The 72,089-nt window shown below is 32.5% G+C and overlaps 4 protein-coding genes across 5 annotated transcripts; 2 read left to right on the top strand and 2 right to left on the bottom strand.

The window, feature by feature from the left end:
* Nucleotides 1-1,788: 1,788 nt before the first annotated feature.
* On the bottom strand, nucleotides 1,789-6,043 carry LOC132717902 (uncharacterized). Its single transcript, XM_060701487.1, has 4 exons — nucleotides 5,719-6,043; nucleotides 4,395-4,803; nucleotides 3,921-4,099; nucleotides 1,789-3,511 (listed from the first exon to the last, which is right to left on the bottom strand). Exons 1-4 carry the CDS (start codon nucleotides 5,809-5,811, stop codon nucleotides 2,234-2,236), a joined length of 1,959 nt encoding a protein of 652 aa, XP_060557470.1. The 5' UTR covers nucleotides 5,812-6,043; the 3' UTR covers nucleotides 1,789-2,233.
* Nucleotides 6,044-35,891: 29,848 nt separating this feature from the next.
* LOC132717858 (uncharacterized) lies at nucleotides 35,892-36,699 on the bottom strand. The gene is made up of 2 exons (XM_060701437.1): nucleotides 36,690-36,699; nucleotides 35,892-36,259 (listed from the first exon to the last, which is right to left on the bottom strand). Exons 1-2 carry the CDS (start codon nucleotides 36,697-36,699, stop codon nucleotides 35,892-35,894), a joined length of 378 nt encoding a protein of 125 aa, XP_060557420.1.
* Nucleotides 36,700-43,732: 7,033 nt separating this feature from the next.
* On the top strand, nucleotides 43,733-50,817 carry LOC132717894 (uncharacterized). Its single transcript, XM_060701475.1, has 3 exons — nucleotides 43,733-44,287; nucleotides 44,781-44,938; nucleotides 45,087-50,817. The coding sequence occupies exons 1-3, from the start codon at nucleotides 43,903-43,905 to the stop codon at nucleotides 46,422-46,424; spliced, it is 1,881 nt and encodes a 626-aa protein (XP_060557458.1). The 5' UTR covers nucleotides 43,733-43,902; the 3' UTR covers nucleotides 46,425-50,817.
* Nucleotides 50,818-60,655: 9,838 nt separating this feature from the next.
* On the top strand, nucleotides 60,656-68,392 carry LOC132717878 (uncharacterized). 2 transcript variants are annotated; one of them, XM_060701464.1, is made up of 5 exons: nucleotides 60,656-61,022; nucleotides 62,451-63,930; nucleotides 65,628-66,055; nucleotides 66,424-66,581; nucleotides 66,734-68,392. In XM_060701464.1, exons 2-5 carry the CDS (start codon nucleotides 62,453-62,455, stop codon nucleotides 68,027-68,029), a joined length of 3,360 nt encoding a protein of 1,119 aa, XP_060557447.1. In that variant the 5' UTR covers nucleotides 60,656-61,022; nucleotides 62,451-62,452; the 3' UTR covers nucleotides 68,030-68,392. The 2 variants fall into 2 exon arrangements, with proteins under 2 accessions (XP_060557447.1, XP_060557439.1); XM_060701456.1 differs by having other exon boundaries at nucleotides 60,657-61,022; nucleotides 62,447-63,930; nucleotides 66,734-68,391.
* Nucleotides 68,393-72,089: the final 3,697 nt, after the last annotated feature.

Here is a 72,089-nt window from a genome sequence, read left to right as displayed (position 1 = left end):
TTCTCATTTTTATAGAAGAATGAGCTTTTCGTCTACTTAAGCAAATGTCCTTATCAGCTACATTACGCTTACGTTCATTTTTATGCGATCCTAGAGACAGTATAAATAAATATATTCCGAAATGAGGTTGTTAGTGATCAAATGGAATTTAAAAAAATAACATCAAACCATTAATATTCTATAATGAGAGCAGTTGGTGTATTGCTGGTCTAATATTGCAGAAGTACAGGTAGCATAGCAAGTCAAAGGAGCGCAGCAGGTCTAGGGTGTAAAGGTTATGCAGCCTATTTAACACCCCAGCAAACCTAGATTAAGCCGCAAGTCGAATACAGCATCAAGTCTAGGTTCAGCAGCAAGTCTAAAATTGCAGCGTGTCTAGACCGCGCGGCAAGTCTTACTTGTGCAGCAAACTCGATAGTTCAGCAATTTACTGAAGCAAGTTGAATACTGCATGAACACTAGCAATTCGATGGAGCGCTGCATGTCCAGGTTGTGCTAGGTTGCGCAGGATGTCCCAGTTGTGCAGCAAGTCCAGAATTGAATCATTTTTTAAGAAACAGTAATATTTACTGTTCGGGATCACAATGAATCTTTAAATTTAACTAAAACTTGACAGATTCATATCCTTAAATCTTTTCTTTAGAAATATTTTTTTTCTTTTATAAACATAAATATACCTCTTTAAAGATTTGAAAATTGTCGAATTCGTATGAAGTTTTAAAATTTAATTCTGTTACTTATGAGCTTGGAAAGTTTGCATTTTTCATAAAATTGTATGAAACCTTTTTTTTTGTTTTAATAGCCTCATAATTTATACTATTCAACCTCCCGTTTCTCTATAAATAGTATTTGTAATAAATATCAGTTTTTGACGTGCTGTTATCTTTCTAAGTGGATGCCTTGTCTTAAATCTTATACACACTCTCCTCTTTCCTAACATGTCAGCAACTCATATCAGCATGTGCTGTCCGGTTTATGACTACATTGTACAATTAACCTATATTTCAAAAGTTATCTCAAATTTAAATCTTTAGCACGTATTTAGTTGTCCTATTTTCTAGTCAGACTTTGAAATTGCTTTATCCATTTATAATCGTATTTGATAGTTGTTGAACCTTCAGTTGAAGTGAAGTATTATTCAATTTTTGACAATTAACGATAACAAAAACCAGATTTTCGACTGTCTTTTATTAAGTACAAAACCGGTTAATAACAAAAGTTCAAGTGGTTGTAGTTGTTTGAAGCGAAAAAAAGAGTTTTTGCAGACAAATCGATAAACAACTTGTCTGATCTTGTGATTTATGATTCAAACAATTTCCAATGTATAATAACTCAAACAAAGGAATGATGAAAGTTTTTTTTTTGAAACTCGTTTATTTTCTTTGTTCATATACACATACAAAAGGTACTGAAAATCCAGCTTCATTATTTATAAAAATGCGTTTATCTTTAATGATTAAATGCCTTCCCCCGATGACATTTTGGTGTACAATTTTTAAATCTGTGTGTGCCTGTCTATATTAACATAAAAATTGACAATCATTTTAGAGTCATTCGCTTAAAAAAGATTTATATCGCATGAACAGACGAAAGAGATATTGATATTGAAGTGCAGTGGTAGAAATATGCCTTTAACCGGCTTAATCGCAATTCCTATTTGTGATAACACATCTTATCTCAAAAGAACAGCTGACATTAAAATGTGCAGTAAATCTGAAGCCAGGGCTTTGGTACGTGGAATATTATATCAACAGGCTTTTCCTAATTTATCACATCAATGATTAATCAAATAAAACTAAACTGTGTTAAACTATATGTTTTATTTTGTATGGTTGCCAGAGCTAAATAAAATCACATGTTTACATCATATAGTAAGTAGTTACCTCAGATAAAATATATGCACATATGAGCTACGATCCATGTTTAAACATCAAATACGAACGTGTTTCTAAGTTTTTTTATGTCATTTACAAATTTCATATAACTGTAATAGGTTCTCCATCTACACAATTGGTAGTCTACGCAAATGTAAATCATTTTAATATGGACTTCAAGAGTTAAACAATTTTACTTTTTAATGATATCTAAGAAAAACTAAATCATGCATAAAATCATTACAACTAATCCTTTTTATTCTACAAATAACTGTAGATATTAACTCTATTAATCTAATTTCACAAGTATAACACTTTAACAAACATAACGTTTGACTTGAATACATTTAGCTTAGTAATTAAAAGAGTTTGTTTACGTCTTCTCGAAATCGATTAAAATATTTTAGCAATTCAGCACGTTTCTGTATTTCTTTCAGAATGGACATTCTTTTTAAAAATCCCTCTTTTCTTTCAAGTTTCTCATTTTGTAAAAGCACATCTATATGATCTTTAATAACAATGAAAGGATTTTCTTGCAAACCTATTTCACTCAATGTTTTTGTACATTTCTGTAGTTCACCTTTCAGGGCATTTGCTTCATTAAATATCTTCCTTATGTCTTCTGTAAGTTTTTCAACAATTTTTTCTTTTGCAATTAATATTTGCAATTGTTCGAGGTATTTTTGTTGTTTTTCGTGAAGGATTTTTTTCACCTTGACTTGCACAAGTTCAAATATATACGGAGTATTTGCATGTTGTTGCCAATGACACTTGTTTGGACAAATTGTGCAGTAACCATTGTAGTTCATAACCCTACATTTAGATTTATCCTCTGGTGAACAGTTACAGTTTACATGACAAGATACATTACAATTTAAGCAATTCGTTACATTCTGTCCCCTGGGCAAGTCCCTCTTTCTTTGTTGCACTTCATTTTCATACATTTCAAGACTTTTGTAACTTTGAGCTACTGTTTTGATTTTAGTTATCTCTTTTTGTTCTTCCAGCAGTTGTCCTGTTTTGCTACGCCCATCATCGATTTTTGGTTGCAACTGTTTTGCAATTGCATCGGCCTTCAATCTGACATGTAAAACTTCTCTAGTTCTGTCGAGGTTGCATGAAGAAGAAGAATCCAGGTGGGCAAAGAAAGAACGAAACCCCTTTACACTTATTTCCCAGAACATCGATGCCAGACTGGAAGCATAAATCCCCTTATTTTTAACATAAAGTGAGCAGTTATTGAATGAAAAAGTACAGCCAAATGGGAGCCTTGATTCTTTCATTCCAGCAATAACCGGTGGATCTTTGCCATCTGCGAAAGTAATCAAAGAACATATATTGTTCTTAACGTCATTTCCAAAGATTGACAAAACTGACTGAAATATATACTTTTGATGTAAAGTTAACCTGGCGTCAGGTGCTTTAAGAACAAAACATATAGCATCTATATTTGTTAAACAATTTGTTATGTTTTCAGAAAATAACATTTGAATTTGTTCTATCATATCTTGGTCTTTCCCAACACCACGTGTATCACCAAAACCTGGCGTGTCTATAATTTCCAGCTGGTAGTGAAGGCGACTTCCTGTCTCGGGATGTAACGTGTAGATGGTTATCCAATCTTCCTGACTAATGGCCTGTAGGAAATGAAAGATATTACAACTGTTTCATAAAGAATATATACTGGTAAATGGCATTTTGTTTACAATAAAAATTTTATAAATTTTCAAAAGGGAATGTTTGGAACTAAACCATACTATAAAATGTGACGACACTGCTGTTACCAAACTGAACATAATAGGACTTCTTGATTAGAGATATACAATTATATTTAATCAAAATAGTTAATTACAATGCTAATTGCAGTCATAAAACACCAACCAATAAGATTCGGCTCAATTAACCGACGAAGAAAATGCATTAACGGCTTATACGTTATATTATATAGGTAAAGTGTGACTATATACATCATTTAGTGCACTATCATATGTATATTATATGCTATAAGAAAATCACCGAACTACAAAAGATTCATGTTTACATGACCTTGTTCATATTTCCATTAACTTTTGATGCATCCTTGACAGTAAATCTAAATGGATCATTCCAATTTACTCCGAAAACATAATTAATGAAACCGTCAACTAAGGTACTTTTGCCACTTCCCGTGGCCCCAAGAAGCATTATGGTTTTATTTTCACCAATGTGTCTTGCATTCCATTCGCCTGAATTGACAAATATAAACATGTAAATGTGACAAATCAAAATGAGTAAAACTTTGAATAGGAACCAAATGTATGTTTTGTAATGATTTGGATATTTTCTTTCTATAATTTCAGGTATTTTAAAGATGTGAATTATCAGAAAAAGAAGATGTATGTGCACAACAGTACAGACAATATTCTTATAGCATGTTACATGACACATTAAGCTTAATTACCCTTTGATATATAAGTCATGCATTATATTTTATGCTCGCTTTATCATAACAGTTATAAAATACATTTCATGTTTACAAACCAATATGAAATTCTCGTATATTCTTTATATCTTGTCTTGTTATTTTCGTGATTGGTACCGGCAGTATATGTGGTGATTGGTCAACATTTGCAGAATTGCCGATAATATTCGCTATACGAAATGCCCGAGACTGACAGGTAGTCACTGTAGCACTGTCTGAACTATATGTTCCCTCTCCTTCTTCATAGACAGCTCTGACACGAAACACGTAAGACGTGTTCGATTTTAATCCGTTTAATACAACACTTGATTTCTTGAATTCACCAGGAAAATATCGCCATCTCTTATCATGATCAATCTCCTTAAAGCTGATTTGATAATAACCGTCATTTCCTAATTCTAATATTGGAGGTTCCCATGTAAGTGTTACCTCATCTGAGAAGACGTTTGATAATCTGGGCCTCCCTACCTGTTTGGAATTATACAAAACAGAACACTAAAAAACACTAAATGCGATAGAAAACTAGCAAATGCTTAAAATACTCTAATGTTAAACGTTTTGACTTTAAACAGTAGGATTTCTGAAAACAGGAATTGGATCATCAAGTTATGTATACTGGTATACTTTACTGTCATCTTTCTTTCGTAGTTCGTTACTTTTTAGCATTTTAAACATTTTTATACTTTATCTTGATTTGTATGAAAGTTGGCACGAAGTACAACGTTTTTAGATAACACATATTTCAAAATAACTTTTATGAACGAATATGAAATGCAGCCTACAAGGTATATAATTTCTCTGTTCGATTAAAGTCTTTGTCTAATCAATATTCTATCTAATTCTTATAAAAACGTATAATAAACTGATGGTTCAAATGTTTATTTCACGCATTTAAAAAAACATATTGACAACAAGGAATAAGATCTCTAATTATTACATTTGCTTATATAATGTAAATATTTAATTGATACTTGAAGGGCCTCGACTGAGGTTTTAAGACACGATGGGACTAGAAATATTTTTCGACATTAATGTTCCAATTGATAAAGGTCTAGACCAATAACGTGTGTTTAAAATAGGCGTTGCAACCCTTTTCATTTAAATCAGACTTAGAAAAACACAAAATACGATTTTCAATTTGCTGCTGAGTATATTTTCGAATTCTTTCTTTTGCATGTTTTGCTGTTGTAAGTGCCACTGATGATCAATGTAAGAAATTTAAATTTTATGTTTTTATGTTTTTGAAACTCATTGGAGTCCTTTAAAATGATTTACCTTTGTGAATCATATATAAGGCCATTATAAATGTTTCTCCTTAAATTAGCACAAAATATAGAAGGAATAGAGCTGTATTCATAACAAATAAACTAATTAATACAAAACCTTTCTCGTGTCTATGAAATTCGGACGTGATATTAAGGTCGGTTTATGACGTGCTGTAGCCTTTCTTCGTGCATGCCTCTCCACACATTTCATACAGAGTCTCTCCTCACATTCAATGCAAATGTATTCAGCATGTGCTGTCCTGTTCGATATCTGACAAGGATCACAATTGTTGGATGACTGTATTTTTCCTGTAACCTAGAAAAATAGACGGTTATCTCAAAATGTATTAAGCATGTAATATGTTGTCCTTCTTTCATTTTTAAAGAGTTTGACCCATACATTGTCTAAGTTATGAGAGTTGTTATAAATGTCCACTAGTTTATATTTCTATATATTTTAAGCAATATACGTGCTAAAATTCATGCAATGTCATAAAAATAATATTATGTCCATTAATTTTCCATTAAATGGCATCGCTACTGTGTTCCGTTTCGACAAACATAACCTTCTCTTTAACCCTAGACCGCGCTGCCCGATGGTTCGATGTGTCATCCTATCACCGCGATTTCACCATCGTGCTATTGCCATTTCACCATCGTGCTATTGCCATTTCACCATCGTGCTATTGCCATTTCACCATCGTGCTATTGCCATTGTGAAAGCAGCTGTCGCGATTTCATTTTCGTAAAATTGCATTTTGACCAGTGTACAATCGCGGTTACACCATTATGCCATGCCATCATATCATCGCGTTATCACCATCGTCCGATCCAATTTTCTAAATCGTGCTATTGAATTGAACAATAAACAAATGAATGTTCAATAATTTACTTTGAGAATTATGTCTGTTGTCGTACAACTGCACCTTGTCTTGTTAAGCAAGTTCATTCCCAGTTTTATGTCTTTACCTTTTAAAATGATTGAATAATCGGCTACATTAAAGTTTTTGCAAGACGACGATGACACAGAGATCATAATAGCTCGACTTTTCTCAGTTAGCAAATACAGTTTCCTTTGATCACATTATAATAGGAAACAAAAAACAACAAGGAGTTACCTGCCTTTTATTATCTATGTACTGTAGACAAATGCGTTATACAGTAAAATCATGTAACGTAAAAATACAGTCACTATAAGATTGAAATGTTTAATAATTATGTAACATATGATTTATATGAACTATTTACCAAAAGGTTTGGTGAAAGTGAAGTTTAAGTGAAATTTAAACCGAGAAGTGAAAACGCTTTTTTATAAGAATATAAGTATAAAATCATCTATTCAATTTCAACATCTTTTTTGTCAATTTGTTTTGTCGAAATCTGCTTACTTTCTGTTTCGTCTCTATAAGTATTTTCATTATTTTGATCACGTTAGAGCTGCGTGGTAGCTGGGTGCATAATTTATTATCTTCACTGGAGGAATATGCAAAATCGGTCCATAAATAACAAAGTTATAGCCAGTTTGAGCAAAATATTGAAAACTTTAATATTTTGACCTTAAGATCAATGTCACTTTTGAATGAAGGTCTAATTAGCCTGAAGCTCTATCCTTGAATATTATTATTTACAAGTTTAAAAACAATTCAATTATAAATAAAAAAATTAGCTACTTACAGCAAAAATCAGGAAAACAAACAAGCAAATCTAAACATAAAACCTTGAAGTTTTAGGTCATGTGTTTGAACTGAAACAAACTTTGCTTGTTAAGAACAATTTAAAAATACATATCATACTTGTGCATTTAAATGTTTTTGTAATGAGAAGTTTTGCCAGAATTATACGAGTATTTTTTCCACCAGTATGTGTACATTGAATTTCGATGAAATTTAAAAACAAGGTGTGCTTACTTTTCAAAATATTCCACAATAAAAACAAACCAAATCCGCACTTTATGGCCACCGCATAAAAACATGTCGCCTTAAGAAGCTACACATACATTATTAGGAACGGCATCCATGAATAGACTTACCTTAAGTATAAATATTTTGATAATTGCACTACAATAAATAAGAAACAGTAACATTATTATAATAGCACAGTTTAATGGTTTGGGTGTAAAATATTAACTTCAGCTTAGAATAACACAATCAATTTTGAAAAATAAATATAACAGAATTTAACAGAATCATATTATCAATTTGATTGATAAACAAATGAGGTCGTAAATTATAACACATTTTGTCTCACGTTTGAACTGCATGGTAGTTGCGTGAAAAACATTGACAAACCGAAACCTTTGATAACGAAGAAATAACTGTGTCAATTGTCTGTAAACGGTATCAACCGCGACCGAATATAACTTTGCGAAACCAAAACCAGCAAGTAATAAATGAACAAAAATTCTTTGTCACTGTTCACCTTGAATATTTCACATTGCTTACCCAAAACCAACCACCAAGAAATAAACAATCTGTGTCACTTGTTTACAATCTTGTTAACCTTGGCCGATTATTATTATTATTATTATTACTATTACACTTAAATGCGTATGCTATATATATATATATATATATATATATATATATATATATATATAGTCCGAGCACGATAAACATACTTTCGTCATGTCTAAAATTAGAAGCACAGTCCATGAAAAGATAAACATAGGTAAACTACTGGTGATTAACCAAAGTATTTCCATTAAAGATATAGAGATAGTATTTGAAGACAATATAATTTCGACTGACTCTATAGCGTAGTAAGTTGAGCCACGTCTGCAAATGAAATTGCTTGTGGGTTCGAAACCTCGTGGAACATTTTTTCTTTTTTATTCCAGATTCACTATAAAACACATAAATATCAGTTTGACAATGTACACATATGAATATATAACTGAAATAACACAAAGAAAGAATGACACAGCTTAATACAAGTCAAAGCAAACAACGCGAATATCCAGTGCATAAAATATTTCACATTAAGATGTATATAATTGAACAAAAGTTTCGTTATTGTCTCTGCTTCAATACTATTCAGACAGCATGTTGAAAAATTTCGAGCCTCGACAAATTATTAAAAAACGTTTTCGATTTTTTTCGGCGGGAGAAAGATACGGGAGAGTTGACGGTTCCTCTTACTGTGCCATACGACAGAACTGCAGATGCCTGCGGAGTCAGCATCTCTTCTGTCAGACGTTGTATATTTGCAGGACCACAGCTGCCCAAGAAAACCCGTACAGATGTGTTGATGCTTGACGATTTCCAGCTCTGTGCCATCCTTTGTTCTTTATATACCAAGTAGCGTTCAAAAAAGTTGAAGAACTTGAACTTTCGGTTATAAGATGTACAAGACCTTGTTACCGAAGCTGAAGCATCCATTACATCTGAGCATTGGGCCGAGTGTTGTAGCCATGTGAAAGAGATAGAAGCAGAGTATTGGAGAAGTGAAAACATCCAAGACGAATTAGACCTGTCGTCATTTCATTTTCCGACGATAGCAGCAGCTGTGATAACAGTGACGATGAAACCGACACAGCCTCAGAAACCGGAGAAACAACAGATACGGCAGATGAAAGTTGAAATGTTGTATTTATTGTATATATATATAGCATATCTTGAAAAAAAGATTAGAAAATTGAAGATACTTCGCTTGAAAGTAAAATAATCATAAATAGCGAAAAAAAATCATATTCATATAACTATTCATATTAATGGTGAGAAAAAAACACAAACCTCGATATAAATTTGAACCTATAAGAGCTTGTCAGTCTTGTGTCAAAACATTTTGTGATTGTAGTGCTCTACCGATTGAGCTATTACGGCAACTACTAATATCTATAACTATTATCAATATATTGGTTAATCAATCTGGAGTGCAACCTTTCATTTACCCTTTTAGCTTCAAAATAGACTGTTCCATACTATTTATAAACATGACGAAAGTTCTGTTTATCGTGCTGGGATTATAGACATGATGAAAGCTGCTAAACTTCATGTTTCTAGAGTATGATAACAGGGGCTTTTCAAGTAAAAATTCTTTTCGGGCCACCGAGCTCTTTTTCAAGTTATCCTCTTTTCAATTAGAAACAGTTTGGTATTTCAGGTATATTAACCAATGACATTTTTTGATACTTTTCACGTAGATGACGTCAGTGTGAGTGATTGCAATGATTGTACAAATTAAAGAATTGGTAAATAGAAGTTTATTTTTTAGGTTACAATTTATTTATTTTCTTTCAAAATTTAAAAAAAAGTCTTAATCTGAGAAAAAAAACGATATGCAAATATTGATGGAATTTAATGAATATGTTTTTGTATCATGACAAAGGATAAAATGGAAAACATAAACCAATAGAAAAGTAATGTTGTACAATTGATGTGTAAGTTATCTGCCCAAAGTGCAATAGCAAGCAATATAAATTCAAGGACGCCAGCTCATGAAACCAATCATGTCAATGTGTTCACTCTTAAGATATTTCTTTATCATAATCTAAGATTATACAAAGATGAAATCAATTAAATGAAGCATACTCCTTTAAAAAAAAACATGTGTTAAACATAACTGCCATTGATGCGCTCGAAATGACTGAAATATAAATCGGTTGATCTGTCCTAATTATGACTAACCAATTAGCTGTTTTCCGAAAATGAAAAAAAAAAAAATATAAAAACGCCCTAGTGGAGGTTGTAGAAATCTGGTTTCAGTTTTGGAAAGTTAAGGTACTTCGTAAAACAAAAATGATTCATTTTAAGTTGAAAAAGTAATATTTCATTTAATATTTAAAACAATCAATAAAAGCCAGCAATACAAGGTCAGGCGTCTACACAAAACACGCCGGTGTAACGTTGTAAACTGACCCCCATAAAATAATGACCCCCGATCAATATTTTATAAAAAATAATGACCCCCGGTCATAATATGATGACCCCCGAACCAAAACTATAAAGCCCTTACTGGACTCTTTCAAAGAAGCACTCTCAATATAATTACCTCAGATGAGAAATATGGAAATGTCACTTGTCCGTGCGTGTGTCCGTGCGACCGTGCAACGGTTCGACCGGATCTTTTCACTACTATAGGACGGAATTGTTTCAAACTCTATGGGATAGCTACTATAATCGAAGCCCAGTCTCAGTCTGCATTTTCTACAAATGACAACGGCTAGGAATATGTCGTTCGACTGCAGTCCTTGTTTGTTCTTAAAAGCACGACTATACGAAATATAAGAAGAATACTCTCCCCGGCCTTGGGATCTAAGATTGGTGCAGTAAAATATTTTACCATAACTTTTTCATTTTTTAAGGTATCAACTTAAAACTTTAAATATATGTTCCTTATCATCAACCACATTTTATGTGACAAGGTTTATAATTTAAGTACCAATATTTTCAGATTAATCTCCACTTGAACTTAGAATTTTCCCCAAAAAATATAATGTTTACTGTTACTTTTTTCTAAAAGGGTATGAAGCCATATCTTATGAAATATTTTAATAAAATTGATGACTAGTAAAATTAAATTTGTTCCATTATTATATAGTTGATTCCCGAAAAAGTTTTTAAACATAGAATGTCTCTGTTATTCAATACACATGAATAATGTACCAAAACAGAATAAAATGAATGAGATATATAGCTTCATACACTTTAAGGGATCAACTTCATACATCAAATTTATCTACCATTAAACTAAGAATTTTCCTTAAAAATTATTAATTTTCACTGTTACTACTTTATTAATTAATGCTTCAAATATATGTTCTTTATCATTAACCACATCTTATGTAACAAGGTTCATAACTCTAGCAATTATATTTCAAGAATTATCTCATGGCAATAGCATCATAGCATGGCAATTTCTGTTTAACATTTATTGACAAGGTCGCTTGTATATTATGTTGTGCAAAAATATAGAACATTTGAGTGCTATCTTGATACTGATACAGAGAGATATTTATATCATAATTGATTTTCCTTTCATAGTTTTGTCTTCCTTACTGCGTCCAATATTAAATAACTCGAGCTTCGCTGTCTCCTGTGACAGCTCTTGTTTTTAACTTACGATTTATATGCTCAAAATTTATAAAACTATAAGGCAATCTATCTCATCACTCCGCGCCTAATGTTAGGGGTATATATGAGCATCTTATTGGTCACAAAAATATAAAGGGTTTTTGACATCACTGCGGTAATACCATAGCTGTCAGTAAACATAGTCCTTTTCCATGCCTCAATCGCCTTTAAACAATAAAAAATGCAATATTTTTCCGTCAGTTACATCTTTTTGGAAATGAGACCATTAGCCACCTTTTTTATTTCAAACTAGATAACCGTTTCCAGTTTCAGAATGCTTAAATTGCACTGCACACATGGTATACATATAATGCTAATATATGACCTCTTAATGAGAAAGCAGGTATCAATAACAACATCAAATAAATAAACTTAAATAAACTATTATCAACCGAAGTGGGTATAGCTCCATTTTTAAAAGATGCGTTATGTTACCGCAATTCAAAGAAAAGTGTACATTGTATTAAGGTATTTTGCCAGACCAACATTATAGTGTTCGAAAAATGAAGTAAATATATTGCACTGATAGTATTCTTAAACAGGGACAACCTTTCTTCATTATTCACTGTAATTATTATAAAACGATGCTTATGTTGTTTACTTGATGTAAACCTAAGATGGAAATAAAAAAGTTTGAAATTTTGTGCGACTCAGATATTTTATTTTTCTTTCATTAGCAACAATGAATGACACCTGAAGTATCTGTAGTGAAAAGGCTTGTTTTCTTAAGACATTTATTGTGAAAACAACATTCGAGAGCCCTTAACATAGATATTAAAGTAACATGACTGTCTTGTAAAGCGAAATGTCATTTTTTTATGACGGACGTTAAAGTTCGCGTTCCTTTTAAGGTTAGTAAAGAACCATAGATCATCTTAGTATGGAAAACTACATACGACTGTTGTAATTGAGGCTGATACCACACTTGTGAAATTTTATATATGTATATAATTATGCTTATAAAACAATTTACAAACATCAAAGCATATGTAAAATATGTACAGCAAATATTTGTGCACATTATATGTAATCATTAAAATACGAGGGTTGTTCAAAAAGTAATAGGACTGCAGCTCTACTGTACACATTTTTTAATTTACGTACATAATTTTACAAGAAACAAATATCGGAACATGTTCTCTATATACAATGAAAAAATCAATACAAAATTAATTTTTACAGATAACAATTCTGTGAAATTTTCAAATGACAAGGGGTACGAAACCCGGCACACGCTGTCAATACAATAAATGACGTTCATGACATCGTTAACTAAATACTAAATATAACAAGTGTCATCCATCCTGAAAGTATTCTTCCTAGTGCTCTATGTGTATGAATCATGTGACCATGATCAGGTCTCATATGAGAAAGAAAGCGATCACCATTTCGTTCAACGCTCCAAGAAAAATGCCCGAAAGCCGGCCATTCTCCACTTTTCTCGAATATCTTAAGTAAACTGGGAACTCAACAAGCATGGAGTTATATTGCTAATGCAAAAGCAATTTATATTATTAATTTTCACATGTATATCATCGTACGTTTTTAAAAAAATATGATTATATAAAGTAAAATAACAGTATTTATTAATTGAAAAGTATCATTTATTAAAACAAAATTTGGGGAAAATACTACTCATCATTACAGTTATTCATTATTATATTAATTTATTTAAACCAAGTATATCTAATGAGATACAATAAAAAATTGTTTGATACAGACGTCTTATATAAAATCCTTTGGTGAGAACTGAATAAGTAGATCCGAAGCAGACATAAAAGTGCGGACAACCCGCGTATCGTTTACCGTCGATCAATTTACAGCGCTTTTGCAATTGACGTCACTAACCTCCCATCAATTTTCCGCTTTTCATCCTCACACTTTCCTGTTAGAGATTTTGTATTTGCCGTTTTTAAATTGGTTGTACCAGCCGAAAACGAGTGTCCTGATGGCAGGCTAATTTTCCTTTCTTAATTTTATCATTTTGTATGTATCTGAAAGAATATTGCCAATTTGTTGGCACAATTTAAGGATCGCACTGATTTCTGTTTGTTACCGAGTGCCGTATTTCTACATTTACCACCATGACCAAAGCTGTTCAAAACTAAATAATTATGCCATTTCATGCCCGAATGACGTCAAATTGAGATATGATATCACTTAAATATAAATAAATATGTTTGTGGAATATATGGACAAACAGAGTATGAATTATGAATTAATTAGAAGTACAACTTAGCTTCAATAACTATTTTTACGTGCTGCGCCTGGTGCGTGTTACCATGGTTATTTAATATCACAGAAAACGCGTGTTCATCATAATGAATTAAAAAAATTAAGCGTAAATTGTAGAAAACATTTTACGATCCCTATACATACGAAAATGTTCTAAATTGGATGAAATATGAATATGCAAGACTCTCAGTCCTATTACTTTTTGAACAACCCTCGTATATGCATTCTTTTCTTATTGAAAAATTTGACTTAGACTTTATTAAAAATATATTTCTAATTACCTCCCTTTATTTACATGAAATTTTAAATTCGGTAAAATCTTTATAAAAATGCTTTTTGGACCTTACAATACTGATAAAACTTAATTTGAGCATCATGTTTATGACCATAAAAATGTGTTACAGGATCTTTAAGCAGGTGTTTATGTTGTTTCTGTTTTGTTTTTATCGTGATTCTTTTTATATTTTAGAAACAATATATATCGCCAACAATGACTTTATCGCTCATAAAATTGATTACGCGAGACTTACTTGTAAGTTGAAGGTTGATCATAATTTCATTCAGCACAAATTTCATCCAACGCATAGTCTCCCTTATGGGCCCTGCAGATTTTTTAGAGCGGATTCTTCTGTAGTCATTTTTTCCAAGTATTGTAAGATAATGTTAGCGTCCCAAATACCCTTAAATCTAGGTAATGGTGGTTTTGAATTGAATACACCTTTCATGAATCTTGAAATTAACACGTTACTTTGGATATTTATTTCTCCAACAGTTACAAGCTTCATAAAATTGTTGATTGCATATCGTGCAGTGTTAATAGCTGTATAACTTAAACCTTGTTCATATAAGAATGTCAAATATCACGTTGTCTACAGTTCCTAGAGGAGTATCTCCCTCCGTTTCACAGTAACATAACCATTTATTAAGATATGAATTGTATTGCTTTCTAGTGCTTTCTCGCCAGGATCGTATGATGATATCTTGGCCTGATTTAGATATTCTTCGTTTTTGTAATGCTGACCTGATATATGAAAAGCAATCAGTCTCATGCGTGTTAACGGATGTTATTTGTGGGGTTTGTGCATTAGTTTCAGTGTGTTTCGCCGTTTTGGAAATTAACAACATGGTCCTATTATTTATCTGAGTAGACTTGGCCACCATGTTTATGTGGGCCAGAGTGGTGCTATCAATATTTCTTGTGATCCGCCCTCCTCCACTTTTAGAGGAATTCGAGAAAGTAAACTGAAAGGAGGAAATATATAATAAAAATGAGTTTCCCTTGTGAGTGTAAATGCATCGACGGCCTATGAAAATTCATCCGGAAATCTTGAAAAATAATTGGTAAATTTCGCGTTTAGGTTAGACGCAAATAAATCTACATCTATTTTCGGATGCTTTTGTAAAAGTTTAACAAAAATATTTTGCTCAATCGCCCATTTAAAACATCATTTACTGAACGGCTAAGTTTATCAGTTGTGTATTGGAAACACCAGCAATGTGAGAAGCAGATACTTGGATGTGTTGTTTGGTGCACCAGAACCATATACGTCTCGCAATTATGTCTAAACTATTGTATTTCCCGCCGTATTTGTTAATATAAGAACAACTTGTCATATTATCTGTATATAACCGAACATGAATGTTTGACTTTTGTTTACAAAATGTTCTTAAAGCTATTTCGCAAGCTTTCAATTCTAATACGTTAATATGTTCTTTTTATTCATCTGTAGTCCAGTAGCCATTGGTTTGTTAATTGTTTGTTGCATCAAAAGCTCCATACATATTTAAAGATGCATCAGTGTAAATAATTATGTCTGGTGGGACAGATAACATGCATTTAAAAGTATCATTAAAGTTATGTTTCCACAATTCGAGAATCTCACAAGACGGTCCCGTTACATTCATAAAACTGTCAAAGTTCCCTCTATGTTGTTTCAGATGTAAAGCTTTTATATTTTACCTTAATGTTAGAAATTTACACTGTCATGTATACAATCGCCGCAGTTGCAATATTTTCAAAAACAATGATTAATATGTGCATTCAACTTCTAAAAAAGATTCATGTTATATATTATTCTTTGAAATAACAAAATATCATTTAAGGTCATTTACACATTAGTATTAATTATTTAAAGCCTAGTTTCATATATAACAGAAAATCATTGAAGCTTTGTATGCAACTTAGTTATTTACAACACATACAGATCTTACAGCTGCTTTATGTCCTGTAAATAAATTATAATTCGCGCATTGCGTCTAGACTAGACCGTGACTAGACCTTGACACGATGTTTTATTAAGTCTTAATCATTGGCCTCAAAATAAAATAAGAACACTGAAATAATGATATATTGATAGATATATTATCTCCGTACTAGTATTTTTGCGACTTCAATTGATTGATATACTAAAGTTGAGACATCAAGATTTTTCTATGTAAAATTAATCATTCTGGGTTTACAAAGCAATTCAACGATCAAAACCTGAAACCGGGTTTTCTTCGAACTCCACTTAAACGTTCAATACTTTTATATACAGAAAAACAACCAATTGGATAGTAAAATGTCGGTCATTGGAAGCATATCTAGTGATACAATGAGTGTTTGAAATTGCTTTTATCTCTAAAAGAATTAAAGTTTTTCAAATGAGTAGTCAAACATATACTTTAAATTAGTAAATCAAAGTCCTAACTTTTTATCAGTTAGTAACTGTAAATATTGGCTATTTTAACAAGAGGCTTACCTGGCTTATTTATTGATTGTGCATGTATGAAATCAAAGAGATTATTTAGGCCAAACAAAATCGACCCAAAAGATAAAAAACTTGGACAAACACTATAGTCTTGTTTATCTTAGCTTGTAGATAACAAATTGTCACTTCATATAGGAAAGAATGAATGCTTTATTTTGTGTTCCAAACGTAAACTGAAACAAGTGAAAGAGTTTAAAATTGTTTGTAGTGGACATATTATTGAATCCAAAACATCTGTCAAATAGCTAGGTTTCAATATTTCTGATTCTTTGCCGGGTAAATCTACTGTTAAAAGTTTCTTACAAAGATAAATTCACGTCCTAATTTTTTGTACAGGCAAGCAAATATTTTAGATTTTAGGACTAGAAAATATGCTCAACACTAATAATGTAGAAAACACAAATAAGCAATAGCGTCTTAATAATGTATCTAAAATTGCTAATGACTAGTGCTCTTCATATATGAAAGAAAATTGTGTACCTGTTAGAGGCATTCATTCTTATTCAACTCGGGCGAAACAGTACAATTCTAGAGTCTCTAGAAGTCATGGGGAGGATAATGTAACTATAAAAAAAAGTTAAAAGTTTTTTAGGGTAAAGGCAATCGCGACACACACATTTTATTGTTTTAAACATGTGGACCTGACTACCTGCTATTTACACAGCAAAAACTTCTTTAAAAATATGGCATCGATTTATTTTTTTGACAGACTACGCCCTATTCACGTAATGGTGACGTAAATTAGATCAAAGATGATTTGTTGGCAGTAAAATGGGACGATTGAAAATTAATTTCAATAACTGCGCCGCTCTTGACCAAATTAATTTGGTTTATGCTTATTAATGAACACTAACCTATACATAAATACATTAAGGCGGCTACTGAAATCTATAATATTATTTCTACCTTGTTTAATCATAAAGCATGATAAAAGAAACACTTTAAGCGAGAGTACATCGCGATGATTGAGGTTAAGAGCTCGTGCTCCAGATCGCTACCTTGAAATTTATATTACTTGCTATTCTTTCCAAGGGCAAATAGCTTATTCATCTATCTTACAAATGATGTTTATTTACATTATTTCATTTATGTTTCCGATTTGATCCTTGGTAATGATGAAATTAAGCTGAAGAATTATTTATCTCAAATATGTCATTTTAAAAGAAAATTATAAGATTGTTACGTTTAAAATTTAAGTGCTGTTTAACAATTCTTGAAATTTGCAAAATCATATCAACTTATGAATATTAAGCTCTTCCCAACTGTCTCTAAAAGAGGAAAACTCGAAAATGAGCTCGGAGACCCGAAATAATTTTAACCTAAAATTTTCCTTTTATCATATTGTAAAACATCCAGTTTAGTAATGTCTGTCATTATATTGACATCCTGTCTATATGTCATAATCCAGTTGTAGCTTAACAATTTTGTTTTCGTTATCCGTAGCCATGATTTAGTTCCTTAATTCTGTTTTATTAAAAAAAAATGTATGAATTGTAAATTGACACAGAACTTTTCATTTCTTATGGGTTGGTTTCGGTTTCGCAAATTTTTATATTTGTTTGGGTTCAAACATTTTGAAGTGAGGAAGATGTTTTTATTTCTAATAATTGTTGGTTTCGCCTTCGCACGTTTCTCGCATTTATCATAGAGTTCAAACGTGAGCTAAAAAACAAACAGTTATAATTTACGACCTTACCGACTCCAATTGTTGCAATCAAAATCGTGTAAGCAAATTTGCATGTAATGTAACAAAGAATTTTGTTTTTCACAAAGAGAAAATATAATAACATTTTAATAATTTGATTAAAAGTTTGACGATAATTTAGCGGTATTGAATATTTTTTAAAGACTGTATCCATATATGAAGTTTCATGTTGATATCTCAAAGGCTTTTTGAGTTATGCTCTGGACAATAATTAAGTTTGAATAATAACAAGTGGCAATAACTGAAAAATTAAGTAGGGTTATCATTCTTGTGCACAACACTCCTTCTCATTTTAATCTATCCACTTATGAAGTTTCAAGTTGATACCTCTAATACTTTTGGAGAGATGATCCGGATAAAAAAGTGGGACGGAAGGATGGACTGACGTTCTAACGGGACAGTAATAATGTGGCTACTCTATTGTTTTCTCTCTTGTTCTTTTTAACAACACAAAAGAAAATAGCCACATAAAAGCATTACGGAATGAATGACATTGAAGAGAAAGAACAGTTACCTATTGTCCCTCTAGCCACATTATTACTGTCCCGTAAGAGCGGACGGACGGAAGGACAGAAAGACATACGGACGGAGACTTTTTCTATATCCCCGCCGCCTTTCCGGCGGGGATAAAATGAGAAAATTAGTGAGTTCACAGAAGTCAGTTTTCTGGCATGTTTTCTATAAGTTAAGCTGTGCACAAACATCGCATTGATTCCTTATAACGATTCGCTCCACAACGACTTGTACCACCTTAATGAAGATTTGCCAAAGATTTGTCACAGTTATACAATAATTAAGTCCGGAAGAATGTTGTATTTGCCAATTTCTTGTTACCGTTATGAGAGAAATAAATAACAATTATATTTTGGAATTATAAATTGCTAACAATGACAATAAGAAAGACGAATAAGTATGTCTCAGATAACAATAAATTCATTAAAGAAATATCATGAAATAGCTCCAGTATGTGTCAACAGAAATACATTTGTATACTTGTTATGACTATTGCAAAGTTACAAACAAAATGTGGCAAACACAAAATCAATACATGAAATCAATACAGGATATCGTCTGTTACAGGTTATATTTCGTGTCGTGTCATCAATAAAGGTATGTGGGTAATTCACCAATTTCATTTTATTTACATGGGCCTGACTTGGCATCATAACCTCTAACAGACTATTTTAGGCTTGACCTCCATGTGTGACCTTGACCTTTGGGGTAGGGTGTAGGTGTTTCGCATGACATGTCGTCTTTATTATTATTGCTAAACATTTGTGCCAACTTATTGTAATAAAAAAGTTATATACCGCACACAAAATATACCCTAGAACAGACCATGTTAAGCTTTGGCACTCACTTATGACATTGACATTGAAGGTATGAGTTTCAATGTTGCTTATGACACATGCTCCTATTACAGTGAACATCTGTGCCAATAAATTTTCAAATGCCTTGAACAATGGAAAATATGGACAAATGACACATTTACTTATTCATTTTGAACGTTTGTGCCAAGAACATGTAATTTCAAAAATCTATTTCCTGTCTAAGATTGGTAAAATAAGCATGTAGATATCTTTATTTATAACGCTTAAATACTTTTTTTCAAATTGAAATTTGCTTTTAAACTGGCTGTTAAATGAATAAAATGAAAATCTGCTTAAATTATTTCTGTGTAAATGTCTAAAATTCTTAGTTTGATTTTTCAACATTATAATTTATGGTGTTTGGCAATTGAATATCACCCTGTTGCTCCATATAATAAGAGTATATCTAGATTTGTTGTTTATTAGCACAAGTGTTTACAAACACAATAAATCTTTCGGATGAATTTACAATATACAACTTCAGTATTTAAAACCATAATATCTTCAGCGCTATAATTTAAAAATGATCCTACTAAGGTATCAAACAGTATATCTTGAAAGTCCCAGGAGCACAGCAAGTCTAGGATGTACAGCAAATCTAGATTGTGCAGCAAATCATATACGATAACCCTTGGTTCCGCAGCAAGTTAAATACTGCGGAGTATTAAGGTCGCACTGTAAAACAAAACAGAAAAAAAGGAATCCTAACAGAACGCCCAAAAGGCAAAATTTGAAAATTAGCTGGCTCGCTTTTAATGGGCCTGTTCATGGACGGTACCGGAAAGTGCAAGTTATCGTCCATGCCCCCTTACACCTGTTTACGCGGTATCCAACATTTTAACACGACAATGGTGAAATTTTAATTAAGAAACATCCGCAGATGCGTTTTGGTTATGTCTTTTTTTGTGCTGCAGGTTGAATATTGCAGCGTGTTTAATACTGCAACAAGGTTAATACTGCATAAACACTAGGCTGCGCAGCAAGTCAATGCTGCGCAGGAAGACCATTTTCTGCAGCAAGTCTAGTTTGCGCAGGAAGTTCATATAGGGCAGCTAATCCAGTATAGCAGCGATAGTCACATGTACTGATCGGAATATCAGTAAACCTTTTAAGTGAAACAGACTTGACAGGTTCATATTCAGAGTATAATAATAAACAGAGTTGTAAATTATGGATCCGGACGAAGGTTTGAATGTTTGATTTTTGCTACTAATGAACTTATAAAATTTGCAATTTTCGTAAAATTGTGCTTTATAAACCTGGTTTGCCTATAATTGCTGTTCTATAGCCTCATATTATATATAAAAACACTCATCCCTGAAATGTAAAATATGACAAGGAAGCAAGTGGTATTCTGTTTGATTTCATGACTACAATGTACCTAGATAAAGAAAAGAGAATATCTCAAAAAAATCTTTAGTACGTACTTAGTGGTCCTATTTTTCAAGTCGGGGTTTGAACTTGTTATATCTCTACATTACCTTATCTGATATTTGTTCAACCCCCTGAAGTTCAAGTAGAAATACCATATAGTGACACGGTAATGTTAAAGTGGTTGTAGTCGTTTGAAGCGAAAGAACATCCATTTATAGATACAATATTTGCCAACTTATAATAATTCAAACAAAGGAGTGATAAAAATGGTTTTAAAGAAAGTAGCAAAGGCACCTTGACATACTCGTTTATTTTCTTTGTGCATATGCACGTGAATCAAGTTTCATCATTTATATCAATGCATTTAACTTTGAAATTCAAATGCCTCCCGCCGATGGCAGCTGGGTGTATAATTTATTTGAACCATTCTGTGCCTGCCTATATATACATGAATGTTGACAATTTATTTAAAAAGAGCTTTATATTGCATAAAATGGAAGAGACGGATATTTGGGTGCAAGGCCAGAAGTATGATTTTTAACCGACCGTATTTGTGATTGCATATCGTACCTAAAGAGCAGCTGTAATTGTGGTATTAATCTGCAGTCGGAGCTTCGAAGCGTTGAGTATTATATTACAACCAGTTCTTACACACTTCCTTTATTGTTTGTGACATGTCTTTATTTTTCGGATAGACCTGTTTAAACAAAAGAAAGTCCTTTATGAGGTCTATCTTTTGCACGTGCACAGGTCTGTTCTAGTCAGACAGACCCGGTCAGGAAAAACACGTGAAAAAATAGTCTGCTTATGCGCAGACAAAGAAAACGTGAAATGCAATCAAAAATTGAAAATGAAAATAAAATGTAAATAATTGTCATAATATTCCTGTCTTACAAAATCTGGATACAAGATAATGTTCCCCTGAAAACCCTGGAATCCAGGGCTTAGTTTCAAAGAATGCTACACTACAACTTTAAAGATTCAATCCAAAACTTGCTTATAGTGACATGCATATACAAGTACTTAAAGTAGATTGGTCTACATTGGGCACATCTCCCAAAAGTTATTAAAGTAGCGATAGAAAGGATTCGGATATTTTTTAAAGGAAATCTTGAAAAAGAAATGTAAATGCAAAGTTATAAGTGATTTAGTATATAAAGATTTATATGATGAGCGATCATATTTTATTCTATAACACTTTTTAATCGGATCATGTATCTCACACTTGCCAACAATATACATATGTAAGTATTTTCTGGTCTGCCGGGTATCCGGACATTTGCCCCTCAGACAGTTGTTCCCTCGGAAGTTTTCTCCCTATTTGCAGTAGCGGACATTTGTCGCCTTCATATCTTCGGAAGGATTGGACGTTTGCTCCCCCCCCCCTGTTTTAAAAATGTTTAAAAAATAGTTTTGAATTGTTAATTACAAAAATTCATCGCCTTTTGTCGAAATTCTAATTGTGCCTAAATAAACAAAACCTGCGCAAATTTGTGAAAACAAATTAGCATCCATAAATAAATAAAATAAAATACATAATATTCATACACGAGATGACCTCTGACAAGTAACAATTCGCCATAGCATAAAGGGGGTACGCGTCCGAGAGGACAACTGTTCGGGGGAGGGGGCAAATGTCCTAGAATTTGCAATGTCTTATACGAAATACTATCAACATAATATTCATTCTTTTACAAACATTCCATTTCAGACCCATTCTCTTTATTATTGACAAATTGCACATTTACCTTTTTGATTATTATTTTAAAGGGAAAAGCAGAGTTAAATGCGTTGATAAAAGCTTACCTGTAAATGAGCTGTGTTAAAAAATAATCTTTGTGCATTACATCAAATGTTTCAGATCAGCCATTACTCAAGCCAATAGTTTGACGATGTGTAAGTTGGATATCGGCCTCGTACATCGATCTTTCTGTTTAGCACGAATTTCATGAAACAAATCAAGCGCTACGCGCTCTCGGTGTCACATGAAATTCGTGACCAGGTCTTTCCTTAACAGAAAGACCTCGTACTCGGTCGATATCCTATTACTTAACAGGTTTTTCTTCAAATTGTTTGCATAAATGATTTTTCAAATAAAACTAAATTGGTTGCGTTCGATTGTATTCTTTATTATTTAACTATTGCTAAAGATTACACAATCACATAACATATACAGTCAACTATCGTTATCTCGACACCGCTTTTCTCGATAATTCATTATCTCGATGAAATTTTGAAAGTCCCTATTTTCTTCCTTCTTTATCTATATTGGAAATATTTGTTTATCTCGATATTTTTATTTCGATATTTTCAGTATCTCGATGTAATATTTCAGCCCCAACAGTTATTTTCACACTATAATCCTTTGTTTATCTCGACTAATAGTTTTCTTTCATCGGTTTCCTTCAGACGTGTGAAAAACACGAACTAGATGATAATTGCTCAATTGCGCGTGTCATAATGATGATTATGTTTGTAACAAGTTGAGCTGTTTTTATAAAAGTTAATCTATTAAGCGAGTTGATTGACTTATGTCCAAAATGAGTGAATTTTACGTTCCTTATAAATATTCGAACACTGTATCAATTCATTATGACTTTAAATGTAAATGAAATAGTGAAAGTATAGAAACACAATCGTTGCAATATTGTTTCACAACATCACCACCAAATCAATCAGCGGTCGAACAATCTCGAGAAAGACCCGATAAATAACAAATCAACCAACCTGAAAACAATGTTTTCACCATATCGGTCTATTACTGAGTAAACCTCACTATCACAGACACAAGTATTTCCGCTGGTAAACATCCGCTTTTGTTACTTTGTTAAATATTGACTAGGCCTATGAAAACAAGACAATGGGAAATCATAGTTTATTTGACATAAGGTATGCACATGTCTTTTGTAAAATCAGTTTCTGCCTTATTTAAACCCTAATATGTTTATCTCGACATTTCGTTATCTCGATATTTTTTGGACGGTCCCGATGACTTCGAGATAACGAGAGTCGACTGATAATTACTTATCTCAGATAAAAAGTATGTACATATGAGCTACGATACCTGTATTAACATAAAATACGAACGTGCGTCTAAGTTTCTTTATGTGATTTACAAATTTCATATAAAATCAACTATTCAATTTCAACATCTTTTTTTTTTTTGGTCAATTTGTTTTGTCGAAATCTGCTTACTTTCTGTTTCGTATCGATAAGTATTTTGATCACGTTAGAGCTGCGTGATAGCTGGGCGAATAATTTGTTATCTTCACTGGAGGAATTTGCGACACCGAATCCAATTATAACCTGTGCCACTCGTTTGCAAACTGGTTCACCTAGATAAAATACTTGAACCTAAATGAGATAACTAAATCGTTTCTGCATGAAAACTTAATCTTCTATTGTCCCTAAATAATCGAGTTGTTAATTCCTCCTTATTTTAGGCATGTCTGAACATATTCTTTGTGTAGGTTAATGTTTGTTAGTAAGCATTTTCAGAATGCAATTCTTTAAAAACGGCGAATGCTTACTAATGAATACTCAACAATTTTTGAAATCATTTTTATGAATAGTCGATTAAATAAATTTTAAATTGACAGCGAATTATCAAAGAAAATGTGTTACGATTCATTTCAAATACTTAAGTCCAGTTGAACAAAAATAATTTCAAACATTAAATATGTTTATTTTAAACAATAAAAACTACTGCACTGTAAGTTAATGTATTGTTATTTACTTAGTTAATTAATCAATCAATTAATAAATTCATTAATCAATTGTAATTTAGTGCATGATTAATATGAGATGGAAATACACACGGTCTAATTCCACAACACTTCACTTTCTTTAATTCACACTAAATCAAGTTTTGTCGCCCATGTAATTTGGCTGGTTAAAACTTAAAACATCGAAACAACATGGATATGGAGAAATGTCTGTACATGAATTTACTGTCTTTTTGTTCCGTGGATATTATAATTGCTATTAAATAAAGACAGCAGTACGACTGAAAATTTGATAGATTTGGCATTGTTGTTTCCAAGTAGTTGATCACATTTTCAATCCTGTTTTAAAGTCTTGTAAGAGCAAGGATATAAAAATAAAATATTTAGAAAGTACGAACGCAATGCCCCCTTACGGATTTTCATTATTGAAATACAATGATATTTTTTAAAAAAATACACTTGTGAGATAAAAGATAAATAAGCTGCCATGCTTTGCAATATTAAGGAAGCATTAAGCCACACTTGATCAGATACATAACAAGAGGGCCACGATGGCCCTAATATCGCTCATCTGAATTTTAATACTCGAATGGCAAGTGGCAAGTCATATTTTAAACTTTAAGTGAAAGCAGATATAAAATCTAAATCTTAAAATGAGGTATCATATATGTAGTTCATATTTGTATCTGAAATAGTGAAAATGTAAAACAATTACTGGATGCGTTTCATAAGGGAAAACAATAGTTACTAAAGAAGTCAGAGGTTGCTATACAAAATCACTGCCTTTCTTTGGAACACACTGGATGCTATTAAATTCAATGGTAGATTCACTCGTTGCTAAGAAAAGTAAAAGTTTGCTTTGAAAGTCACTGATTGCTATATTAAAAGCCAATGTTTGCTATGTAAGTACGGGTGGCCATGCCAATTTAAAGTTTGCAATGAAAGTCAATGGCTCCTATAAAGTCACTGATTGCTATATAATTCTGTAGTTGTTATGGAAAGATAGTGGTTGCTATGGAATGTCTCTGGTTACTATTGAAATGAACGGTTGCTAAGGAAAGTCAATGGTCCGTCGCTATCGGAGGAAATAGTTACTATGGAAAGCCACCAGCATGTTATGATAATGTAAGGAAAATCTCGGGTTTGAGTCAATTTAGCTCCAAAATTATAATTTGAATACATTTTGTTGAGGTTCATGGTATTTATCCTGAGATATAGCCCTTGCAGTTTTCAAGGAGATTTTTTAAGAATTTACTATATAAGGGAAAGCCATGGCCGTCTGGTGGCATGGGGTATACTTTGAACAGCTTTAGCTCTTAACTTGAGAGAAGAATTTATTTCAATGTTTACACAGTATAAGTAAAATCAATGTTCCGTAAGGGGCGACCAAGTTTGGCCCAAGGACTATGATTTGAACATTTTTTGTAGAGGTCTACCAGAAAATGTTACATACCAAATACGAAGGTAAAGTTGTATAAGAGAAGAAGTTTTGTTTTGTTATTTTTTTTTTACTATAATAAACATTTTAAGGCAATAAATAACCCCTGGGCGAGACCAATTTCGACCCAATGCTTTTATTTGTAGACACCCACCACTAGAAATTGTTTCATGTTAAGTATCTAGGCTCTAGCTCCTTAAGATTTTTTAAGAAGATTTTGCATAGTTCTACAATGAATTCAATTCTTTTAACAATTTTTAAAGGTGACCACACAAGAAACATTCCTACAAAGTTACGATGAAATTGACTTAGCGGTTTATAAAGATATGTCGTTTAAAGTAAAAGTTAACGGACGGACGGATGACGGACAGACGCCGGACGAATTGCGATCACAAAAGTTCGACTTGTCACTTTAAGTCAGATGAGCACAAACCAATATTTCATCCTATTGATTCAATACAAGGCAGGAAGCTAGAATGTATAATGAAATGTGAAGACATTATAAATGCAGAAAAGCGTTTGAAGAAAATTACTTTAGTGATCGTGTAAAACAAAAGAAGTAAAACAACTTATGCTTGTAAGTTCTTATGTAGGTGTTTGTATTTTGATTTCAATGGGATAATCAAACTATTTCATTGTCACATCCGTGTTATTTGTGCCTTGTGGCGGTTGTAAAAAGTCTCCCCGTACATTTAATCAATGATGTTATATTTTCGATCCTTGAAGATCGTTCAGCACGACATTATTGTTGTGTATACATTTTATATGGTATTTTTAGTTTCTCGTATTCGGCCTGTTTTTATTTGGGTGGTTCCAGTATTCCTACTTGAATACTGTATAATTACCCTTAGGATAAGGTGCCTGCTTTTTAAATTTGTCTTTTGACGTCTTGTCTGTGATATGCAGGCTTCATAACCTCAGATCCCCTTTCAAAATTCCATTATATTTAGTTTCGCACATTGTTTTCTCGTTTAGGGCACACACATTCTTTTACTTGGGGACCATACGCCGCTTTTCATGGAATGACACTACTGTGTCACATTAAAGGTTCCATGATAACCGCCGTATGAACACATCTGTGGATGTTTCTAAATTCAAAATTTCACCATTTGTGTTTAAATGTTGAATTCTGCTTAAGCCGGTGCTTAGTGGCGTGGACGGTAGCTTGCACTTTCCAGTACCGTCCATGAACAGGCTCAATCAAACCGAGCCTGCAACATTTTCAATTTTGCCGTGTTGGGCTTTCTTGAGGGATTCTGATTTTCTCTATTTTTTTAGTAATTATCATATATATATTATATATTGGACGGTTTCTTGCCTTACTTTTGACAAAATTTTCTTATTGATCGAATTTTGAAACGTTCTGACGACACCAGTTTTAACGCGAGTTTTGCTTTAAAAAAAGAGAAGTTTTAATTGTGATTGCAACGGCAAATGTAATGTAGATTAACTCATTTTCTATTTCAACGTCATACACATGACTCATGACGTTTTTGTGTGTTTTGAAATCTAAATGTGCCATATTGTAAAATATACGCATCATTAAGCGCTTGTCAACAGCGCGCCGGGTTATGCAGCAGCCCCAGTCTGGTTTAATTTTAACATCCCTCGAATACAGGACATGATATTAAAATAGGTTTGTGATGTGCCTTTCTTAGTGCATGCTTTTTCCACATTTCTTAAAGAGTCTCTCCTCATATTAAAGCAAAATTAATATGTTCAGCGTGTGCTCTCCTGTTTGATATCTGACAAGGATTAACTGCATTTTTCCTATGGCCTAGATAGAACTGTTATCTCAATGTGATCTTAGGGCCCGTCTACACCTATCCAAGTCTTGAACGCAAGTATCATATTCTCTTGTATTGGATAATGTAGACACCCTACTTGAATGAGTTTTAAAGAGAAATTATGTGACATCCAAGAAGATAATTCCTTGCAAGAAAGTTAGAACACGTTCTATTTTTCTACAAGTTTTTGGCTGTCAAGACACTAATAACACCGGTTTGACACAAAACATGTGCCCCCTAGGTGTGATAGTGTTGTTTTTTTTTTTATTATTTTCTGACTTTTTTGTTAATGATTCAGTGTTCATGATCTGTAAACTTTAGTAAATGTATACAATATATTTGTCAGAGGAACAGATCAATACACAGAAGAGCAAAAAAAAGTAAAAAAAATCAGTTTTTCAAGTAGTCAAAATAGATTTTAAATGATCTTGTTCATTCAGTGAATAAAAAATTTGCATCAAGTTATCAGCTCAAAAATAGTTTTCTCACATTTTCCATCATTTTAAAAGAATGTACACATTTCCATTTCATTTACTCCTTTTTTTTAGCTAATTGCATCATTTTCCCGCTTTTTTATTCACATATTTTACAGAAACATGATAGTATTGCAAAGACAAAGGTATAAATAGTGGGCAATCTTAATTAGACATTTCAGTAAAAATTGTGCCAGATTAAATATTGAAAGGGCCATTTATTAAGCCATTAAGGCCATTTATTATTTCTGTTCTGTTCTGTTAAATGTGTGAATAAAAAAGCAGGGAAATGATGCAATTAGCTAATAACAATGTGTATATTCTTTTTTTAAATAAATGGAAAATGTGAGAAAAATATTTTGAGCTTATAAATTGATGCAAATTCTGTATTTGATGAAAGTTAATTTCACTAAATGAACAAGATCATTTGAAATCCCTATTGATTATACTTTTGAAAAACTGATCTTTTTTCTATTTTTTTTTTTTTATTATAATTTTTACTTTTTTTTGCTCATGTACCGATTTTTTATTTTGACCAAGACATTGTAAATATTTACAGGTCATGAACACTGAATCAGTAAAACAAAAAAGTCAGAAAATCATAAAAGAACCCAGCACTATCAAACCTGTGTTATCAGTGTCTTGACAGCCAAAAACATGTTCTAAATTTCTCAGCAAGAAATTATCTTCATGAATTTCATTACATAATTTCTCTTTAAAAACATTCAAATGGGGTGTCTACAAGAGAATATGATACTTGCATTCAAGACTTGGATAGGTGTAGAAGGGGCCTTAAAGCATGTTATACATAACTGATCACCCTGTCTTTATTTTCAATTTGAACTTGTTAAATCAGGGAGGGTGTAAATAGCTTATCTAGCACCTGTGTAAACGTGTTTATTACACAGGGGTTCCGTGTGGCCTAGTTTTTGCATAAATTTACCGTTAACTGTATGTTTGCGTCAATTTTACTGCTTTTAATGAGCGTTAAGGCCGACATTTTATTAGCCCATTATATTATTATGGTCATGTGATCATCCGCAGTGGCAATGATGTCTTTGAAATTGATTTTTATCTTTTCAATAGCCAGATAACAAAATTTTGTTTATTTGTTGGATTTTTACGGCACGTTAACACATAACTGGTCATATCGTGCCTAGTACTATAATAGGCTTAACATGTTATGTTAAACTTTGTAAATGACAATGAAAATGAGCCAATTAGATCCTAGAATACAAGTTTATCTCTTTCTAATAATCAATAATCTTAAATGATTACAAGAACATGTAAAATGTCCTAAAGTTAAGTAAGGCATACAATGTGTTTGAAATAAAACAAATTTTACTTGTTATGAATAATTGTGAAAAACATATTACAATTAAGCATTTATTGCTAATGTTTATAGTAGTTTTGCATGCATTTTTTCACATGCAATATGTTACTTAAAGTAGCCTCACAACATACAATTAGGTTCATCCCTAGGGATAAATATACCTGAAGTATAAACATTTTGATAAAAGCACTACAGTAAGTGAGAAACCGTAACATTATTATAATAGCACGGTATTGTCATTTATGATGTTAACTATTAACTTCAGCTAGTTTGTAAATGTATGTATTTATCAAGTATACACCGGGTGTTTCAGGTACAACGAGACTCCAAAATATTTTCTGTATGATGCATATAATTATACATGTAGTTTTCATACAGCAGCATAAGAAAGATATAATCAACTTTGTATAATGGATACATGTATCACAGAATTTAACAGAATCGTATTCATAATTTGATTAATGAATGTAATAATTTTGTAAGAATTCAAATATTAACCAGGAATGGGAAGAGAACTTTTGTATTTTATAACTGTGATACAGATCTTGATTATTAATTAAGCAAAACAAATGACAAATTCATTGGTAATATAACGACAGATACAGAAAGGTTGAATTGTAATTTCAATAATTCACGCTTCGTTCGCATATAGGTTATGATAGACAGAAGGATCAGCTCTGGGACATAAATATAAAATTGAGGTGTTTGGTCCTCAACTGGTAGAAACTTATCGCATAGAAAGAGTGGTAGACACTAAATACATCTCTGTGAGTCATCAATATAAATGTGGATACCAATGAATTTCATTCTATAATAGCAGCCTGTTTCGTTTCAAAATATGATAAACATTTTACACGCTTGCCCTAAAATGAACACAATGTAGCATATTATGCAAATATCTATTCTAAGATTGTACAAAGTTAAATCCATTTCAATATTAAACATAGAGACTGGTCACCAGGTAGAAATGATTTCTAGCAGTGAGGTATTCGGAGAATCTCGCCGAATACCAATCAAAGTTTGACAAACGAAATTCAAGCTGCCATGGATGTGCTCAAAATGGCCGAAACGCGGTTGATCTGTCTTATAACAAACCAATTTGCTGATTTTTGGAAATGAAAATATAGAACATACTAGTGGATGATCGTGGAACACTGGTTTCAGTTTCGAAAGTTTAAGTTTTTCGTAGAACTAGAATGATTCATTTTAAATTGAAAAAATATGTATCAATTTATATTTATATCAACCAATAGAAGTCCGCGATACTCGTCCGGAGATACATCATGTCAAGGCCAGGCGTCATGCGTCTACATAAAACACACCGGTCACATATCGCAGTGCGCACATGATAATTTGTGAACGGGACGAAAGGAGCTGTCAGATCTGTAAGTTTCGTTAATATCTTAGTTGCTTACACAATTTGAAAGACATTCTCTGATAAATGAATCTTCAACCTTTTTTAAGAATGATTTATCACATAAATGTTTCACAGAAGTAAAATGCAGATGTTAATCATTGCTTTGAAAATATTGAAAATAAGCAGTTTTAATTTCAAACATTAATGTTATAAATATTCTTTATCACTGCTACGGATATCAAAAACAAAATTTTGCATTAATTTATATATTTTATTAACATTCGGTTTTATTATGTTAATATATTTTTTCTGTCCAAGGATCCGATTTTATCATTTACTCCTTTCGATTTACAACTATCGGATTTGAACCTCTACATTCCCTTTCCGTTATGAGGGCTGGGAATCAAAACTGCTTTTCCTTCAAATCAATCATATACTCGTTTCAGAGTTAACCATAAACTCCAAAATATAATTTTACATTATTTACTTAAATTTCATTAGAAAGAAATATTATTTAGAAAGAAAATAATGATTTTATACGAAATGATACGACACTGTTGAAAATAAAATATGATACGACGCAGTTGTATTTTTTGACATTCTTTACAACAGGGATACTTTTGCCAATATATGTCTATTTTACAGAATAATCAATATTGCGCTTGATAAAAAAACTGATCAATCACGGTTTATAGCAATATTCTGTTGCTTTAGAATATTTAAAAAATTTCATTTCCAATATAGCATTTAATTTGAAAGTTTATATTGCGGAAGCTACTTTTCATATAAACATAAACTCGAGTCACAAAATTCATGGCTAGCTACGCTTATGATAAACTGTAGTTATACACGTTCTATGTAATGACTGCTTTTTGTGGTTTTATTTCAAACTTGCATTTTACACTATAGCTTTACTGGATACAAGGACCACAGGTGCGCCCTTTGTGCATTATTTCAGGAAAATATTGCACCAGCAGAAAACCATCGGCAGTTCAGAGCAAGTGATTTGAAGTCTTATAATAAACAGCCCGGCCTCGGTCGGACACACCTGTCTGAATTGTTTTTTTGGTTTTTTTTTTCAACTAAATTTGTTAACTATTGTCCTTAATATCAGCTGTATGAATAAGCAGTTTTTTAAATTAAATTTCTGGTATAAAGTTTAAAGATTACTGCAATACAAATATTCGAATCGATTATAAAGTGAATAACATATCAATCTCTTGTTGAAATGAAATATTTCCTTACTTTCTTAGATTACTTTTGTTACTTTGATATTTACATTTTAAAAATATTATGTGTCAGTGGTGTGTAGCAGCGAAAATTTCAATGTAAACAGTGGGTAATCCTCTTTGAAGTCATTTTCTGAAAGACTTTTGTTTTATGTGGTAGGTAATTCATTATCATAGACAAATCACACTTTAATATAAATGCTCAAATTTAAGGTATGTAAAGCTGCTATGTCTTAGCCGCTGCTAGGGGGCGTGGACGGTAACTTGCACTTTCCAGTACCGTCCATGAACAGGCTCAATCAAACCGAGCCAACATTTTCAATTTTGTCGTGTTGGGCTTTCTTGAAGGATTCTGTATTTCTCACTCTTATTGTCACATCCGTGTTATTTGTGCCGTGTGGCGGCTGTAAAAAGTCTCCCCGTACCTTTAATCAATGATGTTATATTTTCGATCCTTGAAGATCGTTCAGCACGACATTATTCTTGTGTATACATTTTACATGGTATTTTTAGTATCTTGTATTTGGCCTTACTCAATTTGGGTGGTTCCAGTATTCCTACTTGAATACTGTTTAATCACCTACAGGATATGTTGCCTGCTTTTTAAATTTGTCTTTTGACGTCTTATCTGTGATATGCAGGCTTCATAACCTCAGATCCCCTTTCAAAACTCTATTTTATTTAGTTCCGCCCATTGTTTTCTCGTTTAGGGCACACGCATTCTTTTACTTGGGGACCATACGCCGCTTTTCATGGAATGACTCTACTGTGTCACATTGAAGGTTCCATGCAGATCGCCGTATGAACACGTCTGCGGATGTTTTTAAATTCAAAATTTCACCATTTTAGTGTTTAAATGTTGAATTCTGCTTAAGCCGGTGCTAGGCGGCGTGGACGGTAACTTGCACTTTCCAGTACCGTCCATGAACAGGCTCAATCAAACCGAGCCTGCAACATTTTCAATTTTGTCAAGTTACTGCCCACGCTCCCTAGAACCGGCTTAAGCAGAATTCAAAGTGAACACGAAAATGGTGAAATTTTGAATTTAGAAACATCCGCAGATGTGTTCATACGGCGGTTATAAGTCTTATCCGATCAAAATTTGATTATGGTTCTGTAGTATATGGGTCTGCAAGAAAATCATATCTTCAAATGCTAGATACCATACATCAACACGGTTTACGATTAGCTTAAGGTGCTTTTCGCACCTCACCTGTAGAAAGACTATTTGCGGAAGCTGGGGAACCGTCACTTCATCTACGTCGAAAAAAAGCTATTACTTCAATATGCAACTAGAATTTCATCTAATAACAAAAATCCAGCTAAAAATATTATTTTCAATCAAAGTTATACTGAAAAATTTGGTAACAAACCGAAGGAAATTAAACCATTAGGCCTTCGTTTAAAAGATGATTTAGATAAACTTAAAATTACTCCAGACAGTATCCTTCAAAATGACGAGGAGGTTGTTCCACCTTGGTTTATAATTTCCAGAAAATTAATATTAACCTTTCAAATTTAAAAAAAAATCATCAAATTCACCTGAACATTTCAAAGAGAAGTTTCTAGAAATTAAGGAAGAACATGAAGATTTTATACATATTTATACGGACGGTTCAAAAGAAGGTTGCAAAGTAGGTGCAGCTGTGTTTGGAAATAACGAGGTTACCAGATAATGCATCAATTTTTACCGCAGAAGCAAAAGCTATAGATTTAGCATGGTCATACATAGTACAGCATACCGATGATAAATTTGTGGTATTTTCTGACTCGCTTTCTGTTTTAATATCCATTAGAAGTATAAAATTCAGAAACTTCTTTTACGATTTCATGATCAATTTATTACATTATATTGGATTCCAAGTCATGTAGGTATACGAGGAAATGAAAAAGTAGATGCTTTAGCTAAACAATCATTAAATTTTCAACTAACTGACATAATGTTACCTGCTTGTGATTTTAGACCGGCTTTAAACAAAGTCATATCATCTGAATGGAAAGCAAATTGGGACAATGCCGTTTTAATAAACTTCACGATATAAACCCATCTCTTGATGTGTCACCATCTCTATTTCTGTCAAACCGCCATGATCAAACAGTTCTTCGTCGATGCCGAGTTGGACACACTAAAATTACCCACTGTTATCTTTTCACGAACGACAATGCCCCTTTTTGTGTAGCTTGTAATGAAATTTTATTGTCAAACATTTTCGTCTTGAATGTCATGATTTTTCACAGGCCTGTAATAGATTTTATTTGTAAATTCACTCAAAATACTCGTTAAAACAATTCCATCAAAAAACCTTATTGATTATTTGAAAGAGATAAACTGGTATTCTAGGATCTAATTGACTCATTTTTATTATCATTTACAAAGTTTTACATAACATTTTAAGCCTGTTATAGCATTCGGCACGATATGGCCAGTTATGTGTTGACCTACCTTGACCTAATCCTGTTAACCCCTAGTGGGGCAAAGGGCATCCACAACAGCTCTCCATCTGGGTCGGTTCATTTCTGCTCTTTCTGCTTCTGCCCAGGTGATATTGCAGCTTTTCAACTCAGATTCTATTGTTCTTCTCCAGGTGGTTGTTGGTCTGCCTCTTCTTCTTTTACCTTGAGGATTCCAATCCAAAGCTTGCCTTGTGATGTTGTGTTGTGGTCGCCTCAGAATGTGTCCTATCCAATGCCATTTACGTTTCTTGATGGTGCTTGAAATAGATGACTGGCCTGTTCTATTCCACAGATCTGAATTGCTGATCTTGTTTGGCCATCTGATTTGTAGGATCTGTCGGAGGCATTTGTTGATGAATACCTGCAAGTCGTGTTCGTTTTTCTTGGTTTGCTTCCAGGTTTCTGATCCATACAGGAGAACTGATTTGACATTGGTCTCAAAGATTCTCAGTTTGGTCTTTTGTCTGATGTTCTTGTTTTTCCATAACGGTCTGAGGGTCACAAAGGCATGTCTGGCTTTCCCAAGTCTCGATTTGATATCACTGTCAGCTCCTCCATTCTTAGAAACCATACTTCCCAGATATGTAAACTGTTTGACGTCTTCAATGGATTGATTGTCTAGTGTGATGGCCGAATTGTTCTGGGTATTTATTCTTAAGGACTTGGTTTTAGAGGTGTTGATCTCCAGGCCTGTTGATTTTGCTGTTGTGTAAAGAGCCGATGTTTTCTGTTGGATCTGCTGGAATTTGTGGGATAGTAAGCTCACATCATCTGCAAAGTCTAGATCTTCAAGCTTGGCAGTGAGTGACCATTGGGTGCCTCTTGGTGGTGTCATGGAGGTTCTCATAATCCAGTCGATGACAACCGAGAAGATAAGAGGTTACAGTAGACAACCCTGGCGTACTCCTGTGTGTACACTGAAGGATGGTGAAAGTGTGGAGTTGTGAATGACCTGGCATTTGTTGTTGTTGTATAACCCTTGTTTGATCTTCACAAGTTTGTCTGGTATGCCGCGTAATGTCGTAGCACCTTCCACAAAGTGACTCTATCGACCATGTCGAACGCCGTTTTAAAGTCAACGAAGTTGATATAGAGATGTGATTGCCATTCCAATGACTGCTCTATGATGATACGTAGAGTGGCAATTTGGTCGGTGCATGAACGTCCACAGCGGAAGCCTGCTTGCTCATCACGTAATTTTTCATCTATTGCCCCTTTAATTCGTTCTAAGACCACTCTGGCTAGGACTTTGCTTGGTAGAGAGAGCAGTTGTATTCCTCTCAAGTTCTGACAGTTGCCTAGGTCTCCTTTCTTTGGAAGTTTAATGATGTAGCCTAAACTCCAATCCTTAGGTATTTCTGTTATGTGTTGACGTGCCGTAAAAATCCAAACAAACAAACATTAAGCATTTACAAAATTTAATTGGTCAAGAACGCCGAATGCTTACTTTTAAACACTCGCAAATTTAGTATTTTATTTGAAATTATTTCTATAAACAGTCGATTAGACTAGATTTTTTAATTGTCAGTGGATGTGGATTATCAAAGAAAATTTCATATGAAACCAGTTGAAAAAAAATAACTTCAAACATTAAGCAAGTTTATAACTACTGCGTTTTAATGTAAACTTCTTTGCTAGTCTGAAAAGTTGAGAGTGCATAATGATTATGAAATGCGATTATTGACATAAATATGCACAAAACTTCGCTTTCTTTCATTAACACTACACTGGATTTGTCGTCCATGTAATCGGGCTGGTTAAAACTATAAACATCTAATACCCACTTACGGATTGTCATTATCGAATTTCGGCGATAATATTTTACAAATACACCTTATGCCAATAAGTTAATCTCTTACTTATAATGTATGTTAAAAGAAAAGGCAAACAAAATGACGTAATATGAATTCTTTAAATCTCTTCAAATGAGACAATCAAAATAATAAAAAGCAATAAAAAGGGCGAATATATATGTACGGTTTGCAAATGCACGGGCGTTTTTTTATCTTTAGAAATGCCATACATGTGTTTTATAATGTTTTAATAATGGATTAAGAGCATTTTGTATGTAAATGTTTTACAACTGACAAAAATAATGCAGAACATGCAGTTATCTTTTTTAAAGATAGCAAATGTACACAAAAGTATTATTTTGACTCCCACACAAAATATTTATTCACTATTATTATACCAATTGCCAACATAGCAATTTAAGCAAATATAGTTCATCTATATATAACAAATAGTAAGTTTTTGAAAAATAAAAATGTCTGAGGTATAATGTCATTGACCTAATTAACAGCTTTATGTATTTTAGTCCTTAATGCATAGCCTTAGAAGTATTTTTGCAAATTCATTTTGATTGTGAACTTTGTCTTTATGTGAAAATTGGCCTACTTTTTCTTTGGACAAGCGTAGTGAAAATCATACGATGTGGATGGGGTTATGACTATTAAAAATATAATCTGCTAATCTTGGAGTGAAATATTTTTTATTGCAGAACTAAATGAATTCTATAAAATTGTAACTGAATATTCCATATTTAAATAAAATAGCCTACAAACTATGTATGGGAATCTGCGTAACTCATTATGGGTCAAGTAAATATCACTCTTTCTTTAAAAAAAATGCCAGTATTTTGACACTATACATACATAATTTGTCTACTTATAGTGTATAGGATTTAAAGCATACCTCGTCTGAAGACAAAACATGTTTTTTTATACTTACAAAAAGACAAGTCTAGCAAATATCAGTATGTTCAAATATCAAATTGACCATAGTTTATCTTTTAAGTTACAAATAAAATCTTTTAAAAACTTTATGAATTATTGTCATGGTACATGCTGCATGTATAAAATAAGATAAACGTTGTGTGATTGACGATTGACGAATGTTTCAATGTCGAAAGATTACATAATATTTAAACTTTAGTGGGTTAAACAAATATCATAAAGGACTATGTATTGATTAAACATGTTCTAATTTCGAAGTCAAAGATGATAGGACCACTTATTACCCGCTAAATGACAAATTTAATCTAGGTAACCGTACAAGGAAGGCATGTTGTCTATGCGATCATTGTCAGATAATAAAACAAGATATGTATGAAATGTATGGAAAGCCATGCTCAGAGAAATGCTACTGAGCTGTTATATTATCGACCCTTGCAGTGATTGAATAGGTGAATGTATTCAAATTCTTAAGCAAGTCCAGTCCGGTCACTAGCACTTTTGATTAGTGTATAAGTAATCAACAAAATATGTTCAAAAGCCTAAGTCGTTGTTTCCTTGAACAAGAAACTTTACACTCATGGTTCCAGGAACGGATTCGAAAATGGATCTATAAGCTTATTGCTTCCTACACAATCAAACTAAAATAAATTCTGTATAACACAAACAAATGTGTTCTTTCTTTCCAGGTTATGGTGCAGTATGGTTTATTTAAACTGGTCAGTTAATCTCAGTCATTTTAAGTATCTATGTGTCTTGGATATGGGTTAACCACTTTATACGTTTCATCGAATATTGTCTTCTATGATAACCAAACAAATGATAACCACAAGCACGCAACAAGCACGCAGGTTAAACGTGATCAGGAAAGAAATAGAACAAAATATCAAAAATTAAAACACATACAAAGTCGTTGACCTAATTGGCGTAAGAACACGTAGTTTGTCCAAACAGACGTAATGTTTTATAAGAATAATTTGTAAATGCGAATTTGTCAGAAAAAAAATATATTGGAATTAAGTCCTTTGATTGTAAAAAAAGGACTTATTATGATGCTCTATCTCACCAAGTTCATTACTTGCAATGAAAATCGGATTATGATCTTTCTGAATGTCCTATGACACACTAAGACGATATTTTCTGAAAACGAAACATAGGGTTAAGATCAAAGAACACGTCAGTCATGTTAAGCAGTGCACAAATCGTAATATATTAACAACATTTTAGGAACTAACTGGACTGTAAGTTTTTAACAAAAATAATTAAATTTAGATGGAATTTTATTAAAGAATTCTTATGGGAAATATAAATAAAAAACATTATATTAAATACACTAATAATTGGTTCCGCCCTGTACATTTCGTAAAAGAAAAAAATCAAAAACACGGATATTTTAAAATAGTTCTCCTGAAGATGTTATTTTCTTTTTTAATATATCAAAATAAATTTGAAAAGATATGTTAAGAGAAACTATTGAACAAATGAAATGTTTGTGTGCTTACTTATACACATTTTTTTTTTATTTTAACATCTTTAATTTACAATGATCAGATACGAAATGACTTAAATCTGTAGTTTCAAGTGCTTAAAAACCCGTAAGTTTTGTGATTGATATTGTTACTGTGTGTATTTTTTATGCGTTTATTTAAGTTCGCCACCGGAAACCCAAATGGGCGACCGTGCACTCAAGTCGGGCCATCCTAGAGAGTCCCGTCGAGATTTTTTCGTCGATATTTTCCCAGCTTTATTGGTGGAGGAAGACCCCAGACGGCCTTCCGGCAATTATGTCAGGCACGAGCGGGCACCTGGGTAGAACCACCGACCTTCCGTAAGCCAGCTGGATGGCTTCCTCACATGAAAGATTTCGACCCGAGTGAGGATCGAACCTACAGCGGTGAGGGACCCGTGATCTCAAATCAGCGACTTTAAGCACTCGGCAACGGAGGCCCCCCCTATGTGTATACTACACTTGCAAAAAAAATTATAAATTTATATAATTATGTAAATAAAGAATTTTCAAACATCGAACAATATGCAAAATGTGTACTGCAAATATTTGTGCACATTATATTTAATCAATAAATTATATGCATTCGTTTGTTATTGGCAAATTTAACTTAGAATTTATAGAAAATAAATTTCTTATTACCTCCCTTTATTTACATAAAATGTTCGGTAAATATCTTTATAAATAATCCTTATTGGAACTTACAATATTGACAAATCTTAATTTGAGCATCATATTTATGAAATAAATCCATGAAAAAAATGTGTTACAGGATCTTTAAATATGTATCATGAAGTGTCATAGATAACTGCATAACAACGCCTTTATGTTTGGAATGTCACATACAAGGCTTTTAATGAGAAAAAAATAAAAGTGATCATCTACGTGCGAAAGTAAAATGTTAACATTTTCCAACATATTATATAACGTATTCAAACTAAGTGTACAGAAAAAACACTGGATACGTCTGTCTTATCAATTACAAAATGCAAGGAAGTACGATTCCATTAAAACATTATAGGCAATGACAATATAAATATTTTAGAATTATTTTTTTTTTCACATCATCAGGTGCCGTGTGGCACCTGTAAAGCCACATGAACACTGTTTAAGTAAGATAATCTTACAATGGAATGTAAACATATTTTTTGTCTTGGTAGAAAAAAATGGAAGACAAACACCGGTCATATGAAGATGAGGAAGAGAATGCATCAGATTCACCTCTTTATGAATTGAATGAAACAAACACATGCTACCCATGCACGCTGGAAAAGAAATTAGCCTTTGCAAAAAGGTATTGCAATGAATGTGAGGAGAGGTTGTGCGAGGATTGTGTAAGAAGTCACTCAAGAAGGAAGGCAACTGCTTCACATAAGCCTGTACCGACCGACAAAGGTTATGGAAGTATTATGTTATGCACTGCTTGTAAAGATGACGGAACTATGATACATGCTGCTACTTATTGTAAAGAATGCGAGGAATGCCTTTGCAGTGACTGCACACGTTCTCATGGAATTAGAAAAGCAACGACGACACACAAACCAATAGCATTAAAGGATTTAGATAACAAGGCGTTAAACACAGATGATTTAACTCCGTTTTGCAAACCTTGCAAGGATAACGATAGAGAGACACGTTCACTATCATATGGCAAAGAATGTGACGAACTTTTATGCGACCCGTGCACAGAAATCCACCGCAACAGGAAATCAACAAACAAACATTATCCAGTACCAGGTTCTGTATTTCACATGAAGAGAAAGGAAACGACTATGCAAGACCAAAAGCTGTGTGATCCATGTCAGTTTCAAAAATTTGAGAAAGATGCAACATCATATTGTGTAGAATGTGAGGTATTACTCTGTGCTGCATGTACGAATTACCACTGTTTAAAAAATATGACAAAGTCCCATATACTTGAAAGTCCGGATTATGTGGAATATATTACCAGAGAATGTGATATTTGTGAGACAGAAGATAAAAAAGCAGTCATGTTTTGCAATACTTGTGAGAAAGCAATTTGTGAAACTTGTAAGCTGAGGCATGAAGGACAAAGTTCGACCAAATCTCATTCAATTGAGATAATCACCGATAGGAAGCTAGAAAGATTGATAAGATGTGACAACTGTATTGAGAATATCATAAAAGCAGAAAAGTTTTGTACAGTTTGTGAAGAAAATTACTGTGTTGGATGTGTAAGTAACCATAGAAAACTAAAGGCGACTAGAGGCCACAAACTAATACGAGCTGTATCTGTTCAAATATACAAAAATACCCAAAGGAAAGAAGATGCTCTTTGCGGTGATTGCAGAAAAAATGAAAACGTATCAAAATATTGTTCCGTATGCCAACATTATTTGTGCAAAGAATGTTGCGAGATACATCGGCGTAGTAGATTTACCATGTCCCATAAACTCCAAGAGAACGTAAAGATTGAAGATGTAAACATTCAAGACTGCGACTCCTGCAAGTCACCCGGTTCAGCAGAATCCTTCTGTGAGCAGTGTGGTGAATTCTTTTGCACAATCTGCAATAAGCATCACCAGAAGTTCAAAGAAACAAATGGGCATGTAATAAAATCAGTTCAGGATGGTATCCTTCAAAGAATGGTTCAACAACAAAGTATTGATGAAGAAATTCAGTTACGGTTTGTTTCTAATTATGTTTTGTGGTTGCACATTTCTACCTGACAGATTATGATTTGTATGTTTTTGGCATTAGAATCATGTATGTACCATCCTTGTAAATATAAAACGAGTTTGCTAAAATCAAATAAACACTTCACTTAACATATAGGCTCATAAAGGACAGTGTATAGGATCTAAAATAGTTACCAAATCTGCAATATAGAATTGTCTACCAATCATTTCAAATCATTGGCCGGATTTCAGAATTGTGTCTTAGAACAACCATTCTGTATAAATTCAAAACTTTCATATTGAAATGTTAAACTTATCGGAAGCCAGCATATGTTGATGTTGAAAGTGACATGTATTAATAACTATAACATATTCTATAAGCTAAAATCAAACAGAGATTGTAGTATTTCAAATTTGGTCAAACCGTATTGCTTTAATTTGTAAATCAATCTCGTTTCTTTTAAAATTATACTTCCGGGTTCAATACATGGCTATACCAGAAAACATGATTTTATATAGACTGTCGGGGATAGCCAAGTGACAATCCCAAATGAATGATGATCAAATCGTTCCTAAACACATTTTCATATTTTTAACTGAACTTTTACCCATATGTTTGACCTTGACCAAAGGGACCTGAATTTTGCACAGAACACTTTGATTCACAATGGTAAACATCTGTGCTCAGTTAAATTGGACATGTTTTATAAAAATTCATTAAAATCCCTTCAGGCGTGTAGGAGTTCCAGACAAAATAAATTAAGATATTTCATCATCTTTTGTGACCTTGACATTGCATATATTGACATAAATTACAAGTGTCACAGATGTAGGCATGATAATGACCGTTTGTGTTACAATCCCTCAGTAAATGATGACTGAATAGTCTCTATACAAATTTTCATAATTTTATTTGATTTTGACTTCTAAATGTGACATTGACTTAAGCCGCTGGGACTTGAATTTTGGAGCGAAACTCAACCTCAAACTTGTGAACATTTGTCCAAAGTTGTATTGAAATATATCGATGCCTGTAGACGGTTTGCTCCGCACAAGCAATTTTTAATGACCTCCATGAGTGACATTGACCTTTGACCTAAAGATCTTGTTCATGTCCGTGACACGTCTTCTCATACTGTTGTGAACATTCTTATGAAGTTTTATCAAAATCCCTCCATACGTGTAGGAGATATGCTCCGGACAAAAAGCGGACGCAGCCCGTAACCTGTAAGCGTCGTTCCTATAACGACATGTTTTTCAAACGGGCATATAATAAAATAATTGTTTGTTATAATTATGAGCATTTATTAATAACAATGTTATATACAAAAATATTATGAAGGAAAAAAATGATCATATGCATATAGGAAAATTTATTCTCCGTGTTAAATTGTTACATATGAACGTTAAATTGCAAAAATTGATAAATAACTTCCGTCTGTCATCTGTGTTGTAGAACAAAAATTACGTTAAAATTAGAGTTTTGTTCATTGAACGCCGCCTTTCCTTGTTGATCTTGTTTATCATATTTTGTGTACAAAAACAGTTACAAAATATATAACTAGTTACAATTTATAAAATATACGATTTTAGTCGTGTGAAACGATCTATTAATTTAAGTATATATGACATGATATATAGCATATTTCTCTGGAATTAACTTTTGAATCTATTTTCCTTTGGCTTTTTTGTTACTGCACTATTCGAATGAAGTTCTTTTATTTCTGAACTGCTGTGCAAATTGTGATAATATGTTTTGTTCACGAGCTAAGCTTTGTGCGTATTATGACATCCCTTGATATTCTTTACAACACAGACCCTTTGTCTTCATTCAAAGTACATGGATTTTAATTTGTTATAATATGCCATTATAAATAAATCTGGACATAAGTCAGAACGAACCAGAAGGGGGGGGGGGTAGATCATGACGAATAATAGAAAAAAAAATTTCATTTCTACTTTGTTTTACTGGATAACAATAAAATTCATATCCAACAATTTAAGAAAATAAGGCAATGATTTGCCTATAATTTAGTGGGTTTTTCTTTATTCTTCAACAGCTTATTTATTATTTCCTTAGTAATTCACTGCACTTCCCGGGGAAACCGAGATCTTTGGATATCATGGTAGATACAGTTACACTAACATGGGATCCACCATCAACAGTTAGGGATGGCGACTGTTATCAAATCAGCTATAAAGATAGTAGCCACGGGGAAAACTGGGTGTTTTATCAAGGTGAATTTAAGACTTCAACTGCCATCCTAAGCAATTTGAAATCAAATACAGATTTTGTTTTCCGAGTTCGTGTAGTTAATGAGGATGGCGCGAGTCCTTACAGTGAGCAAAGTGATAAAATCTTTACATTAGAATCACAAGCTTCAAGACTCGTTCACTCATCAGTTCTGAAAGAGAAAGGAAATCCGTCACCATCCATTTATGCCTTACCATTGGCTGAAATAAGGGAGGCAAGAAATGAGCAAGCGAAGACAAATAAATTTCAGCTCGGTATATATCTCTATCTTTTATTTTTATCTGCCATGTATTAATTGTCTTTAGTTAAGGTCTTTCCATACAGTTGACAAACTATATATTCAATTTTTTTACTACAGTTAAAGCGCGTTCCTTTTACTGTATATTTTTAATGAATTGTACTAAAATGTTAAATGTCATTGTAACAATTATTGTTTGATTTTATTAACCTACAAATTGCACCCTGATAATACTACAGTGCATAGTTTTTGGAAATGTCCGGAGATGAATGGACAGAACTTACATGTATTTGTATTCAGCGACTGTATATGTTACATACTGCGTAAAAAGTGTTTCTTTTTCTATGTGTTTTTGCTATTCCTATGTTTGTGTGTTTTAATGCATCGATTTCTATGATATTCCTTTTTAATATATTCGTATTTGAAATTCCAGAATTGAGCATTTTTTAACTGTGACAAAGTTAAATTTATTAATATTAATATCATACAAACGATCTTATTGTGTGTAGGAGCATCACCGACAAACAGTAGAGAACCAAAGACAATTATGTTGGTAGGCGCCACAGGAACAGGAAAAAGTACCTTAGTAGATGGAATAGTAAACTATGCGTTAGGTGTTCAATGGGACGATCCGTTTAGATTTACAGTCAAAGATGTGGAACAAAAGGTAAAACATAGAATAGAAATTATCAAGTAACTAAAGTGATTATAATTAGTGAAGCGAAGTTTTATATTCAATAAATCGCTAAATTATAATTCTGATAATGCCAAAAAACCTGAATTTTAAAAAGTTTTAATCAAATTGTTCGTTGTAGGTTGAAGCAGAATGGATAACGTGTTACACACTCAACCCAGAGATGGGAAGTCGTCTTGACTATCCATTAAATATCATAGATACCCCAAGTTTTGGAGATACAAGAGGTCTGAAAAGAGATCAGGAAATTGTTCAACAAATCAGTCAATTATTTACTGAAAAAAAGCCAAAGGGTGTCACATTCATAGATGCAGTCTGTTTTCTTATAAAAGCTCCAGATGCTCGTCTAACAGATGTCCAAAACTATGTGTTTCAATCGATTATGTCACTTTTTGGCAAAGATATTGAAAACAACTTTTGTTCTCTTGTAACATTTGCTGACGGCATTGACCCACCTGTTCTAGCTGCTTTGAAACAATCAGGATTGCCATTTGGTAAGGTTTTCACATTTAATATCTCGAGTCTATTTGCCAAGAATTCTAAACTCAGTACTTCTAGTTTATCATTGATGTTTTTGGAAATGGGATTGAAATGTTTTCGAGCTTTCTTTGGTTATCTGGAGCAGGTAGAAAAAAAAAGTCTCCAGTTGACAAAACATGTTATTGATGAGCGTTCACGGCTGAAAGAGACAATTCAAAATCTGCAGAAAAATCTTGAGACTGGGCTTATCAAAGTTAAAGATATGAAGCAGGAGATACAGATTATTGAGAATAGCAAAGCCACGATAAAAGATAACATAAATTTCGAGTATGAGGTTGAGGAAACACAACAAAAGATTAAAAAATTACCCCGTGGCTTGCATGTCACCAACTGTACCCATTGTCATTTTACTTGTCATGTGAGATGTGAAATTGCTAACAACGACGAAATTGCCGGATGTAGTGCAATGGGAAGAGACGGAAATTGTCAGGTATGTCCGGAAAAATGCCACTGGAAGAAACATGCGATTACACCTTACATATTTGAGTATGTTACTGTCAAAATAAAGAAAACATTTGCAGATATGCAACAGAAATATAAAGAGGCAACAGGGAAACTTCTGTCACAAGAACAAATAGTAAAAAAGCTTGGAGAAGAACTAAATGACTTACTGGACGATATTGAAGACATGATGGTAGCTATAAAAATGTGCAATGAGCGTTTGAAGGAAATTGAACCGAGACCAAACCAATTAACAATGACAGATCATATTGATTTGATGATAGAAAACGAGAAGCGTGAAAAGAAAGAAGGATTTGTGCAGCGGATAAATATCCTAAATGACTTCAGGAAAAGGGCTCAGATTTCTATTGATGTTAAACACTTTAGCAAAGAGGCTCGATCTACCCTAGGTGCTGTTGGAAAAAAGAGGAACAAGAGTACAGACTTAATGGCAAGATTTCAGACATGGTTTAAATGATCCACCGTAGATTCAAAAATGTTTAATTAAATACACAATCTTATGCAATGTTAAAACATATAGCATACCGATCTCTTGTTTCTTTTTACACTGTATGATAGTTTTTACAGGGTTAATATTCAAAACTTCTTATGTTTAAGCTAATTTTAGAAAAAGAATATTAATAAAAACAGTAAACATATTACACCACTGAGTCGCTGCAACAGAAATTTTAGAGGTTAAAATTCAAAGTCGGTCGTGCAGTATAGCTTAAAACTAGCACATTGCTGTGTAATGTTTCATAGAAAAGAAAGTTGAACAAAACTTATTTAAAAATCTATGGTACTTCATTTAAACGTATTGATTGATGACCCCTAACCCAAAGGAAAGATATCCTTTCTCAGAAAACAGTTTTATCCTCGGACGTTGAGGCCTCGACATTAAATATAAATGTCCGCGAAATTTTACAACAAGGTTGTTATATATTCATCGATAAGCATCATTATAGTTGACGACAGTGTATTTAAATTTTCATCAAAAAGATGTATAAGTAGAACACAAATTCCACACATCGTTGTAAGGAAACAACGAAATCAAATGTTCACTATTGGAGATTGAATGCAAATAAAATTAAAATAAATATAAAAAAGTGAAAGGAGGGCACGTTGCCTAGTGGTCAATGTCATTGTTTCCAAACAACTATCCCCTCAACGCCGTTGGATTATTTAATGTAAGGAAGCTCTACAGCTTGCTTTTGGAACGTCGGTGTTCCTGCAAATTCGTTCCTGAAATTCTACATTGAGGGCCACCGGATGGCATCTATCACAGTAAGCTGGAAAGTCGCCATATGAATTTTTAGAGTCAGTGTTGGGGTTGGTGCGACGTAAAAAAAACAAAGAAAAAAAGTATAAAAAAGAGAGAGAAAAGGTAAAAGAATCGTATTAAGAATAATGTATACATGTATTGATTTTCTGATTAAAGCATGCTTTGCTTTTAGGTAACCTGAATAAACTCGGGCGACCAACTACTATCCTTTTTACTATCCGTCGTCGTGATTCTTGCGTCGTCCGTAGTGCATTAACATTTTAACGTTTTAAGCCCCTGGAACTACTCAATTCCAACCACTTTTGGCATAAAACTTCTATGGGGGAAGAAAAACAAAAATTGTGAAATTCATGGCCCCCGCCCTCACCTGTGGCCTGGGGGTCGTATAAAAATACAATATTTAAACACTTCTGTTTTAGTCCTGGACATCAAGCAAGCAAACTATTGGCATGATTGTATTAAGCATTGAGCACGCTACCAAATTTGTGAAATGCATGGCCCTAGGGTCAGTGATAATGGTGGTAGGGCTCTATTCCTGGGCATTTAGTAAATAAAGTTAATGTATAGTTATGATGAGAGGTGATGTCAAAATGGTGAATTTTATGGCCCTAGGGTCACTGTTCTGATTTTTTAGGGGGGAGCTCTAATGATTATGTGGTGAAAATGCATTAATTCTTTGAAATCTTCTCCTCTGCTCTTGGGTATTATGCTAATAGATATGATAGGGAGAGTTTCTCTTTCAAAATTGTGAAATCTATGGCCCTCGGGGTCTGGGTTCATGTCCAAGGTGGGGCTAATTTGGGTGTATCTTGTAAATACATTTTAAGAAAAATTGTTCTTTAATTACTATATTGCGATGAGGCAGTTTTAAGCCGTTTGAATAATTATAATAAGTAGTGAGCCTTTAACATTGTTAAATGCATGACCCCTTGGATTTTTAAGGTTTATGTTCCAGGGAGAGACTGTAAACACACAATAAAAAATTACACATAATACTATATAAGGACAATGTATTGAAATTAAAATAATTATATGATATTTGATGTTTTTAATCAATGGTTTAACGTTTTTTACGCAAAAAGAAAACATATAAAATCTAAATAAATAAATATGTTTAACCGGGAATATGCACACAAACAGAAGATTTTTGTTGTCTTGAGTGTCTCGTACAGATTTTAGATCAAACGGTGGGTATGAATTCACAAAATGTCCTGAAGTAAATAAAACTTTGCTTGGCATACCTACTTATCCCTGTTACTATCATTCTATATTGTTTCTGAAATGATAATCCAGACTCCTACTGAGCTAAGGAATGGCGGATCAGTTCGGAGCGAAATGGCAGTTTCCACACACACACTTTGAGCTCTACATGGAAACATGTGGCCAAACTATGTCCCCCAAGAACAGTGGCTCATTAAACTATAATTTCAAAGGATACCACTCTATTGTGCTATTGGCCCTGGTTGATGACGACTACAAGTTTACATGGGTGAATATCGATGCACAAGGAGGATGTTTAGACGCATAATTCTGGAATCAGAGCGACCTCAAGTTGGCAATCAAAAGGAGGTTGTTGGCATGCCGGATGAAACACCCCTTCCAAGTGATGACAAAAAGCTTGAAGCAAAGTGATCCTTCGGAAGCTTTAATCACACCAAAATTACATGAATATTGCATACTCGATTTGATTGAGTCTCTACATGAGGGGTAATGAAAAGGCGCAACATCCCTCACGCCCCCAAGCACCAGTTTGAGTGGTACTCGATTCTCAACACTAAATAGTTTGTTTGTTTGTTTGTTTGTTTGTTTCATTGTACGCCTTTTACCAACAGTATTTCAGTGATATAGGCAGGTTGTTTCCTAACCATCGTTCCTGGAGAGTTACACCAGTACTAGACTATCTTCCTCCGCGCTAAACACTAAATAGTGCTGGCATCAATGATTCCGAAGAACCAAACAAATATTACAACACTTAAGTGACGCACAGGGCAACTTTTACAGCTGCCAAACGATTTCTAGAAACAAAGTAATACTTCGGAAGCTTTAATCACAACAAAATTACATTGCACAGTCGATTTGATTGAGTCTGTGCATGACGGATAATGAATAAGTGCAACATGCCTTACGCCCCTAGCCCCGGCATGAGTGGTACTCTCAACACTTGATAGTGCTGGCATCAATATCAATAGGATATTATATCATCGCAGAATCTGCGTATACTATGAGAATTTCGCTTATGAAACCATTCTCAAGATGAGGCCTTGAGAAGGATGAGCAACTTTTTAACTATCGCCTGACAAGAATCATCTTCGCCAGAATCGTTGGTCTCTGCGATTGGTTTTCTAGATGTTCTTTTTTTGGGAAGCTTTTTTTTAAAAAAATGAGCATGCAATAGATTTTGGTCGGATATACTAGTCCGTATAGATCCTTGGCGTTTCGATCTACGTATCAGACCGTACTTATTCTTACTAAGATATACGCGGAAATCACAAGATATTAACGGCGACACTGGCGCATGAGAACTGAGAAATAATAAAGGTTTATGTGGACCTAGGGAAAACACCAACAGAGACGATGTAAATGATGAACGATGCTAATCAATCCTCAAATGTAAGTATAAATCTTACATTTAAGAAGTATAAAAGATTTTCGGACGGTAGGGAGTTTCTAAAATACGACAATCTGGGAGGACGGAAACGAATAGTGAACGCACAGGGAATAGTCTAATCGAGATGGGGGGGGGGGGGCTTAGTTTGACATTGCATCACATATAGACGTTTGTTATGGCAGCATCTTATCAATTTGGAGAAACCAGCTAAAGTTAACAAAGGTTCATGCGCGCTGGGTGTGAATTCTTGAAAAGCACTGACTTTCAACGTAAGTAGTCGAAGTCGAAATGTTATCTTGGCGTCGTTACCGTGCGCCGGTAACATTGCACTAACAAATTAAAAATAATTGCTTTGGGATACCCACGGGGCCTATCATGCCCAAATTTAACGGATACATAGAAAACTATCGATATAACTACACAGTATTTTTGATCTTATCTGTGAAAACAAAATTAATGTAACACAGATAAATGTATTTTTTCGCCCTCGTATCCTTTTCATTTATCGTTTGTCTGGTATTTGTTTTAGATTTGCTCTTTGTTCATAATACAAAATAAGTTTGTTTCAAATTATGTCTATGTAAATGTTAAAGAATTTCATGCATCGTAAAAATAATTATTTTTTCTGGTTATTCTTTTTTCATTAAGGAATCAACTTCATACATCAAATATATCTTCCTTATCATCAAGCATATCTTATGTGAGAAGCTTTTTATTACTAGCTACAATATTTCAAGAATTATATCCCTATGAACTTTTTTTCCTGAAAGAAATGTTGTTGTTTTTCTTGTTTTTGTACTATAACTTCTTCATTTCGTACGGTATCTACTTCAAACTTCAAGAATTCTATAAGACCTTCTTGTCTTTCGTTCTAATCCTCTTCTTTGAATATTTTTAAATTTTGTATGTGTATATATTTCAAATGTTATTATGTAAATATTCTGAAAATAAATATGTTTAAACTAAACTTATTTCTATATTCCTTCAAAAATATATTTATCAACATATTTGTCATAAGTGATAAGATCTATAACGCTTAGAGATCCTGTATTTCAAAAATTATCTCCATTTAGTTTTTGAACTTGGAATTTATCTGAATTTATTTAAAATTTGTTATATTTTTAAAATTAGTATCTTTGTTATTCATGTTATTTTAAATGGTATCTACTCTAGACTCTTAAGATAATTGTTCTTTGTCATTACTCACATAATGCATGACAAGGTTCATAATTCAATCATCTTTATTTCAAGAGTAATTTCCATTTTAAACTTTTTTTTCATTGCAAACTTTAATACATTTTGTTCTTATCATTTTTGTAACTAAAGGTCTTTTCCATTTGAGCATAGAAATGTCTGTTTAACTTGACATGGTCAAATGCACATTATATGGTGAAAATATAATATTATAGAAAATTTGAGTGATATTTTCTTGATGCTGAAATAGAAAATATATTTATATCATAACTGATTTTTTATACTTTTGTTTTCCTTTACTGCGTCCAGTATTTAATTAGTCGAGCTTTGCTGTCTCCTGTGACAGCTCTTGTTTTATTTTAAGTACGATTGACATTGACCCTAGGGGGTCCATAATCAATATCAACCGGGGTCTTCACATAAAATTGCTAGATAATAAGTTTGATTACAAGATCTCATTCCAAACACTCGTTTTTGTCCTGAAAGCATTTTTCTATTTAAATAACGGTGAACAGGGGGTCCAAAAGCAACCCCAACCGGGGTATTCACATAAGATTGCTAAATACCAAGTTTGATTACAATTACTCGTTCCAAACTATAGTTATCGCCCAGAAACAAGAAAACTCGGTCGACCAACTCCTATATACCTCATAAACTTCGTTTGTGGTGGCATGATAACTAGTTTCATCACCATTAAACCATGATGTTTGAACTTATCTTTTTATTCATGGCTGTATTTATGAGAAATTCGTCTAACAGTTAGAGCTACCAGCGGGTAAAATACATTTTCATCTACAAGTTGATATTGAGGGAAATTTCTCTTGAACTTGTATTTAAGCATGGAATAGAAATGTTGCTTGTTTGCTGTGTAAGATGTTGTTTTATTTCATCTCGTGAACTTCTTAAACAGAACATGAGTGGTAAATGAGTTTTTGACGATGAGCGGCGAGTTGCATAGCTTTCCTTAATAAATGACTCATTTTTTAAATTTTATATTTAATTATTTATATGTATTTTTGCAAAATGACCAATCAACACATTGTATTGAAATTCACGTGACGAAAAAAATAAAATAAAAAAGTGTTTGATTCAGATGGATTTTATTTCGATTTGTTAATTCTACATCTATTCATAGAAAGAAATCTTATTTGAGGATTATTTCAGACAATTAAGAATTGATGACAGATGTGTAAACGTTCAAGAACTGAGACGCGTGTCGGAAAACATCCTTTGGGCTGGTGACTGTCATTGCTTTTAAGAGGCAGAGGCAATATCTGGTGAATTGAATAAATTGAAATAAGTTTTATATTTTGTATAACGTTTGAGATTTAAGTTATTTGGCAATTTCATCTTTGCTTTGCTCTATAAAGCCCGATATGTGAGCTTAAATAAAATTGAGGTACCACATAGGGAAGTCTTTCAAAAATAAGTCTCTTCATTGATAAGGTTGAACTAATTTTTTTATTCTTTCCAAGTATAATGTTCACGTATACATCAGTAATCTACTCAAAAGCATAAACTACTTTGTCATACTCACAATACTGTATATCCTGTAAGACTTAGTGCTTAAATGTTTAAATCAAAAGATTCTTTTTTCATATTAATGTTTGTGGTGAGTGCGCTACAGCCGCACAAATTTATTCCCTTTTTTGCTTCGACAAGAAATGTGAAGATTGTTTTAGTACCATTTTGGTTAAGGTACGATGTAGTAATTTTTACATTAAATAGCATGGAACATTCGCTTATTAAATACACCGTTTTAAACACTGTATCCAAAAACTGATTGAACATGTAACATTAATTCATATTTTTCATTCTTCATTTACACATTATTTAATAATTGTATTTCATGAATTTTATCAACTTGTTTTGACTTTTTTTCATTTTCATATTTTAAAATTAATACAATAAAAAGTAAAAAAGGAAATGCTGTTATATAAAAACAAAATAAACATTCAATAATTCTGAACTTTAAACGTGTTTTTTTTATTTTTGTGAAATAATTGTTTACATTTAAATTTTCTTTTGTGCATAATAACCTACTTGTAATTTTTGCTTGAAGTTATTTGCAACATTGTATTAAGTACACTTCTGCTAATCAAGGTGGATCAAAATTTTGTTAATTTAAAGATGTTGTTGATAGAGACGATAAATTTATTCCACGAATCAACTAACCTAGTGTTAGAAATTGAATATATTGGGCGAATTTTGAAATTTGATATTGTGTTGTTAACGTTATGGTTAATGTGTGTGATATACGAGTTTTTTTTATATTTTATGCAGCAATGTATTTAATTTTAGCTGCCGGAATATTATATACTTACATTCTTTCTTATGATAAAGAATGTAGGAATGTAGATCTATTAATTAGAGATATCTATTTAAGAGATATATAATTTTATGAATGTGAAATGGATATTGTTGTATAGATGAACTTACCAAAAACGAAACAAAAGGATCATCACCGTGCATATCCAGTAACGCAGAAATGTACAAATAACGTTAAAGTAACACCGAATCTGTGCAACGTTATTGGCAAAACGAATAACACAGTAAGAAAAAGAAACTCTAAATCAAATTAAAAGAAATGAATTAGCGCATACGACTGCTACGACATTATACTTAAATCAGCATTACATTTTTCAGGAATATGTTTTCTTCTTTAAATCATTCGTGAGAAGGAAACCCTGATTACCGTTTTGATGGTGACTTTTGTTTTTCGTCAAATAAATATGTACATTTAACTCATTTACAACATTATTTTTCATGTTCTGTATACCTAAGACATTTTTCAAACTACAAGTGTTGTATATCAATAGAAGGAAGCTGGTAAAATAAGTTTTGGCTACTATTAATGAGATAACCGCCATTGCTTCAGTGCTTCATTTACGAATTTCATGGAAATATTTTTGATAAGATTTATAGTAAAATGTCTCAGCAACCGTATACACTAAATCACTTCTTCCAATTTGATGTACAATAAAAATATTGGTCAATTTACTTATCGCGGTGCTCGTTTTAGTCACTAAATTGGACAATTCTGCATTACCTTTTGCACAATTCATGCGCTATTTGCACATTCCTGCGTTACTGAATATGCACGTGAATATGTATCATTCAATTCTATAATGAGTATTGTTGTTAAGTGTTATTTTCTTCATTTTTTGTTATGATTCTTATATTCATAAACTATAGAAATGTAATAAGATTTAAAAAATTATAGCAAAACGAAAGATGTATTTTTGTTCTTTTATCCATTTCACATACCTGTAACTAATGTCGAGTTGTCTAAAATCCTTCTTTAAAATTCTAAAATTGACTAATAATCCTATTGTTAACTTAGTAAAAGCCTACTTGGACATTGGCAACAAATAAATGAAATAAAATATACAACACAACAAGCATCACTGCGAATAGTTTGAAATTTAAAACATGTATGTCTTACCTTGAAACTTGTCAAACATGTGGAAAAATAGACAGAGGAATGCAAGATATGCTGTCAACAATATTCTGTTTCTAAAAAAAATCAAATAAAGTTAATTTGCTAAGAAATAAGAGTGTACTTAATTTAAAGTTCTAGTTTATTTCCAGTGTGGTGCAAAAGTAAGTGTTCAATTGCAGTTGTTCCTGAAATATCTTTTGATGAATCAAAGTCACTTTCCATAAGTATCATAAATCTTCATTTGAAAGGGATATTCAGGATAGATTTCAGGTCAATCGTAAATTTAATTTAAATAAAAATCGTAAGATCGTAGAGACATAGCACTTCAACAATGCACTTTTCCGTATCGCATTACATACAGTTCATCTACGTTTTAAGTTTATGTTTTGTTTCTTCCTTTATTTATTTATTTTTGTCGTTTTTGGCTTATTTGGGGGGAAGGAATAGTTTATTCCTTTTGTAATCTCTTCTGTACCGTTCGAAAATATGTCAGCTAGTAATTGGAAAACAACAAACTAAGCATTGTCCATATTTGAATTATTCCAATATTCATGAATGCTGGAACAGGGCAAGCAATGGTGTATTTTATTAAATCTGGTCTTGACAGCTTGAGGGTCAAACCAACAATCCCTACGTTGAGAAGCAGACAGTCGTACAACTAGGCGTAACTTTTAAAATGTGTTATTTAAGTTATAATTAACACATCAATTTACAGTACGTATTCGGTTTCTGCACTGTCAGTGCATGGACAATATCAGTAAATATAAAATTCAAATTACGTTGTTCCATTAATAAAATAATTATTAAATAATAATAATAAGTTAATGAAATGATGCTTCATCTTCAACTGAACATTCCGAGTAGATACTTCAAAGAATTTCATCAGTTTTCAATAAAAATATAACCAGGAAAGCAAAGAAATGTATCATTCAAATTAAGAGTAGTTTTTATTTGACAGCAAATGTTTGATATAAATTTTTTGAAAGAATAGAGATTATTGGAGAGTACTTAGAAACATATGTAGGTGAATATTGCAGACTTGGTTTAACGCCGTTTTACCGATACAAAGCCGCTCAAAAAGGCCAATGAAACATATTTCAATAGTTCAATAAATGAAAAATAAAGACATTGAATTTGCTCATGAGTTGCTATGTAATACAGGCAGGAAAGTGTCACAATGAAGGTTCAATGATAACCACGGAATGAACACATCTGCAGATGTTTCTAAATTCAAAAGTTCGCCATTTTCGTGTCTAAATGTTGAATTCTGCCTAAGCCGGTGCTATGGGATGTGGACGGAAACTTAAACTTTCCCGTACCGTCCAAATTAAATCCAAATTAAATGTATACCGCATTTGATCTTGCATGAGGTTAATCTGCTTGTAATTAAGGCTATTTACCTTCATCAAAATAAGGTCAGTTTTTCCTTTGAAACTGGACCTAAGATTTATAACAATTTCGGTCATCTTTTATCACAGAATTAAGGTGAAATGGAATTGTTAGTGATACCTGTGAATCGGACTTCCAGCACTGTGCAGGTCACTGTCGTTCGCTGTGATTGATCATAAAATTATATGAACATTCTAGAGTCTTTCACACTGTACCTATGTTTCGGCATGTATATAAGTTATCAGTTCGAAGGCAACCGTTACTGGTTAACTGCTTGACAGCCTGCCTAGGATCGAAATGGTGGCTGAACTGTGATCTTGGCAATTCAGTGTGACTTACTGTCGTAATCCGGAGTAAAAACTACCACCGTAGTACTGTACGTAGTGGTTTGCCTGTTTGCAAAGTGCAAATATGTACTTATTTTTCATTAATATGGTATTTACTGGAACGGTTATAAAAAATTAATTTATAAAATACATAACCACTTAAGACGATACATCTGCTGATATTCTGCTGATTTTTTTTCTAAATTCAAAGTCTCGTTCTGCTGGTGGCGTGGACGTTAACTTGTACCGTCCATACAAACCGAGCCTGCAGCATTTTCAATTTTGTCGTTTTTTTTGGCGTTCTTTTGGTTTTCTCTTTTTCTCTATTTACCGCTTGAAGTCAAGTACACAAATTGCAGAAAATGTTTAGAAATACGTCTCAGATTAACTCAGTTTGGAGTTGTTTTCCGTCACAAAATAGCTCAGTCAAGTGAAGTGTCGACAAGTCATTGTTTCCTTTTTAATTTTGTTGTGTGATGACGACGTCGACAAAACAACAATAAAAATAATAATGATCATCATTTAGATTAAGCTTTTATGTGTTCTCCTGAACTTTCCATTTAGTTTTTTATTCAAATATTGAAACAATAAGATCACTTTTCTTAAGTTATCAATATTATTGTAATAAAACAACTATCTTGGTAATTAATTTTGTTATTAAAATCATAAACTACCACAGTACTTAGTTTGCAGGTTTTGATTTCTAATTGATTATAATTGACTTTAACAGTTAAAGGGAAGTAACACTGATTCCAAATTTACTATTTTCTCCGTTTATAAGTCTTTCAGTTTTGTACTTTGATATTGAAACAATTAAGATTAATAATTGTAGTGTGTTTTATATTCTAAGTTAAAAAGGGGAATGGCTCTAAAAATAATGCTTTCAGAAGTAAGTCTAAATGCAATTGCACCTTGTCATGATCAGCAATTATTCCAAGTTTCAAACTTTTTGAAATATTTGAATAAAAATTTCTAGTTACATGGGCTGAACCTATTTATAATCTGGTATTTATCTTATGGTAATAAGTGTGAATGGCAATTGAGTTCTCATTTGCAGTATCAATAAACAAATGTATGTGTAATTCCATTCTGGATGAAATAAGTCATATTATACCATATATAATAAATAACAAACAGGGCTTTATAACGTCAAACGTGTTATTTTCTCAAATTACCCAATATCAAACACCACTTTACAAATTAAAATCACATCAAATTAATAAAGACTTATACAAATTTAAACAAGAATAAGTTGTTAAGCTGTAAAGACTTTCTATCTTAAATTTGAACTTATCTCATTCTAAAGCAAATTTATACAAGCTTGCAGCAGCATACATTAGTCTCACATTACAGAAAATCCGAACAATGGCAATTTTTGCATCTATTATGTGTAACAATAAAACTTTAGATAAAGCTCACTTAACAATATACTTGTAATCAAAATAAAAGAAAACATAATTACAAAATATCTAACTCTGTGTAATAATGGATGAATTAAAAAAAATGTCCTGTATAACTGTCAGAATAACCAAACTATCTACTCTTTGATTGTAACTAATATCAGAGACTAGTTGGACCATATGTTGCACCAACAACTCAGACTGTTACACAGATTTACCGGGTAAAAGTTAAGCATAATTTAACTTTATTACAATTGAACACAAATGATCTTGACATATCTTAAATAATATACAATACAATGTAAATAAATAAAAACTTAAACAGAAGTTTAGGACAAATCTGTTTTACACAAACCTTAAAGCACTGTGTCCTTCTAAAAAATTGTCTATACCCACATAATGCTATAAGAAATTGCAAATCCCAATAAAATGTGGTCTATCATGAAAAAAGTTGCAAAAATACAGCCTAGCACTTTTCATTTACGGAAACTTCTTATACAAATTTTGATATTCATTTTTCCATGTTTCAAAGTAACAAATAAAAAAGTAAACACAAGTTTTTAAAATTTTTACCATTTTACCTTTAAACTTTAGCCCAATTTACAGTCTAGTCAAGTTTTAGAAATAAATCATTTTAAAAGAATCTGGTAAACTAATAATTACTAGTAGTTAATTTAGTTTAATTACACACTTGAATTATAAAATGAGAATAAAAATTGTCCCCATACAAGTTTGAATTATAATACAACATTTAGAACAAACAATACCATCCTAAGCATAAAAATCCCAAACTATAACAATAACAAACCTCTTTCAACTCTTTCAATTAGCAAACATTCAACGTATACAAAACAATGATAACAAAAATTATGTTTTAAATATATACATTACATAAAATTGAAGGGATGGAATGTGATGACATTTCAAATAATTATGTACCTCCTTTTGTTTCTTTCATGTATAGGATTGCATACTTATAAAGGCTATAATCAAAGTAACTCTTTAACATAAGCAACAATCATTTAATCAGAAATCTTTGGTCTATATTAAATCTACTTAGAACATTCATAGTGAAAACAATGCAGCCCCACATTGTTGTAAATCATTCAGTTGCCATCTGTATAAGAAAAAAGGATCATTTTTACACACATTTGAAGTCACACCAATACAATTATGGTCATTGTGACAAAATTGTCCTATTTTCTAGGGAAGACCTCGGTGTTTTGATACACATACAACATACCTAGAAAGAACCACATATCTTTGCACATGACTTATTAACTACTACTCCAATTGTCCTGAACTAAACCTACATTATCTATGTATTCAAATTTAAGCAGCATGCCTCCAGATTCATGCAAATTTTTCTGTTTTTGAAAATGTATTTGAAAGTTAAATATTCTGAGGAAATCAAAAGGAAGCAATTTACACATTACAAACAGCACTCACAACCCATGCCAATTACCAAAATGAGGTCAAAATATTAAAAAAGCCTTTACTGCGTTAGTAACGCAGTAGAAATATGATGATAAATACCTCCCAAAAAATTGACCATTATTCGCATATAACATGTTAATTATTATATAAATCTTAAATCTGTTCACTTTTCCTAAAATGTTAGTACATTTTCCCCAGGTTTATTGAAATATTTTGTCTTATCTGTAGGCATGCAGCTTTAAATTAAATCCAAATATTTCCCTTTACTACAATTATAATTTATACTTCTTTGATTATTTATCAAGCCAGCATGTGCATTTCACTATAAGTAAACATCTACAATATAATCTATCATATAAAGTAGAGATGAATGCTGGCTGCATGTAAAGATGGCATATGTTTTCACAGTATAAATGCTGAAGATTAAAATCAATTAATAATCATAACAAACCTTGATAGAAACTTATCTTGAGCATAATCGTATTTTAAACAATATTTATATAAATACCGGAATTTAATTTTATCAAATAGTCTATAAATCACGGACAAACAACAGTAAAATATAGAACTGATGATAATTTTTGTTATGCACATAAGGGTATATAAGGAATCCACTATAATTTTATATCAAACACTTTTAAATACTCATATAATGTAAAACATTTCTTATCGTTTCCAACATCAAAACATGGAATACAAATAAAAGGTTCGTAAACCCATTGATAAACATATGACATTGATTCAACCCACTTAAGTTTAAATATTATGCAATCTTTCGACATTGAAACATTCGTCAATCACACAATGGTCACATTTTAGACATTTTGGCTTTAATATAGATAACAGTACAAGGAAGGTATGTCATTGTGAGCATTGTCAGATATGAAAACAAGATATGTATGAAATGTATGGAAAGGCATGCTACTGAGATGTTATATTTCGGATCCTTGAAGATCATTCATCACGACATTATGGTTGTGCTTTTGATATTTGCAGTAATTGAATGGATGAAGGTTGTCGAGTTCTTAAGCCGGTCCGGTCGCTAGGACTTTTGTTAGTTTATAACAAAATGTGTTCAAACCCTGTAAGGGGCAAGTCGTTGTTTCCTTGGGTAAGAACTTTACACTCATTGCTAAGTACTGGTTGGTTCTAGGAACGGATTCGAAAGTGGGTCAATAAGCTTACACAATCGAACTAAAATTCGGTAAAACACAAACAAAATGTGTCCTTTCTTTCCAGGTTATGTAGTTTAGAAGCAAAATTATCAGATGTACTTCTTGTTGAACATTGACGACAGAAACGTAAAAGTAAGTGTGATGTGCTTCCTTAAATAAGAGAGCTGGCTTTCCCACTTTTTTTTCTTAAATTGATGTTATCAACACTTAATATATATTGCCAAAACTCTGTATTATAGTAAATTTGCACCGGTTGGTATATTCAATTGAGTAATACCAGTTAATTTCAGTCATTTAAAGTATCTATATGTCTGGGATCTGGGTGAACCACTTTCTACATTTCATCGGACTTTAAACGCATTGCTGTCCTCTATAATAACCAAACAAATGATAATTTAGTATACACCACAACAATCACGCGGGTTTAACGTGATCAGAGAAGAACGATCAAAAAGATTAAAGATTAAAACACATACAAAGTCGTTGACCTAATTGTCGTATAAATACGTAGTTTATCCAAACAGACGTAATGTTTTATTGGAATAATTTGTAAATGCGAAAATGACAGACAGGTATTGAAATTAGGTCCTTTGATTGTACTAAAATGGACAAAGACTAATTTTGATGCTCTATCTCATCAACTTTATTACTTGCAATGAAAATCGGATTATGATTAATCGGTGAGTCATTCCGAATGTCATATGACACACTAAGACGATATTTTCTGAAAACGAAACACAGGGTTAAGGTCATAGAACACGCAAGTCATGTTACGCAGTGAACAAATCGTAATATCTTAACAGGAATATAGGAGCTAAATACTGTAAGTTTTTAGCAAATAATAAAATTAAGATGGAATATCATTTAACAATTCTAATGGGAAATATAAATAAAAAACATTATATAAGATACATCAATATTTGGTTACGCATTGCAAATTTTGTAAAATATCAAAAACACGTTTGTTTTAAAACAATTCAGTTTCGTTTTGAATTGACCACATTTCAAATCACAAAGTCTTCAGTGTTTTCCTGAAGAGGCTAATATTTCAAAAAATAATTTTCTCAAAATAAATTTGTATGGGATTTAAAATATGTTGTGTATGTATAAAAGATATGTTAAGAATAACAATATTGAACAAATGAAATGTACATGCGGTTACTTATACACTTTTACTTATTTATATGTTAACCCTTTACCTCATATATACGCGAAACAACGCACTTTCGACTCCCCCTCCCTCTTTTAGGCCCGAAATAGTGAAAAAATGTCCTGTTTCGGCCCCAAACACATGTTTTTGTTTGCGAAATGTTGATAAAAAATTAACCACTTTTCCAGCGCCGCCCCCCTATTCAAAAGGTTCATCAGGGGTTGGCAGAAGGGGGATGTGCCACCTTCTGTTGGGGGGGGGGTTAGAGGGGGCGGTAGTCCCCCTCATCGCCAAGAAAATTTTGGACTTGTGAGAGGCTAAAAATGACCCTATATTGACCATGAGGTAATGTGTAACCAACGCTGAAAAGCCTTTGACTATCTCAATCCATTTAGAAGTTGAAGCACTATGAAATCAATTTTGATGGCAAAATATAAACGCAAAATAGTGATTTTTGGCAATTTTGAGATCTCTCCTCGTTGCCATGGTAACAGGAAATTTAAGACTGATCATGTCGTTACAAAGGCAATGGTCCAGTTTACATTTGTGCCAAGTATGATTAGTATTGATGCATTTTTCATAGTTTCATAGCAGTTTGAACTTGTAACAGGAGGCTTTTCAATGAAAACGGCCATTTTTCGCAATATGCTCATGAGGGCAAGGGTAAACTTCTTTAATTTAAAATCATCAAATAAGTAATGGCTTAAATCTGTAGTTTCAAATGCTTAAATATGTATCATGAAGTGTCATAGATAACTGCATAAAAACGCTTATATGTTTGTAATGTTATGTAAGGCTTTTAATAAGAAAAAACAAATAACACAGATCATCTATGTGCGAAAGTAAAATGTTAACATTTTCCAACATATTATATTACGTATTCAAACTTACTGTAAAGAAAACACTAGATATGACTTTCTTACCAGTTACAAAATGCAAGGAAATACGATTTTCTTGACAAATTACAGGCAATGAAAATATCAATATGTAAGAGTTCTTTTTTAACATCATCGGGTGTTAATTGGCATCTGTTTTGTCGAATGATCACTATTTTAGATAATATAACAATGGAATGTAGAAAATATTTGTCTTGGTAGAAAGAAATGGAAGACAAAGACTGGTCATATAAAGATGAGGAAGAGAATGCATCAGATTCACCTCTGTATGAATTGAATGAAACAAACACATGTCACCCATGTAAGCTGGTGAAGAAATTAGCCTTTGCAAACAAGTATTGCATTGAATGTGAGGAGATGTTATGTGAGGATTGTGTAATTAGTCATGTAAAAAGGAAGGCAACTGCTTCACATAAGCCTGTACCGACCGACAAAAGTTATGCAAGTATTATTTTATGCACTCCTTGTAAAGATGACGGAACTACGATACATGCTGCTACTTATTGTGAAGAATGCGAGGAATACCTTTGCAATGACTGCACACGTTCTCATGGAAAGAGAAAAGCAACGACGGCACACAAACCAAAAGCATTAGAGGATTTTGATAACAAGGCATTAAACACGCGTGCTATTAATCCGTTTTGCGAACCTTGCAAGGATAACGATAGAGAGATTCGTTCACTATCCTATTGCGAAGAATGTGACAAACATTTATGCGACTCGTGCACAGAAATCCACCGCAGCAAGAAAGCAACAAACAAACATTATCCAGTACCAGGTTCTGTATTTCACATGAAGAGAAAGGAAACCACTGTGCAAGACCAAAAGCTGTGTGATCCATGTCAGTTTCAAAACATTGAGAAAGATGCAACATCATATTGTGGAGAATGTGAGGTACTACTCTGTGCTGCATGTACGAATTACCACTGTTTAAAAAATATGACAAAATCACATATACTTGAAAGTCCAGACTGTGTGGAATATATTACCAGAGAATGTGATATTTGTGAGAAAGAAGATAAAAAAGCAGTCATGTTTTGCAAAACTTGTGAGAAAGCAATCTGTGAAACTTGTAAACTGTGGCATGAAGGGCAAAGTTCGACCAAATCTCATCCAACTGAGATAATCCCCGATAGGAAGCTAGAAAGATTGATAAGATGTGACAACTGTATTGAGAATATCATAAAAGCAGAAAAGTTTTGTACAGTTTGTGAAGAAAATTACTGTGTTGGTTGTGTAAGTAACCATAGAAAACTAAAGGCGACTAGAGGCCACAAACTAATACGAGCTGTATCTGTTCAAATATACAAAAAGGCTCAAAGGAAAGAAGTTGCTCTTTGTGGCGAATGCGGAAAAGACGAAGGCTTATCAAAATATTGTTCAGAATGTCAACATTATTTGTGCAAAGAATGTTGCGAGATACATCGGCGTAGTAGATTTACCATGTCCCATAAACTCCAGGAGAACGATGAGATTGAAGATGTGAACATTCAAGACTGCGACTCTTGCAAGTTACCCGGTTCAGCAGAATCCTACTGTGAGCAGTGTGGTGAATTCTTTTGCACAATCTGCAATAAGCATCACCAGAAGTTCAAAGAAACAAGTGGGCATGAAATAAAATCAGTTCAGGATGGTATTCTTCAAAGAATGGCACAACAACAATGTATTGAAGACATTCAGTTACGGTATGTATCTAATTATGCTTTGTGTGTGCATATTTTTATCTGACAGATAATGATTTGTTTACAAGTAAATAGTAACATACATATTTCGATATCATAATGGTTTAGTCACTAGAACACGAAGCGCTTAAAGCGATAAAACAGCAGACGGTTGCGTTTTATACCGTATAAATCGTATGTTAAATGGCTTGCAATATGGTAGATTTGACAAGTTACTTTAAATACTTTGGTGTCAAACGGTGTGTTGAAGTATCTACTGTGACAAAGCTAAGATCTACAGCTTTTCATTGGTGTAATAAATTTCAAAATCGGATTTCAAATCACAAAAAAACTAGCGGTTTAAAAACGGCTTAAACTGTATTGTTGGAGATATCGATTTTACTCGAAAATGTATTTTTTCACTCGATATACCTCGGTTATACGTAGTTTAAATTGAAACTGTTTATGTGTGTATTGTTTTAAAAGCATCTCCTTTAGAACAATTTGGTTAACTTGTGCCAGACTTCGCACATGATTTCACAGTTCGTCATATAGTTCTCTTAGCATACTTTTATCTGGGACAAAATGTGTCGGCTCTTAAACTGCTATGTATTTGGCTTATGAATAGCGTATTTACCATCCTTGTAAATATTAAAACAGTTTGCTTAAATCAAATAAACACTTCACTTAACATATAGGCTCATAAAGGACATGGCATCTAAAATAGTTATCAAATCTGCAATGCTGGACAAGCATTTCTAATGACCTCTATGTTTGACCTTGACCTTTGACCTAAAGATCTTGTTCATGTCCGCGACACCGCTTCTCATATAGTTGTGGGCATTTCTATGACGCGTTTCATCAAAATCCCTCCATGCGTGAAGGAGATATGCTCCGGGCAAAAAGCGGAAACGAAACGTTTTTTTTTAAACGGGCATATAATAAAATAATCGTTTGTTATAATTATGAGCACTTATTAATAACAATGTTATATTCATAACTATAATTAAGAAAATTGGTCTAGGCATATAGGAAACTTTAATTCCGTGTTAAATTGTCTAGATATTAACTTAAATATGAGCGTTAAATTGCAATAATTGTTTAATAATTTCCGTCTATCACCTGTGTTGTAAAACAAAAATTCTGTTAAGATTAGAGTTTTGTGTACAAAAACAGTTACAAAATATATCACTGGTTACCATTTATAAAATATACAATTTTAGATGTGTGCAAACAATCTATTAACTTAAGTATTTATGACATGATATATAGCTTATTTAGCTGGAATTAAATATTTTGTATCTATTTTCCTCTGGCTTTTTTTTGTTACTATTGCATTGTTCGAGTGACGTTCATTTATTTCTGAACTGCTGTACAAATTGTGATAATATTTTTTGTACACGAGCTAAGCTTTGAGCGTATTATGATAGCCCTTGATAAAACTGAGACATTGTTTACAACACAGACCTGTTGTCTACATTCAAAGCACATGAATTTTGATTCGTTATAATATGCCATAATAAATAAATCTGGACATAAGTCAGAACGAACCAAAAGGGAATGTGATCAAGACGAATAAAAAATCGTTTTACATTTCTACTTTGTTTTAATGGTTAACAATAAAATTTATATCCAACAGTTAAAGAAAATAAGGCAATGATGTGCCTATTTTGTTGTTAGTTTTTCTCCATACTTCAACACCTTATTTATTATTTCCTTAGTAATTCACAACGCTTCCCGGGGAAACCGAGATCTTTGGAAATCATGGTAGATACAGTTACACTCACATGGGACCCACCATCAACAATTGGGGAAGGCGACTGTTATCAAATCAGTTATAAAGAAAGTAGCCACGGGGAAAACTGGAAGTTTTATCAAGGTGAATTGAAGTCATCAACTGCCGTCATAAGCGATTTGAAATCAAATACAGCTTTTGTTTTCCAAGTTTGTGTAGTTAATGAGGATTGCGTTGGTCCTTACAGTGAGCAAAGTGATGAAATCTTTACATTAGAATCACAAGCTTCAAGACTCGTACAAGCTTCAGTTCTGATAGAGAAAGGAAATCCGTCACCATCCAAGTATGCATTACCATTATCTGAAATAAGGGAGGCAAGAAATCAGCAAACGAAGACAAATAAATTTCAGCTCGGTATATAGGCCTATCTCCTTTTTATTTGTATCTGTCATGTTTAAATTGTCTTTAGTTAAGGTGTTTCTATACATGTGATGAAATATATATTCAATTTTTTTTTACCACAGTTAAATCGCGTTCCTTTTACGGTATATTTTTAATAAATTGTACCAAAATGTTAAATTTCCTTGTAACGAATATTGTTTGATTTTATTAATCTACAAATTGCAAAAAAATGTGTTTTTCTCTTCCTTTGATGCTTCGATTTCTGTGATATTTTTTTTTCATATAACCGTACTTAAAATTCCAGAATTAAGCATTATTTAACTGTGACAAAGTTACACTTACTTATATCAATATCATAAAAATGATATTATTGTGTGTAGGTGCACCACCAACAAACAGTTGTAAACCAAAGACAATTATGCTGGTAGGCGCTAAAGGAACAGGAAAAAGTACCTTAGTAGATGGAATAGTAAACTATGTGTTAGGTGTTAAGTGGGATGATCCGTTTAGATTTACAGTCAAAGATGTAGAACAAAAGGTAAAACATAGAATCAAATATCAAGTAAGTGATTATAATTAGTAAACCGAAGTTTTTTTTAATAATTCGCTATTATTATAATTCTGTTTATATATTCAAAATGTCAAAAAATCTGAATTTTAATAAAGTTTTAATCATATTGTTCGTTATAGGTTGAAGCAGAATGGATAACGTGTTACACACTCAACCCAGAGATGGGAAGTCGTCTTGACTATCCATTAAATATCATAGATACCCCAAGTTTTGGAGCTATAAGAGATCTGGGAAAAGATCTGGAAATTGTTCAACAATTTAGACAATTATTTACCGAAAATGAGCCAAAGTGTGTAAAATTCATAGATGCAGTCTGTTTTGTCATAAAAGCTCCAGATGCTCGTCTTACAGCTGTCCAAAGCTATATTTTTCAGTCGATTATGTCACTTTTTGGCAGAGATATTGAAAACAACATTTGTTCTCTTGTAACGTTTGCTGACGGCATTGACCCACCTGTTCTAGCTGCTTTGAAGCAATCAGAATTACCTTTTGGTAAGAGTTTCTTATTCAATAACTCCGGTCTGTTTGCCAAGAACTTTAAAATCAGTTCTTCTAATTTATCCTCAATGTTTTGGGACATGGGATTGAAAAGATTTCGAGCTTTTTTTCATCACCTGGAGCAGGTAGAAACAAACAATCTTCAGTTGACAAGAGATGTTCTTGATGAACGTTCACGCCTGGAATCGACAATTAAAATCTTGCAGCCACTACTTCACGCTGGGCTAACAAAAGTGAATAATATGAAGCAAGAGATACGTATTATTGATGAGTATACAGGACTGATAAAAGACAACCAAAATTTCGAGTATGAGGTAGAGGAAACACATCAAAAAAAGAAAGAATTACAGCGCGGACAGTATCACACCAACTGTATTATGTGCCACTTTACTTGTCATGAAAATGGAACATCTCTTGACAGAGAAAAAATTGCCAGGTTAAGCTGTATGGGAAGCAATGGATGCTGTAATTCTTGTCCAGATAAATGCCATTGGACAAAACATACAACTACTCCTTACAAGTTTGAGTATGCTATTGTCAAAGTGAGAAAAATATATGCAGAAATGCAAGAGAAATATAATAATGCAAGAGGAAAACTTTTGTCACAGGAAAAAATAGTAGAAAAGCTTGGAGAAGAACTAAATAACTTACAAGACGATATTGAAGACATGATGGTTGCCATAAAGACGTGCAATGAGCGATTGAAGGAAATTGCACTGAGACCAAACCCATTAACAATGACAGAGCATATTGATTTGATGATAGAAAACGAAAAGCTTGAAAAGAAAGAAGGGTTCATGCAGCGAATAAATATCCTTAATGACTTCAGGAAAAAGGCTCAGATTTCTATCGATGTAGAAAACATTAGCAAAGAAGCTCGAACTACCCTAGGTGCTGTTGGGAAGAAGAGGGACTGAAACACATATTTTAAAATATTCAATCAAACACATAATCTTATACAATCAGAAAACATGTAGCATACCGGTCTCATGTTTCTTCTTATACTGTATGATATTTCATTGGATAAACATTCAAAAGGTCTGATGTTTTAGCTAATCTTAGAAAAAAATCTGAATAAAAACATTAAACATATTACACCACTGAATCGCTGCAATAAAGAGATTGATATATGACAAATAATATCAACAAAAAAGGCGGCAGTCAGTAAACGCATCCCACAACCCCGGAAAGGATCCCAGCAGGACACCAAACAGGACAAAGCAAACGGGCAAAAAACGGAAGGAACGCCACCACAAACCATTCCAAATAGGAAAGCAATAAAGCAATAGTAACCTACAAGGAATCCAAACTTAATTAAAAGACCCACAAAAGGACAAGGACCAAGGGGAGGGGGCTGAAGGATTGGGGTAAAATTGAAAAACAAAAAGGGGAAAGGGGACATACGTACCATAGACGAAAAAACAAGAAGGGACATAAAAGTGTCACCCTAATTGTATGTTACAAAAAAACAAGACAAACATATGAGGAACACAGATGGTCGCCGCCTTGGAACGGTCAGCAGCATAATCAGTCCTGGAGGAGTTTAAACCGGTTAATGGTGCACCAAACCTAAAACCTCATTTAAGACTATCCAGATTGCTTATAGAACGTCAGTGGTTCTACATTGGTAGTAATTCGTTCCTGAAATAATTCTCAGAGGGGCACATGAGGTCTTCTTCCACAAGTACATGTACATTGGAAAGTCGCCATTTGACCCTTTACAGTATTGGTGTGACGTAAGCATAAATTTCCTCAGTAGAAAGCATGCTTTGTGAGTTTTTCTCTGTTGCTTTGTCCCAGAATATATGCAGTATATAGAATTTTTGTAATTTTAAAATTAGGAAATAATTTTTAGATTTTACTCCTGTATACAAATAAACAATAACCTGTTCTTAATTTAATGTTGTTTTCTTTTTCATTTATATTTTGTCTGGTTTTTGTTTAGACTTGCTCTTTTTTGTCATAGAATAATGTTTTAATACAAATAAGTTTTGAATGATGTCGAGGTATATGTTTAAACAAGGACATTTCATGCATCGTGATAATCGGATTTTATAGTCCAGATGTCTAATGTGTTGTCTTTCTTACAAAATAATATAGATAATATTTATTCAATGTATACTGTTTTGTCATACTCTCAGTACGGTGTATCCTGTATTATTAAGAGCAGATTAAAAGTTAAAATTTCTCATATTGATTTTGTGGTGTATATTTTGCCGCACAAATTTACTCGAATAAGAAATATCAAGATTTTTCATACCACTTTGGTTAACGTATAATTTAGTAATTTTACATGAAATAGCTTTGAACATTTGCTAATTTAATTTAATCTCACAGTAAATAACTGAACATTGTACATTAATTTGATATATCCCACTACACACTATAAGTAATTGTATTTCAATACTTTTATTATTTGTCATATTTTAAAATCTATACTGTGCTTAAAGTAAAATGAAAATGTTGTTTTATAGAAAGACATAAACATTCATAATTCTTTAAAAGTGAAAAGTAATCTTTCTTTTTTTTATTTTGCTAGATAATTGTTTTCTTTTAAAATTTCTTTTGTGCATAATTTCCAACTAGATTTTTTCTTGAAGTCCTATTATTTAATATGTAAACATCAAAGAACAACAAAATTTTATTAATTCTAAGATTGATTTTGTTGATAGACAATTAATTTTATACACTTATACACTAACCCTTATAAATGTATTGTCATCAACAAAATCAATCTTAAAATTAATGAAAAGTTAGTGTTCTTTGAACAGCAGAAGTTAACAGTATAAATAATGTTGCAAAGGACTTCAAGAACAATTCACTGACCTAATGTTAGAAATTGAATATGTATGTTGTTAGGGTTAGGGTGTGTGCGTGTTGTGTATGAGAATTGTATATATTTAAACCAACAATCTGCAGGAAGATATATTATATGGACATCCATATCAGAAATGTTTATATAATGTTCAAAAATATAAACGTTCAAGGCTGGCACATGTATATGCGAGGAAAATAAACTTTTATTTGATATAATTTTCTTTATATCATTTATTTGAAGGACTTTTTACATTTACGGTGCACGAGGCCTGTGGTTCAGAAAAATATATCATCTCATAAAAAAGATTAAATTTGTATGAAAATATCCGTTACAATGCGGAAATATACCGTTAAATTAGGACTGCTACTTATAGTCATGTTTGTTGATTTAATATTGATGTACGGATGATCCGAAGGCGGAGTTTCTCATGCAAACAGAAATTGTACTACCGAATTCGCCACAATTAGGTTGTACATTTGTATGCTCATTAAACTCATTTTGGTTGTCTGGACACCAAAATAAGATCTGGAGTCGATATGAAACCCAATTTATTAATGAAATGTCGCTATTTCTTTTTTATGAAATTTATTTAATGTAACTTTAAATGTATTGTATTAAAAAGTGTTTGGCAATATTGACCTGAGGTTGCTTAATTTTGGGAGGTTTTACGTCTCCATACAATTTACGTTGTGGTTTTTAATGCTAGTATAATTCTAGATACTTTTTATCTGTAATCTGTAAGTACGACCCAATGGACAAGTGGTCAGTTCGACGGGCTAATAATCGTGTAGCTACAAGTTAGATTCCTCGACAAACCATATTTATATATTTTAACTAATTATTTCTTTATGCAACATGGTTGGATAAATAATTTTATTAATTTATAATGTAGAGCTGTATATTCTTTTAAAATTTATTACTCTAATAAACTTGTAATTTTGATTGATTTCAGTTTGTAAAGTCGTACATTGAGTGATTTTTATGTGATTTGACATAGTGGTGAAGTCCTAAAAATGAAATAAGAAGATATGAAAAATAATGTTTTACCTACAAATGAAGTCTAAAACATTGTCACTGAGGCTAATAATGCAAGTGCTATAGTTGCGTGTTGTTTTTTTCAGTTGTATTCTGTTGTATCTTACTTTGAAATCCGTACAGATTACTTCGGAATCCGATAGTTACCAACAAAATGGAATTAAACATCCAACTGCCTCAGCTCTAAGGTCTATATTGCCAAACAATAGATGTTAACGATTTTTAGTTGCTTTTCCCAGTAACACTTTTGTTTGTGTACTTACATGAATTATTCCATATTCTTGTATCTTGACAATGTAACGAAAACGTCTCACAATGAAAACAAAATATAAACCATGTAAACAAAAGATATATGCATATTTATTTGTTCTTTCCATTTGTTAACATATCCACTTGATAATTTCATTTTAATACCAAAGAAGGAAAAAGTGTTTTATCCATCTAAATTCACTCTATTCTTTAATATATTGTTTTATGTATTTTATCAATGTGAATATAAATACGATATTTTATAAAAGTTGAAGTTGTAACAAACGAAAAAATAATATAGACTTTATGTACCTGTTCATTCAATTACAAGTATAATTATAATATGTATTTTAGTTAAGTTTTATTTTCTTCTCTTTTGTAAAACTGTATATGTTAATTAATTATAGAAATGTAATCAGATGTAGTACAATATATTATAGCAACAAAAATGCTATTGTTTGTTCTTTTAATAATTCCATATACACTCTACTATTGAATCTCTATATTAAATCCTTCTATCTGATTTAAATTGACTTATAATCCTATTGTATACATAGAAAAGGCCTAATTGGACATTGGAAAGGGATAATGCGAAATATGCTTTACAGCAAACATCACAGAAAAATAGTTTGAAACTCACACCTTGAAGAAATAATAGTGTTTTTATTTTAAGTGCTAGTTTATTTCCAGTGTGGTACAAAGTAAGTGTTTGAAACTCTGCTATAAGTGACTTGTTCTCGGTCTTCTGAAGAATTAAAGTCACTGTCCATATGTATCATGACAGTATGTTGAAACAAAAGGCACATACTCATTTGAAAGGAAAACTTTCAAGATATTCAAGATAGAGAAAATAATCAGACCAATCATAAATATAC

Source organism: Ruditapes philippinarum, unplaced genomic scaffold (genome assembly GCF_026571515.1).
Source record: "Ruditapes philippinarum isolate M1 unplaced genomic scaffold, ASM2657151v2 ctg3750_1_1_1_1, whole genome shotgun sequence".
NCBI lineage: Eukaryota > Metazoa > Mollusca > Bivalvia > Venerida > Veneridae > Ruditapes > Ruditapes philippinarum.
Note: the sequence above shows the minus strand (reverse complement) of the source record. Positions and strands in the feature narration are given on the sequence as shown.

Excerpts from the sequence above, each read along its gene's own strand:
- LOC132717902 (XM_060701487.1), bottom strand. The coding sequence starts at position 5,811 with ATGAAATGTGTGGAGAGGCATGCACGAAGAAAGGCTACAGCACGTCAT. Across the intron at positions 4,804-5,718 it reads ATTTCATAGACACGAGAAAG|GTAGGGAGGCCCAGATTATC; the intron begins GTTTTGTATTAA and ends AATTCCAAACAG. Across the intron at positions 4,100-4,394 it reads TATACGAGAATTTCATATTG|GCGAATGGAATGCAAGACAC; the intron begins GTTTGTAAACAT and ends TTGTCAATTCAG.
- LOC132717894 (XM_060701475.1), top strand. The coding sequence starts at position 43,903 with ATGGTAGATACAGTTACACTAACATGGGATCCACCATCAACAGTTAGG. Across the intron at positions 44,288-44,780 it reads GACAAATAAATTTCAGCTCG|GAGCATCACCGACAAACAGT; the intron begins GTATATATCTCT and ends TATTGTGTGTAG. Across the intron at positions 44,939-45,086 it reads TCAAAGATGTGGAACAAAAG|GTTGAAGCAGAATGGATAAC; the intron begins GTAAAACATAGA and ends TGTTCGTTGTAG.
- LOC132717878 (XM_060701464.1), top strand. The coding sequence starts at position 62,453 with ATGGAAGACAAAGACTGGTCATATAAAGATGAGGAAGAGAATGCATCA. Across the intron at positions 63,931-65,627 it reads ATTGAAGACATTCAGTTACG|TAATTCACAACGCTTCCCGG; the intron begins GTATGTATCTAA and ends TTATTTCCTTAG. Across the intron at positions 66,056-66,423 it reads GACAAATAAATTTCAGCTCG|GTGCACCACCAACAAACAGT; the intron begins GTATATAGGCCT and ends TATTGTGTGTAG.